The 68,320-nt window shown below is 62.2% G+C and overlaps 1 protein-coding gene across 1 annotated transcript; it reads left to right on the top strand.

Annotated features, from left to right (window-relative positions):
- Positions 1 to 9,911: 9,911 nt before the first annotated feature.
- Positions 9,912 to 57,856, top strand: PMEPA1 (prostate transmembrane protein, androgen induced 1). Its single transcript, XM_045833708.1, has 4 exons — positions 9,912 to 10,498; positions 49,982 to 50,136; positions 54,605 to 54,658; positions 55,080 to 57,856. The coding sequence occupies exons 1-4, from the start codon at positions 10,390 to 10,392 to the stop codon at positions 55,626 to 55,628; spliced, it is 867 nt and encodes a 288-aa protein (XP_045689664.1). The 5' UTR covers positions 9,912 to 10,389; the 3' UTR covers positions 55,629 to 57,856.
- The last annotated feature ends 10,464 nt before the right edge of the window (positions 57,857 to 68,320 follow it).

Here is a 68,320-nt window from a genome sequence, read left to right on the forward strand (position 1 = left end):
ACTCCGCGGCTGGACCTCGTGGAAGAGATGCTGAGCTGAGGGCTGAGCCAACCCTTGCCTTCTGCTGGAGAGGCCCAGGGGACGCCCTGGGAGCAGCACAACCAGGCCAGCGTGGGAAGGGCGGGGGCCACGTCCTAAATTCCTGTCTCATCCCCCGGACTTTCCGCACCGAGTCACCGTCCTGCCATCGAAGCGCCCTGCATCTGAGCCCGAACACACCCGGGCACTCCTCCAGGGCTCCCAGCACCCACCGTGCGGGGCCGGAGCCCTCCGCCCTCCGCCCCCCGCCCCCCACCCCCAGCACTCTCCCGTGTAGTGGAAATAAGGCTGCCCGTCCACTCGTCCACTCGTCCACTCGGCTCGGCGGCAGCCCTGTGGCGGCCGTGCTGGTGGCACCCAGCTACAAAAAGGTGAGTAAGAGCCAGCCTTATTCCTCAGGGGGACTAGGGCCCGGCAGGAGACAGGAGGCAGACAGGGAGAGAAGCAGCAGAAGGAGGAGGAGGTGGAGAAGGCGGAGGAGGAGGGAGGAAAGGAATGCATTTGTGCAAAAACGTCCGAAGCAGCATTTTCCATAACGGCCACACACCGGAGAGAGCCCGAACGCCCCTCTCCCGGGGCCCGGGTAAACAAGCGGAGGGCCGGCCGCACCGCGGAACACCGCCGGGCCGCACACAGGCGGGGAAGGCTGCCCACACGCACAAGCGCAGGGGGAATGTGGAGCCGGAAGCCAGCTGCGCACAAAGAACGCATTGTGTCACCCACGCAAAGTTCCAGAGCCAGCGGCTTCCTCTGCGTCTTAGAAAACGGGGCGGGGGCCGCCCTGGGAGGGGCGGCGGTGACCAGAAAGGGCACAGCGGCTTCTGCTGGTCATGCCCCGTTTCTCGATCCGGGCACTAGTGACACGGGCGTGCGTGTTCACTTTGTGGAAATTCACTCGTCCGGTCACGTGTGATGGGTGTGCTTCTCCGTGTGTGTCGTGTTTCAATAAATCATCGCACTGTGAACAGGAGGTGGGTTTAGCAACAGGTGAACGGGGCGTAGCCACACCAAGTGACACCGCCCAGAAACACAAACTACACACACAGCAGGCACAAATCTCAAAATAATTGTATTGAGTGAAAAAAGCCAGGCCAAAAAAAGCACATACTGGATGATTCCAGTTATATAAAACTTGAGAAAATGTAAAGTCATCTATGGTGATGGCACAGATCAGCGGTTGCTGTGAGGGAGAGGCGAGAGAGGGCGGTTACCGGGGGACACAGGGGACCTCGGGGTGATGGACAAGTTCAGTGTCTTGACCGTGGAGATGGTTTCAAAGGTGCATACGCAGGTCAAAACCGACCAGACTGTCCACTTCAAATATGCACAGTGCATTGCCAGTGACACCCCGATAAAGGCGCTGAGTGTGGTGCTAAAACCACACCCATTCTACAGGTGAGAAAACCGAGGCGCGGTGGGCAATGGTTAAGAACACGGGCCTGAGAGCAGGGGTTCCCACCCTGGAGTGGTTTTCCCTCCAACTGCAGGTTGGCGGGGTTAGACGATATCAATACAATACTCACGGCTAGGTTTGAATTTCAATAAACAGTGAATCCTTTTTTACTATAAGGATGTCTCAAATATTGCATGACACATACTTCTGCGTCTACTGGGGACATGGTTCTACTTAAAATGACTCATTGTTAATCGGATGCACAAATGTAACCGGTATCCTATGTTCTATCAGGCAATCCTGCTCCAAGCAGGTAAGGTCTGAGGACAGTGTGGGTTGTCACAGCTGGGGGACACTGCTACCAGCATCTAGAAGGGACAAGAGATGCTGCTAAACATGAGGACAGCCCCCAGGACAGAGAGCTATCTGGCCTCAAACGTAAATAGTTGAGAAATCCTGACCTAGAGCTAGACCAGGGATTGAAATTCTGCACGTGCCCCCAGGGGGTGAGAGGGAAGACCTGGGCTGTCATGCGTCCCCTGACGCGCACAAAGAGGGACAGAGGGAGGGCACCCGCGGCCCCAAAAGGACAGGCCCGTCATCACACACCCTGAGAGCATCTGTCTGACGCTGGCATGTGTCAGGAATGTGTAACGTGATACAGAGGGGCTAAAAGTAAATAAATAACTAGAGAGACCCAAATTAGCCATCTGATGGTTTCAGCATGGAGATTTGGTACAGCTTGCTCCAAGCATTCTGGTTTCCTTGGATACGCTGGCCACGCATTAGCTCTCTCAGGCCAAAAATAAAAGATTTGCGAGAAAGAAGCCACAGGACGTTGCTGCTGCTTTTAAAAAATCAGACACCCCTGGCTCTAGGACAGACGAGGGCTTAGCTCTCGCTTCCTCCTGTCACGGGAGGGTGCAGGGGCTGAGGGAATAGACTCCGGGGCCAGACGGGACTGAGTTCGAATCCAGACCCCGTAGTAACCAGAGAGCTTTAATAAGCATGTTATCTGTTCTCCCCAAGCCTTCTCCGCTCAGCAAGAGGGAAGGTGCTCCCCCCTTCACAGAGCCGTGGGCACAGAGCGGGGCCCGGCTGCCAGCTCCGCCAGCATAGGTGGGCAGGAGAAATGAGCGCACAGGTGTGCGGGGAGCACGTGAGCCCTCCTGGCAGCCGTCTCCGAGCGAGTCACCAACAGGAAACAACCCAAAGCAACCAGATAATCGACAGGAGAATGATCCATCGAGGCAGCCACCTATGCTGCCGAGCAACGGGAACAAACCGGTGTGACAGTGATGAGGACGGATCTCCCAGGCGTAGGGGTGGGACAGCAAGTCGAGGGGGGGAGAGCCAGCAGCTGGGCAGCAGGTGGCTGGGTAAATAACTGGAGGGGCCCTCCCCCTGCAGGGTGGCAGAGGTCAGAGAGGGTCCGCAGGGTGCATCTGTGAACCAGCACTCCCACGGCCAGCTGCAGGCACAGACCACGCCCCAGGTGCCTTTCCCCAGGCCCAGAGGGAAACTCCCCTCTCTCCATGGTCTCCGGGCAGACCCCAAGCAGCCACAGGCGTCCTGGAGGACATCACAGGACCAGGGGCCACCGATGGGGAGCAGGGCCCGCTTCACGGCCTGGGACGTGGGCAGCCACATGGGACCCTGCCCTCAGAAGGGCCCCTGAGCTCCGCTGTCATCACTGTGACATTCTTAAGACATTCGAACAGGGAGCCCTACATTTTCAGTTGGCACTGGGCTCCCCAAATGATGTAGCAAGTCTCGAAAGGGAAGCCATGCTGTCTCGCTGGGCCCTCCATGTCTGAAGGGCTTGTCTAGGAAAAGAAAAGCACATTTAGCTGCCGGGAGCATGAGGTTGTGGACGTTATGAAGCAGGTGGACCTCAGCGTGATGGAGAAAAGAACTTCCTGCCAGTGGCTGTGGGAACACCTCTGCAGGTACCCGAAGGTCACCAGTGAGGGGTTGCTGGTTTTGACAGCAGGAACACGCCTAGCATGCCCCCAGTGCACAGGGCCTGGAGCGCCCCAGTGGCAGTCAGTGTATTGGCCTCTCTCTCGCCTCTGCCACCCAGGAGGGCTGGGCAATGAGGTGGGTGGGAGGACCCCAGCTCCCTTGGCTGTGCCTCACCCCTCTGCTTCCTACTCCCTCCCTTCCCTCTTGCTTCTCAGTGGCACAGGCCTGATTGATGAGAGTTTTCTTAGAAAAGAAAGGCTGGGAGCTGCGTGAATAAATGGAAAAGTACATTAGTGGTTAAGACCAAGGGTTCTGGAAACAGACAGACCTGGTTTGAATCTAGCCCCACCCCCTCCTAGCCGCAGAACCTTAGAAAAGTTCCCTGGCCTCCCTCTGCCTCGGTTTCCACATCTATAAAATGGAAGTGGTAGTACCTAACTTGTTTGGTATGTATGTGTGTGTGAATGTTGAATTAGAGAAGAGAGACCTGTCCTTTTTTTTGAATATTAAGTTACATAAGGCATGTCGGTTTGTGAATAGTACCATGCTGAGATTTGGTCTCGGAGATAATCAGTTAACAACTATATACATACACAGAGCGTGAAGAAGGCGGAGCGGACCTCCACCATCATCTCCCTTGCGGATCTCCTGTAGCGGAGACCGGAAGAATCATGATGGAGCAGAGCTGTGGGGGAGGTCAAGTCAGGCCACTGGCCCGCAATTACACGGATAGAAGCGTGGGATTCACAGCGTGTCTTTCAGGGGTCCCGCCCTATCCCACCAGATCCTGCCTGGCACAAAGTAGATGCTCAGTAAATGGCGAATGGATGAATGCTCACGAGCTTCTCTAAGGTATCTGTCCATAAAAACAGGCCTGGGACGGCAGGAGGCGGGGAGCACAGCACCCACGCACGCCTTTCCCGGGAGCAGACTCCAGCCCCAGAGGCGCGGCCACCGCAGCCCCGCCTTCCCGCCACCACGTGGATTTAAAACCCACGCTGCCGCCGGGCTCCTGCCCCTCTTCCGCCATTGGGCGAGGCAGCCCGCAATTGTATCCAATAGAATGGCTGCTCCCGGAATCCGAACTTGGGATTGGTCCGACCGCGGTGTCATTTCGGGCTGCTCGTGACGTCAGAAGTGTCTGGCACCCCCGCCTCTTCTGTGTCTTGACTGGAGTTAAAGGAACCACAGGGAAGACGCGGGCGGTTGTCGCTTCAGAAACGCTTTTAAGTAACCTTTAAAAAATGTTTAAATTAACGTTCATTGCAGAGAATACAGCAAAAAGTATCAGAGGAATGTACACTCTGTTTAATCTGTAACACAAAACCAACTCCTATCAACGTTTGACACAGATGATTGTTTTTAATGTAATTTTATTTGTACATAATTGGGATCAGTTCTGCAGCCTATTCTAAACTTCATAAAGAACTTTTCTCTCTGCCATCAAATAATCTTTAAAAACATCGTTTTGAACAGTTGAATTATCTCTGATCCTCTTTGTTTAACCTACCCCCTCTTCCCCTAATTTTGTTGCCTTTCTGCTTTCAAACATGAAGGCAAGATCAATATTTTTGCCCTGAATGCTCCGTTCTCTGATGATTTCCTGACACTATGTCCTAGGAAAAAAACCAGAGGGTGAGGACGCTCATACTTTTAGGGCCTAATACACATTGCAAAATGGCCTTGCGTTCACCCCGTGGGTATGCCCTGAGCCCGCTGATGCTGGTGGCTGTGGGCGCAGCGAGGAACAAGACAAGGCAGCCCACGGCCCTTTCAAAACAGCAGGGACATTTCAACACCTGCAAAGCTGGCTCGGGACATGTGGTTCCAGCCCCAGATGAGCACGGACCAGCAGCCTGACCTTGGCCAAGTCACGTCCCTGAGTGGGGCTCAGTCTACCCCTCTGTCAGAAGTGTTTCCTTCTGTCCTTTCCTGCTCTCCGCCCCTCATCTCTCTGCCTGGGTCCCAAAGCCCTGTCTTCTCTGTGGAGACCAGTCTCCTGCTGGAAATGAGAAGCTGGAGCGGAGAGGAGACGGGTCCCGGGTGGGAGGGTGGGGGGAGGGGAATCTGGGACCCGTGCAGGTGCAGCAGAGTTCTCTGGCTTGCTGCTGGGGAGCTCAACCATGTGACCTTTGACCACGAGCTAAGTTCCTGTATCGACACCCAAACGTACAGGACACAACCAACAAAACACACAATGCACCATACCCGCCCCCACAGCTCGAGTACGGGCACACCCCACACATACATACCACCCCTGTGTGCACACCCAGGCACCCACAACACACAGACTACACACCCCCAGCCCCCCTCCCCCATCAACTTCATGGTGAAGAGCGCACTTCCCGGCTGTGCTCTGGGACCAGGCAAATACTTGTCCTTGGTAGGTGCTGGCCCAGGTGCCTGGCTTTCCAGACTTGGTTAGAAGCGTGTCACTAGGTGGGTATCCAAGGGACAGGACAAAAGGAGATGTTTGGGGGTGGAGGGAGTGAGCGAGCAAGGAAGACAGAATGGTGAGCAGGAGCCGAGGGGAGCTCCACGTGACACTTGCGTGTTTATGTGAGTGGGTGCCGCTCGTTTGCTCCCCAGAGGTCTGCCGAGCACCCGCTGTACCACAGACCCAGATCCCGGCACCCCCTGGGGCGCGCTAGGACAAGTCGGGCCGTCCTGCCCCCCTGGGGGTGCCAGTCTCGGGCAGAGAGGCAGTGAACACCCAGACACAGGTGTTCGAGGCCGCTGGCCACTGCGCTGAGGCCTGGGCACACGCGTACACACCCCCCTCTGAAACTCTGTTTCCACACCCATTTGGGGGGAGGACACTCAGGATCTTCGAGGCCAAGTGACCCGCTAAGGTCACTCACATGGGGTATGGGGTGCTGGTAGCGGGTGCCCAGAGGATCCTGTCTGGGTTTAGTCTCCGCCTTACCCTCCCCAGCCAGCGGGAAGCCGCCGGGGCACCCAGGGGCTGCTGCTGCCCGCCCCAGCCCACCCCAGCGGGAAGGCCAGGGTGGATAGACCCTAGCAGAGGTGACGGGGGTATAAATGCCGTTTGCTGAGGCCGGGCTCTGGGGCCCAACCACCAGTGGTCCCGTCCCACTCCACCTCACCCCGGGGTCCCTGAGCCTCAGTATCCGCCTCTGTCGAGTGCCAATCATAGTACCTGGGGCCTCACAGGGCTGCTTGGGGACCCACCAAGCTACCGTGGCTGGCTGTAGGACCCAGCGCATACGTGCTGAATGACGCCGCGGACGAATACGCAGGCGCTGGGGCAGGGACCAGCTCCCACGCAGCATCCAGTGAACATTATTAGCTCTCGTTCCTGTTTAAAAGCCAAACAAGAACCAAAAAAAAAAAAAAAAATGAACTCTAAAGATCTAAACTGGGGCATGTTGACGGGCCAACTAACCCGAGGCCAGGGCGCGGGAAAAGAATGACTCGGCAGGCGGGGGCTCCCAAAGGTGCTCAGTCAGTAGGGAGGGCGTGAACCCTCTGGGGCTGCCTGAGATGCTTCTGGAAGGGCAGTTCTGGCCCCAGGCCTGGGGGCGGCAGGAGGTGAGGGGAACCTAACCTGGCCCGGCTGGATGGGAGGAGGCCGCCGGCTGCTGCCCGCTGCCCGCCGCCCGCTGTCAAAGCGGGCCCTTTGTTGACTAGCCGGTGCTCTGCACGGTGCCCACAGGCGCCGCCAGGGCCCGGCTGGCCGCCCCCGGCCGCAGCCAGACCCCGCGCTGGCTGGCTGGCTTCCCCAGGTTCCCCACTGGCTGCCAGCGAGAGTCCCGGCACCCACGGAGATCAGACTACAGGACCTGCGAGTCCCCTCGTTCAAACTTATCAGTGAAGAGTTTCAAGCTGGTGATAGTAGAGCAGGAAAGCGAGCGTGGGTTGCGGGGCCCACGCCAGTCACACCGCTGTGGAGGGGCCTGGCCCCTGAGCCCGGCCCCGCCAGGCCTCCTGACCGGCTCAGACCAGACTTGTCTGTCTAAAGGTCCCCCTGGGGCCGATCCACCCCGCACTCGGGGCAGACAGCACACGTGCCATCTGGAGGCCCAGGAAGGCGTGTCTCCGGCAGCCGCCTGGGGACACACACGCTCTTCACAGTCCCATGACCTGTAACCGACTGGGTTGGGCAGTGTGTCCCAAATCCCAGACTTCCTGGGACCTTGAGGGTCCCTTGGTCCCTCCTCCGCCAAGGCCTTTGGCCTGGGCACCCACGGCCCTGGTGTGAGACTCCCTCCCAGCTCTGGGGCCTCCCCTGAGAGGCCCCGTGGACCCCTTGGGAGCCAGCGGAGCCCAGCCCAGGTCTCTCCGTCATCGTCCCAGCCCTCGTCCCTCTCTGACGCCACCACCTGGACTTGCAGGTCAACAGACCTGCAGGAACACGAGCCCCGGGAGGGCAGGGAATGGTGCCTGGCCCTAGGTAGCTGCTCAGTAAATTATGGGCGGGGGGGTGGGGGGGTGGGGGGTGGGGGGGGGAAGGCTACCTCCTCGGGTGGCTTTCCCCACCCACCAGGCCTCCGGCTCATCATTGCCCTATCTGAAGGGACCTCGTGTAGCTACGGGCAGCTGTGGGGGACAGTCTCACCTGTCCCCCACCATGTCACAGGATGACAGGGTGCCCAGTGCCCCGCACAGAGTCTGGCCCTGAATAGGGGGCGTAATGTTTGCTGACCGAATGAAGGAAACTTCCTTCCCTCCCTCCCGTGGGCTCGGGTGGTCTCGCCCCCCCCCCCCATCAGGGCGGCGCCTGGCGCACAGCTTTGGAGAGACAGTTGTGACCACCATGCCTGGCACCCTGCGTCAGGCCTTCCAGCAGAGCCAAGTCGGGAAGCAGGGCAGAGACCACTAACCAGTCCCAGGTGCCACCCCCAGAACAGTGGTGTCGCATGGCAGGCACTCAGTAAACACGGCCAGTGCTCTTGTCCCAGACAGGCCGTCCAGGGCTCAGCGTGGGTATTTTTTTTTCCTCCCCCACTGAATTAACTGGTTATTTTCGCCTGCCGGCTGTGTAACCTGGATTGTACAATTGCTGCCTCATTTCCAAGACAATCAACGTGTGTTTCTTCGCTGCCAGGCAGGCCGGACGTCTGCGAGAGGCTTAGAGGAGGGCAGGGGTGTTGCCTGGCATGGCTGAGTTCCCGCCCCAAGGCTGGAGCTCGGGGAGAGTTTGTTGATTGAATGAATGAAGGAGCGGCTATGGGGGTGGGGATGGGGGTGGGGGTGGTCTCCTTTGGCCAAGGAAATGAGTGGGACCCACAGTCACCCCCAGACCCATCCAACATTGTCAGGGTTCCCCCAAAGAGCCTTTGGGACCTCCCCCCTTCAGCTTTTTCTCCAAGCTGCAGAGGCCACATTGCAGCAAGACCTGTCCCCTCCCCCTTCTGTGGACCTGCCAGTGAAATTGACCCCTTCACAAGGTGGGGGCTGAGACTGCCCAGCTCACAGTAGGGGTGCCCTTCGAAGTAGGCGGGGAGGCCTCTCCCCACCTGGGGCCCTGGGGCTGAGGCCTAGCTCTAAGGTGGAGCTTCTCATCCCACACAAAGAGGGTCAGGGCCCTTGAACTTCCCTGTGTACTGGACGCCGGTGGGCTCCCCCATGAATCTTCAACCCGCCTATCACCCCTCCAGAAAATCAGTTTCCTGCCTGCCTGCGGACAGAGCCAGGGGCATTGTTGTGCCCCTTGCAGGGAGAGAACTCACCCACTTCCTGGGCTGGCTGTTTCCAAATTCAGCAAGACTCTGGCTGGTCCCAGTGTAGGAAAAGGAAATAGTAACTTTTGGACCCCCTTTGCCCCTGAACACGGAAATAGTCTCTGCTCATTACTAAACCTCGAGGCACTACGGGGACAGGTGAATATTCAAAGAACTAGATATGGGGGCGGCGGGGGGAGGGGAGACCTGCAGGTGACCTGGGTTGATCTTGGAATCTGCCACTGCGTGGAGGCTCCGGGACTGTTTACGTGATGGGCCCCCAGGCATTTATCGGAGCTGTCGGGGGCGTGTCCACGTGACCTCAAGTATCCCCACTCGCGCCCACTGGGGTAGGGTTGAAGTGCGCCTGGGCGAAGTGGGCTAGGGGCCTCGCGGGGCAGCGCACCTGGAGGCGGCGAGTTTGCTGCGCAGTCGGGTGATGGGTGATGTGGGGGACAGCCCCTCCCTTCTCTAACTTCCCCTGCCGCGAGCCGCAGGGACCTCAAGCTCCTTGGAGGGGACAATCTTCCCCCAAAGTCTAGGTCAAGGACCCGGCCGCGGGAGGGGGATGCATGGGGGTGGGGAGCGCACTCCCGCGAGTGCGGCTGGAACCCGGTTCTGCTTCCCCGGGACTGGGGTGTGGAGGGCAGGGGTCCCAAACTGACTCCTTTAGGAAGGGGACCCAAAGCCCCTCCGCTGCGCGGGTCCCTGGTCTATGGGGCCGCCACCTCCTGGCCCTTTAAGAGCCCGCCCCCTTCCCCGTCACCCCGCCCCGCGGCCCGGGGAGGGGGTACGGGGGAACCTCGCCGGGGATTGGCGCAGCGCGCGCCCTCTCCCCGGCCCCCGCGCGGTGGGAACCGGCAGCCCCGTCTAGCGCTGACGTCAGACCGTCTGCCTGCCTCCGACCGCGGTCTCGGAGCGAAACCCGATCTCCTTGGACTTGAATGAGGAGGAGGCGGCGGCGGCGAAGGAGGAGGCGCTCGGCTGGGGGAAGCCAGCAGCAGAGGCTCAGCCCCGGCGGCACCGCGCGCCCCGGCTGCCAGCCCATTTCGCGGACGCCACCCGCGGGCACTGCCGACGCCCCCGGGGCTGCGGAGGGGCGGCCGGGGGGCGCCGGGGAGCGCGGCCCCGCTCACTGAGTCCCGCGGCGCCCCGGAAACTTGGCGGCGTCCCGAGCCCGGCGAGCCGGGGCGCGCCTTCCCCGCCGCGCGCCTTCTGCATGCGGGGCCCGAGCACCGGGCGCCGGCCGGAGCCCCCCCCGGCCGCCCCCGTGCCCCCTGCGCCCCGCGCTGCGCCGCCACGCCGTCCATGCACCGCTTGATGGGGGTCAACAGCACCGCCACCGCCGCCGCCGGGCAGCCCAATGTCTCCTGCACGTGCAACTGCAAACGCTCTTTGTTCCAGAGCATGGAGATCAGTGAGTGACCCCGCGCCCCCCTCCCCGGAGGCCCCATCGGGCTCAGACGTTGAGGCGAGGCGCAGCTGCGGGCGGGGGACCGGGCTGTGCGCGCCCCCACGGGCCGTGAGCCCTGCGCCCCGGCTGCGCCCGCCGCGCCCCGGACGCGCCCTCCCGGCTCGCGGCAGCTGGCGGCCGGCCCGGCTTTGTCCCGCGGCGCTGCGAGCCTGGAACGGCCCCCGCTGCCCGCGCCCCGCCCTCAGGGTCTCGGACCCCGGACCCAGTAGTGGAGGGCCGCGGAGCGCCGGGCGAGAGAGGGCTGGGGCGGGCGGCTGCGTGAAGTTTCCATTTTATTTCCCGAAGGGGCAGTCGCGATGGACCAATTAGGCCGGCTCTAGATCAACTTTGGCTGGGAGGGGGGTGGCGGGCGTGTGAGACACTGTCTGGCCCGCGAGGTGTCTGGTCTCCGGCTGTGTGTCTGGAGTGTGCGTGGCGCTGTGTGCCTTGGTCTATGTGAGTGGGTTTCCGTGCGTTTGTGGAGCGTGCGTGTCTGTGTCTCTGGGTCTCAGCGCGGCTGTGTGTGTGTGTGTGTGTGTGTGTGTCTGGGTCTGGGTGGCCGTCTGTCCCAGAAGGTCGTGCTGGCGAGTCTCCTTGCGTCTGCTGCTCCTCTCTGGTGGGTCTGGGGACCGTTTGTGTCCAGGTGTCTGAACCCAGGGCTCAGCCCCAGTGGGTCTGGCCCAACGTGGATCTCCAGTATGCGTGTCATTGTGTGAGTGTCTGTGTCCCCGACGCACCTATAAATATCCTCTGTCTGGACAGCTTGGCTCAGTCTCACTGGGACAGTGGTTACAAATGAGTCAAAGTTTGGGGCTGTCTGTGTTCCGGTCGGCCCGGCCCTGACCCTGACCGGGGAGGTGGGCCGCGGGTAGGGAGGGGACTGCGTGAAGCTCAGTCTGACTCCCCCTGTCCTCCCCCCCTACACAGCCCACCTAGGTGGAGGTGTGGTGGGATGGGGGAATTGGCTGCCACCCCCCGGGGTCTGCCTTCTGGCGGACACTGCTCCCCCAGCCGGCCCTTCTGAGGACCCCTTGCCTCTCTGAACTTCGGTTTCCCCATCCTGGCCCCCCCCCACCGAGGACCTCGGGCCAGGGCCACACGGCCCTGTCCTGCGAGGCCCGGCCTTCCAGCTGGAACGAGGAGCCAAGAGGCAGCTGCCACCCAGCCAGGGCAGTCACTAGGTGACTCATAAGCCAGTTTCCGCAGGCGGCTGCCACGGTTCTCGGCCCCTGAGCCTGTACAGTGAGGCGCGAGGGGTAAAAATAACCCGTGACCGGCCCGGCTGGGGCAGGCTGGCGGACTCGGGTACTGGTGGGTCCTACCATTCACCTCGCCCCACTCCCTCCAGTCCAGGAATTAAGAGCGTCGCTCCCCCCGCCCCCCTGCACCCAGTTGCCCTGCGCCAGGGCAGCGAGGTGCCAGGAGAACCTGCCCAGAGAGCCAGCGTTTGCGGAATTGAGTTGCATTTAAACCAGATTGCCTCCCAAAGGCCCTTTGTGAACTCGGGAGGCTAATGAAATGCACGAGAGGATGTTATTAAAATATGTTTGCACATGTTTGGACAGAGCCTCGCCGCTGCTAAATGGATTGCTGCTTCGGGCCCCTCCGTGCCTTGCTCTTAGCCCCCCCACCCCCTTCTGCAAAGCTGCACAGGAGACCTCCCGCCCAGGGGGTCCACGTTGTGTCAAACTTGTCACCTTGAGGGCTGGGCACTGTCAGACTTTCTGCTCTTGTCCTTTCTTTGGGCCCAGGACTTTTTAAAAACATTCATTCTCACTTCTGTCTCTTCTTTGGCTAATATTTCAGCTGACACTGAGGTGCGGACAAACCCATTGCCTGCAGGGACCCTTGAGGGTAGCCCTGGAACCCTGGCCTGCCCCGCTGGCCCCCCGGGGGGCGGCCCATTAGTCACCGTGTCTTTTTTACGCAGGGCCCCCTACTTACTGGAAGAAAGCCCAGGGCAGGAGGAAGCAGCTTTAAAACCCAGGTATAATGTAACAGTTTGTTGCCAGTGCTAATCAGATTTCACTGAAGGGTCTGCTGGAGGAAGCCTCCAGGCCTGGGTTTTACACAAAAAGATAGGGAGGGGAGAGAGGGGAAGGAAGAAGGGAGAAAGGAGAGGAACTGAAGGGTGGGTCCTGGGTGTTCACAGGGTAGACAGCACAGCTGCGGATGGATTTGGACTTGGGCTGCCGGGTGGGGTGGGGGGGCTGTGCTCCTGGGAGGGGTCGCTGCCCTTGTTAGGGCCTCCCTCGGAGCTGCTGCCTGGGCCTCCGTTTCCTCACCTGAAACATGAGACCACGAGGCAGAAATTGTACCGCCCTTCCTTTCGGGATGGGGCCTCTGCGCTCCCAACTCCGGCTGGAGGCCTCTGGGCCGGAGGGGTCCTCGTTCCCACAGTGCTGCTGTGGTCTTCGGTTGCCCCCGTGTCGGACCTGGAAGGGGCCCACGCAGGGCTCACGCCATCATTCTGTAGAGGCGGCAGGGTGGCGATGGAAAGCTTTGCCCCAGGTCCCGAACCCACGCTCGACCTGGACCCAAGGCTCTTCTTCCTCATGGAGCTCATGCACACACTGTCCCTTGAACCTGAACTTGGGCACCAGAGTAGGTCCACCTGGAACTCGGGGGACTTGAGGAAATGAGCAGCATCCTGTTTGCACCCTGGAGGTGGCAGCGGGTGGAGTGGGGGGCGGGGGGCGGTGAGTAGGAGGGCTCTGGGGAAGCCAGACACCTAGAAAGGCTTGACTTGACTTTACCAAGGGGCTCCGGGGGCCCCCATCTTTTCTGAGAGCCAAGGGGTGGTGTCTGAGGGCAGTACACTGTCCCCAGAACACACCCCGCGGAAAAAATGCGTCATTCCTTAAAAAGCAGGGGTCTTGGGATTGAAAGCAGGGCCCCCCAGTGACAGCCCACCCGAGGCCGCAGCCAGCAGGGAGGGGAGTTAGCTCCGGCTTCCTTTTGAGGAAAAGAGTTCCCTTGGCACGCATTTTTTTTTTTCTTGGCATTCTCGTTGACCTGCTTTTAGTTCAGCCGTGTCTCTTAAAAATGACCCCGTCTTTCTCCATCAGCTTCTGCTCCTGGGGGGCAGGTAGCAGCCAGTTGCTCCCTGGACAGACTGACTTGTCTGCCACGCAGCTGCCGGCTCTCGTGACAACACTTCTCGAGGGCCCGGGGAGGCGCCCCCGGCCCCACACCCACGCTGCTGCCCTGCGGGGAGTGTGGGCGGCGGCGGCAGCTCGGTTTTCCGACACCGCTGGGGTCGCTCGTCGATCCTCGGGTTCGGCCTCGCCCGCTGGCCCCAGACACACAGCCCCGCACGGCTTTCAGAGACTCTCGGGACGCTCGGCCTTCTGGTGGTTGGCCGGACACGGGCTACTCAGGGTTCGCGCTCGACTGCAGGGTGTCTCAGCCTCCGGGCCAGGTGATTCCTCCGCATCCCCGACCCCTCCCCCTGCCCCTCCCCGCCAGACGCCGGCAGGAGCAGTATCTACTCCCCCGCCAAGTTGCGACAACCCAAACTGTCTGCAGACTTTGCCCAATGTCCCCTGCAGGGCATCCCCCCCCACCCCCCGCCGCCCGCCCCCCGCCCCCAGGCTGAGAACCACTGCTTTAATCAGTTCCTGGTTTCTGCAGGGCCGGTGGGGGCGGGCAGGGTGCTGGGGGCAGGACGGCAGGCAGGTCCCAATCGCCGGCAGAGCCTCAGTTCCCTTCAGAAACCGGCCCCCAGAAAGACCAAGGTCGCTGTCCGGTTTGCACCAGCCGCTCCTCGCCGAGCCCCCAGGGAGGAGGGCCTGCTGTGTGCAGGAGGGGAGGGGGCTCCCTCTTGCTGGAGTTTTTGGTTTTCCTTGTGGATTCGCATTTATTTGGAGGAGAGACTCTGGCACCCGCAAGAAGTCGGTATTGCAGGATTCAGTTTGAACTATGGGCGTCCAGGGCCCGTCGTGTCCCCCTGGGGACCCCCCTCAGCTGGGATCTTCAACCCCCAACATTTTAGGACTGGGTCTGCGGTTGGGGTGCAGTTAGGGCTCGAGTGTTGGCTGGACCTCAGGTCGGGCGGAGGGTCAGGGTGGGGCCAGCCACAGCGCCCGGCATGGCCCAGCGTCGGGGCGCGCTTGGTGTTTATCAGGACAGAATGTGTCATTGCTCCTGCGTGCACATGCTGCGCACACGCACACCCACGCACGCCTGCTCCCGCCTGCACACCCACACATGTGCACGCACACCCACACTCAGCCGCTACCCCTCTGCCTTCCCCACCAGCTTCTCCTTGGGTGGGGAACGGTTAGCACATCTCCTGGGCACGTTAAAAGAAGACAAAACAAGAAACGGGAAGAAAGTGCACACATGTTGCGCCACTGTATGCACCGTCCCTTGGAGAGGAGGCGGGGAGTGGAGTGACGTGGGAAGCGGCTGTGGGGAGGGTCCCGGGGTGGCTGCGGGGCTCCCGCACAGCGAGGCGTGTGTACCCCTGAGCGCCTCAGAGCCGCGGCTCAGGCGCACCCGGGAGCCTGTCTCCCCGGGGCTGTGAGACGTTACACAGCGTGGTAGTAACGGGGCCCCAGTTTGCCCTGCGGTGGGCTGCAGAGAACGGGGTACACCCTGAGGGGCCACTGCCCCCTGGCTCACCATGGCCACGTGGGCCCTGTGGGGCCAGATCTTTCGTTCCAGGGACCTGGACTGCTGTGAAACCAGGGATTTTTCAGTGCCAGCAATTCCCTTTTCTTCTCTCTCCGGGGCCCCGAGAAACCTGCCCACAGACCCCCCCCCCCCCCCCCCGTCACCTGTGCGCCGCAGTCGGTTAAGAGTGTGGCCGAGGGCTGGAGGGGTGGAGACCCAGCTCAGTTCCAGAACGCACTGGCTGCGTCGCCCCTTTCGTCCCTTGGCCTGTCGGTGAGGTGGGGCAGCAGCAGCCCCCTGTGCCGGGACGTCAGGAGTGTCCGGTGCTCAGGGCACCCCGCACCCCTCTGTGAAGTCACAGCAACGCAGAGCAAGCCCTGACACCTCGGGGTCTCACCAGGGCCTTGTCAGGCTGGCAGGAAGTGTCTGTCACCAAGCTGGAGACAGTCCCCAAATGGCCTGCCAACAGGAGCGGGGGCGGGGGGGTGCAGCTTCAGCGCCCCTAGGTGGGCCTGGAACAGTTTGGGGCACCCCGGGCTTTCCGAGAGCCCCGGTTGGCCCCTCTCTTCCGTTTCCAGGGTGACTGATAGGTTTTCGCTTCCCCTCCCTTTCCTAGTTGGATACAGAGAGCTTATTACATGCCAGGTACTAGTGACACATTTTTCTCAATCTTCAAAACAACTCCGTGGGAGAGGCATGGCTAGCGCCAGTTTGCCGATGCAAAAGGTAGGATCAGAGAGGGCGAGGCAGGTGCCCGGGTCACACAGCCGGAAGCTGATGCTCTGCCTCCTTCCCCGGGTGCCGCACTGACTCCCTGAGCCCCGGCGTCCTCTCTGCCGGACTTGACCATTGCCGTTGCGTTTCAGAATTTGCCCTTAGACCGTCACAGGCCTTAAGGGAGGATCACGCGCGGGCCCCCGCTCGGGCCCCGCACTGGCTGTTCCAGGTGCTGGTCCAGGTGCACCGCAACACCAGGGGTCCCCCAGGCAAAGCCCGGCCCTCCGACAGCAGCCACGCTGGGGAGGACACTCAGAAACCGTGACGTCACGAGAGGCCGCCCAGGGCCCCAGACTGGTCGCCCTGTGTGGGCTCCCAGGGTGCCCCGTGAGTCTCTTCTGTCAGAGCTGCCGCCGCAGGGCATTGACAACTGTGTGATTAGCGAGCCGTACCTGTCCCCTCTGGTCCCCCAGCCCTGGGAGACTCACGTAAGACCTCCGCAGCCCGGTAGGCCCCTCCTGTGTGTATGAGCAGAGAAAGGGGGTGGGCCGGCCAGGCAGACGGGCTCGTAGAACATTCCAGACCAGAGAGGAGGCAGTCAAGACTCTGAAAACCCTCCTTTCCCGGGCGCGAGGATCCCTCCGGAGCTCTCCCGCCGCACAGGACGGCTGCGGAGCGAGCGAGTGGTGAAGGCACCTCCTGCGCAGTGTTACTCAAGGGCTCCAGGGAGGGGCCCCCCCTCGGGGCGGGAGGCTCTGCCTCCTTAGCCTCTGGACACAGTGCAGCTGCACCGAGGGGCTGGAGCAGAAATCCAGCGCGGAGGGGACCCCTCCGCTGTCCCGGGAGACACCCAGGTTTCTCAGGGTTGCTGCAGTGCCAGTGAGAGTGGCGGAGTGACTGAAAGGCATCGCTTGGTGCCTGTCCGCGCCCCAGAGGGCGAATTTCTAGGGTGATTCTTTTCTGCACGCACAGTCAGTCGCCCCAGGCTTGGGGCATTTTTCAGTCACTCTCCTACCTACCCACCGGCACCCACGGGTGGAGCTGGCTTTTGCTGTGCTGCAACAGTGAGGTGCCACACATTGAAAGGAGTGAGGCGGCCACGGTGACTCACCTTCAGAGGCGGCAGGTGGGGGTGGCGTCTCCGTGGTGGTGCTCCGCGAATCCTGCTGTGTGTGTGTGTTTCCCTCTGGGGCAGGGGGTGGGGGTGGGAGGGAGGGAGGGAGAAGGGCCGGGTTGCTCCGCCCAGCATCCGAGCCCACCACCGGCTCGCCGGCGAGTCCGGACCCGGGGAGGGGAGGCTCTGATGTCCTTCCCCTGCCCATGTGTTTCCCTCCACCAGCCCTCACCTGAGGATGTGTCCGTTGGTTTTAGAGAGAGAGGAGGAGAGAGAGAGAAACATCGATCGGTTGCCTCCCTATGTGCGCCCCGACCGGGAATTGAGTGTGTCCCTGGTCCATGATGATGCTCCAACACACTGAGCCACCCGGCCGGGGCTCCCTTTACCTGTGTTGTAACCACAGTCATTTGTTATCATCTCAGCGGATTTGGGAAACGGCTGTACTGGCAGGAAAGAGTTTTCAGTGTTCGGTGACAAGTATAAAACCCCCAGTGGCTCTGGGACCTGACTGCTGGGTAGGGTTTTCTTCTGCTCTCTTCGAGCCAATCTTAGAAACCACCCCCTGCCCTCCGGGGCTCCGGGGCTCCACGCTGGGCTCCCCCGGGCCGGACAGGTACAGCCTTGGTCTCTGAACAGTCAACGCAGGTGTGCAACACCGCCTTGCCTCTTAAACTTGGAGGAATTGCCCCACGTCCGCTGTCCCTCGTGTGGACGTTGGTGGGGGTAGGGGAGGGGCAGCTTTGGGACCCTGGTTAGGACGGGTCGAACCTTTAGGAGAGAGCGGGTGTTCAGTAAACAGCGGCACAGCTGGTGACGGGGAGGAGCGACGGTGTTCCTCGGTCCCCCCGCCTCCCCCCGCCCCGTGGCTGCAGGGAGCTGGCCGTGGAGTTCTGCAGACGCCAGCACGAGATGGGTCTGTCCGGGGCAGCTGTCACCCCTGGACAGGGAGTCACCGGTTCCTGGTGTGGGGCTCACGCAGGCTTTCTCCCTCTGTTGGTCCTTAAGGTGTCCGGGAGCTCGTGTTTCCATCCCTGGCTTGGGAGGTGGGGGGTCGAAAGTGGCAAATCCCATCATGGATGAGTTGGGGTGTCAGTGATTAAGAATACGGAAATACGTGCTTTTGCATATGAAACCACACGTCTGCATGTATGTAAGATATAAACGCATATCTTATCCAGTGTGTAGAATACGTATAAGGGTGTGCGTTCCACTCCCCGAGGCTGGAGGCCTCTCTGAGGTCCCTTGACTGGAGTCCCGGCTGATACGACTGGGGCTGAGCCTGAAGCTTTCCGCCCGGGGCTCTCCGAGGCCGCTGAAACCAGGGTCCCCGGGCTCTGCCCTCAGAAGCAAGATAAGTAAGGAGCTGAGTCAGTTTCCTGCCGAGTTGAGGCCAAGCCAGCTGCCCTTTCCCAAAAGAGGTTTCTCAGCCCTGGTGGTCTTAGCTGCCTGCTGACCGCTGCCCCCCTCCAGTGGACTCCCTGAGGCGGTGTGCACCCCGCCCCCCCTGCCTGGCCGTGCCCATGACTGTCCAGGTAGTTGGTGGTACGTGGGGCCGCCGCCTCTGAGTGTACGCCAGGTGTAAGCTCAGTTTTATTTTCTTGTAACCGGCGTGCCCGCCAGGGTTGGCCATCCTGATGGGGACACTTTCAGACTTGGCTAACACTGTCCAGTGTGGCCCAGGTGCCTGGCCAATAGGTTCGGCCCCAGCCCTGGCGGGGGCCGTGGGGGCTCATCTCAGCACTGCACTTCCACGAGGGAGGCTGGTGGTTTGCCCGCAGCCACCGCAAATGCTCCCTGTTCGCCAGCAGACATGAAAGCAGGTAGACTAGCTTGCATCTGATGCTGGAGCTCCAGGCCCCGTCTGTTGAGAGGTGGCGGCAGAGTTTGGGTCCTTAGATGATGTGTTCCAACAGCCTCATCAGAGGGAGGAGACTCTCCATGTTCTGCTGCGGCCCTTGCGTCGGAGGAATAAACAAACAAAAGTTAACGTTAAGACTGGGGATGAGTACGACTATGTGTGCTGGCTCCCTGTCCAGGGCTTAGCTCTCCAGACGGAAGGAACAAGTGACGAGCGGGGGACAGAGGGTCCATTCAGGCCCCGGGAGCCCTGCGGGAACTCGGCGGCTGTCCCCCACTCCCGCTGGCACGTCCCCAAGTCATCTGGCTGAGGCGCGGGAGCTGGTCGCAGCCCTCACTGCCTTCCTAAAAACAATGTAGCCGGCCATAATTCTGTAAACCGATGAATCAACTTTGCGCAAGCACCCTGAGTAATTTCTTTGTTCTTCCCTTTCTGCGTTGTAATGGGTGTCTGTAGAAGCCAAAGGTTCGGGCTTGCAGGAGGCGTGATTCATTTATTGGCGTCTGGGCCGCTCCGCTACCTCTCGGGGGTTTCAGGGTGCCGTCGCGGTGAGCCCGGCGTGATTCACCCCGGGCCGAGCTTCGCAGCCCGTGGGGTCGTGACCATCCGAGGGAACTCTGTGCGTGTGTGTGTGTGTGTGTGTGTGTGTGTGTGTGTTCTGAGCTCCTTAATGGGAGAAGGAGGAGGGTGCGCCGAGATGATGGAGAGGGTGTCAATTACATTAGTGAACATAACTGATTAAATAACCGCCGCCGCCGGCCCTTTAAACACCACTCCATCGGCCGCTGTCGATCGTGCCGATAGACCGAGCTGCACACTCGCTTATCTCGGCGGTATCGCGCCCGTGTTTATGGATCCCGATCTCTGAGCCGGCTGACGGGGAGGGGCGGGGGGGCGGGGGGGACGCCCCGTCCAACCCGGGGCAGGGTTCCCAGCCGGAAGCCGCCGAGGCAGGAAATGCCGCCTGTTAAAAAGTCTGCCAGCCGGGTCCACCCGGCAACAGTTGCCGTGTCTCCGCTTCGGGGTCAGGGGCCACTCCCCCACGCCCCTGCCGTCTTCCGAGCAGTGACAGTTGTCAGAGGTTTGCGGTCGATGAGTCTGTGCCTTGGCTGTGAAGGGTGTGAGCTCGCACAGGGAGCTTCTGGGTTTGCCTCATTTTACTCGTTACTCTGGGCCCTACGTAAAGTCGTCACCGTCCTCCCGTCGAGAGGGTCATTAGTGTCGCTCGCTGCATGGCCCGGAGGTGTCGTTAGGAGGCCAGCTCCCAATGCCCTGTGCACCTGGGCCCCGCCCGCGGCTGCGCGGTCCGTCCGAAAGCTGCCTGTGTCGGAGACTCTTCCTCCCCCCGGCCACGTCTCCCTGCAGCCCCCTCTGGTGCGTTCTCCACCCGCAGTTTCCCGCCACGGCGCCCCCCTCCCCCCCGAACCAGGGTCCTCAGCCGCTGTGGCCCTTCCGTTGGGGGAGCACCCAGCCGGCATTTATCAAGCTGCTGTGTGACGCTGCGGGTGTGGACCCGGAATGACGGCCTGGCCCTCAGCCCGGCCCGAGACGTGGCCCCCTCCTCCCTGCACGCAGTCTGCTGGGCTGCAGTCCCTCGGGGTGGAGCTCTGTGTCCGCGCCCCTCCCGGGCCCCGGGTGGGCCTGAGCCGTGCAGTCCCCCACGCCCGCCGGTGAGCCTCAGGAGGTGAACTGGGCGCTCTCTGTGCGGGGCACTGGCCGGCCGGTGTGGCGGGCGGTGGGGGCCCCAGACTCCTGGAGAGAGAGAAATTCCTCCTGTTTGCAGCCACCAGGGCGCCCTGTCTGCCGCTCCTCGAGTCACCTGGGGGCTGCCGAACAAACAAGTCAGGGACAGTTCCTCGTGTGCGTTCGAAGGATGTGCCGGCCCCTTGGAGTGGCCCAGCCCCCGCCTTCTGCTGTCAGGCCTGGGTCCCCCTCGGAACCTGGGCTTGTTTGTGGCCAGATCTGGAGTAAGACCCCCCCGCCCACGGCACTCAGCCTCCCGAGGGTACTTCACTTGCCTTTGTGTCTCAGTCAGGGCCACACACTCAGCTGCCACAGGAGCCTCCATTTTGCCTCGCATCTTCTTTCCCCGGACGTCTTGGGCCCCACCTACGCATGCTGTGGCATTCCTTTACATTGTAGTGAGAACAAGCTCCGGACCCTTTCCCCAGGATAGACTGGCGCGAGGGAGAGTGGGGTGTGGGAGGAAGGAGAAAGGGAGAGGCTGGGAGGCGTGAGCACCCAGCACCCAGCAACTCTGTCTTCTGATCGTCTTCTTGATGTTTGCTGCTGACGGCGGGCCTCTCGAATCCCAGCTGTGACTCCCTGAGCACCACCCGCCCCGCCGCCGCCGTGTTCGTCCTCTTGGCAACCCCACGTGCACGGGAGGCCACAGAGCTCAGGCACGTGCGTGCGGCTGCGGCGATCACCCAGCCGGGGGCAGAGCCAGGTTTCAGCGTGCGGGCCGCAGGGCTCCGGAGCCTGGGCGTTTGCCCACCAGCCCCTGAGCTTCAGGACCACCTGTCACCCGCGGGAGGGTGTGGCCGACACCAGGCCTCACTGCTCCTTTGCCCTCTGGCTTCTCCCGCTGGGCCTGTGTCCCCTTTAGTCCCCTCCTCCACACGCTCCGTGTCTTGGAAGGGTCCCCTGGCCGTGGTCCTGGGGCTTAAGGCTGCAGAGGGCAAGAATTTGTCTGGCGTCGGGTTGCAGCTGAGGGGAGAGAGGGGTCACCGTGACCTGTGGGGGGCTGGGCAGGGGCTGGGCTCCCCTGAGGTGCCTTGTTGCAGGGGAGGGGAGAGCCCAGAGGTCACGTGGGCTGTAGGGTCCCCCCAGCCCTGGCTGACGGTGAACCCCGACACTCAGGCCCCCCCTGGGCCGGTCCCTGGGGGTGGGGCAGTGGGCTTCTTACAGAATCCCCGAGTGATTCCAGGGTTTGGTGGTGTGGAGCGCCCCCCAGGCTGGCCCCAGCCCCCTGCTTGCACCCGGACAAACCGAGGTCTGGAGGGGGTAAGGGGGAAGCCAGGCCGGTTTATCGCTGAGTGCCTCCCGTGACATTCATGGGGCACTGCCCGCAGCGTCGACCCCGCAGAGCCGCCCGCACTGGTGGGGACTCTGCTCACAGGCGTGTGCCTCTCTCCGTGAGCCGGGCCCTGAGCGCCGCCCTTGTCCCCGTCTTCCCGCGCAGGGCCGGCCCGTCCTGCCGTCCTCCGGGCCAGGTGCTGCAACAGCGGAGCGACCCCGCCAGCAGCGCCGGGTCCGGGGGTAACCGGGGCTGTGACGGGCGGAGTGGGGGGCTGTAGCGTTCTGTCTTTAGTTCAGTGGACGGCAGGGGCAAACCGGCTGGGCACATGCTTCCACCAGGACCAGGACTGGCCTTGGCGTCCCGGCGTCCCGTGGCTGGCAGGACATGGCCCCGAACCTGGCCTTTAGCTGCCGCTGCCCTCGACCTCAGACTTTGGGGTTCTTGGCAACCTTGAGAGGCCCTTTGTCTCCCTGGGGAAGGCTCGTCACATCTTCGCAGGGGTGTCTTGGCGCAGGGGGTGGAGGGGACAATCTCAGAGGTGGGACCGGGCCTGGTGGGCCCACGGTCAAAGGTGGCGTGTCCCGGACTCGAGGTTTGCTGGTCCCTGACAAGTCCACACTCCTCTCTCTGCCTTGCCGTCTCCTCTCTTCTCTGTTTTCCTCTCTGGAAAATGGGCACAATTGAACCCAGGGCTCTTGGGAGAAGATAGAAGATGTGGCAGAGACCCCGTCAGCTGTCCCTTTACGCTGTTACACGTCCTCTCGGGCCCCCGCGTGCCCTCCGCGTGGGTGGCTTATTGAGGCAGAATGACAGACAGAAGTGCGGCCTAGGACGGGTTGTGGCATGTGTGGGGGACAACTGTCCAGATCTGGGGGGCCGCCCCTCCCCAGTCTGCCCCTGCGCCCTGAGCCCGGCACACTCGCTCACCAGCTCACGGTTTCCCGGGGCAGAGCCCGCGTACGTGGAATCCCACCTCCTGTTCCCTCCCGTCGCCTGGCTCTTGCCGGCAGCCCCCCGGCTCGGGGGCCCGCCCACGCCGCGTGGGTCAGCGGTGATTCCCTTCTGACTGAGTTTGCCCAAGGGCCCAGGGCGTGCGAAAGAGACGGGCTGGGCCCAGAGCGGTGACTGTCCAGTGGGGCGATCCCAGCCGCCTCCGTGGGGAAGGGCTTGCAGCCTGAACCTGGGCCTTGTCCCGGGTCCTGGGGACCAGACGTCTGTCCAGCCCCAGCGCAGGGCGGGGGGGGGGGGGTGGTCTCAGGGCGGTGGCGGAGCCCTCGGAGACTCAGCAGGCTACACCTCCACCACCACCCGGCCCGGCCCAGCCCCGCCCGCCAGCCATCAGCCATGCACGCCGGCCCGCCGGGTCGCCTCACCTGCCCCGCATTCCTCTTCAGGGAAGGAGGATGTGGGCGACTCCAGACAGGTGTGAGTCACGTCTGGGGGAGGCGGTTACTCACCGGCGGCGAGCTCGAGGCCCGGTTCCCGTGGGGCTGCCCGGCCGCGGCCCCGTCCTGGCGTTCCCTGGAGAGCGAGACAGTGACCGCAGAACAGCCTCGGGGCCAGGCCGGCAGTCCGGCCGGCGTCGTGGCTCCCTCACTGACCCGCTCCCGGGCCCCAGTCCGCCCTTTTCAGCCCGTCAGACGGGGTGTCGGTGAGTGTCCTGACGTCTTTGCGCCGTTAGGGGACAACACGTCGCCGCTCTCCGTTACTGAGCGCTTGCCGAGCGCGTTCCCACGGCCGCGGCAGGAGCTTCTCTGCCAGACCCGTTTCTCAGATGGGCAAGCCGAGGCTCCAGGGACGGGCGTCGCTTGCCCACGTGCGCAAGAGCAGTGATTGGCCGAGCTGGGTCTGGAACCCCTCGAAGCCACCGCCTGCGTCGTGATCGCCTGACCTGGTCGGTTCGGGGACGTCGACAGACCCACAGCAGACCGGCCGCCCATGAGAAAATTCTGGGTGGCGTGCGGACAGGCATTTCACACTGAACAGCCGTGTGCTGAGGTGGGTGCGTGAGCAGAAGTGTGCGTTAGGGGAAAGAAGGAACAAGCACCTCGCTGGTGCCTGAACGTTACCGTGTAAGACATAGTTCGGTCGTAAAAGTGGGTCCGTTGAATGGTTGTCGAAAATGTAAAATGAACAGATTGAGGAATCGTCGTTCGTTCCATGGGTGTTTGGAAATGGGGAAGAAGTCGGGGCGGCTGGTCCAGAGCGACAGTGACCGTGTCCTCGGGGGCTTCACTGGGCGGTTACAGACCCCCAGCGCCTCCCGCAGAGTGGAAGCACTTCGCCCTTTGGCCTCCTGAGGTCGAACGGCCGTTTGAAGGTCGGGGTCAACTGGATTCTAATGAGGTCAAGGTCATGGGGTCATGTCAGCCCCTGGAACCCAGTGGCATAGTCCGTAGGCGGGGAGTTACGGGTGGACAGGAATCTCCCGTGCTCCCCCCAGTCCCTCAGCTCAGAGGGGGGGTCCAGCTCTGAGGACGGCTGGGGCCGAGGGTGGAGGGCAGCCCTCTGCCCCACAGGACTCTCACGGCCCACCCTCCGCAAGGGGTGCCGGGGAGCTTCCGTGCTGTGCCCGGTCCCAGCCGGGTGTCGCCTGCACTCTGGGTTTGAGCCAAGGTCTCTGCACTCTTTATGTGTAACGGGGACAGTATTTCTCCTCCCTTTCGTTGCCCTGGAGTCTGGCGCTGGTGGGTGTTTCGCAGGACGGATCTGTGGTTTATTAGCCAGCCTCCTAACGTAGCGTTTGGCTCTGGGGAGAGGAGCCGTGGTGGGAAACCGACGTGTGTCCGGGCCCAGGGCCTCGCCAGGCTGCATGGGTCCCCAGGGTCACCCCCAGGGTCACTGGTCACTGCTGGGGAGTACCCCGGTGGCAGAGGGGCTCGGGGGAGAGCGGCCATGTGTCCGGATCGGGCTTTGGCAGAGCTGCGCTGATTTCTACAATGCTGTTTTCAAGACGGTTTGCCTGTGACAGGGGCTGGGGGGGGTTGTTTGAGGACCCCACAGTGAGACTGGAGGTGAACCCCCGGAGAGGGGGCCGAGCTCCCTCGAGGGACCCAGCCTGTGAGTCCGAGAGGAAAGGGCAGGGCAAGCGGGAGCACGGGGCCCTCCCTCCTCTGCCCTCTGCCCTCTGCCCTCCGCCCTCGGGGCCTCCGGGGCCTCCGACCTGACTACCCGTCTAGGAATGTGGATTGCAGCTCGACTGGAATGGGACGGATCCTGGCTGAGCGGGTAGGGCTGTGGTTCCGCTGCTTTGGGGACTGTCTGGGCGTCCTGTGGTCTCTCTGTGCCCAGACTCTGCCTGCTCGGTTCTGGTTAGATCTGGTTTGACCACCTCCCTGAGACCTCAGGCCACGCGAGGACCGAATCAACGGCGGGTCGTGATGAGGCGGGGAAGTCGGGAGATCGGTCCCGGGGGGTTTGTCTCGCAGCCCTTGTGGCGGGGCCAGGACTTGCACCCCAGCAGGCGGCCGCCACACTCTCACTGGTTTATTGGCCAGGGGACAGTTAGGGCCCGTTATGCGTCTGAGCAACCTTGCAGCCAACTGTCCGTCACTGGGAAGGGCAGTGTTCCCCTGAGAGTGTCCGGGTGAGGGCGGGTGGACGGAGGGACCCCACCCCCGTCTGACTCCGGCTTCTGCAGGCCACCCTGCCAGGGGCTGCCGGGCCGGTGGGCCGGGGGTGGGGGGCTGCCCCCCCTTCTCCATCTGGCAACCTCGGCTCCCAAGGAGTTCCTCCCGGGGCCAAGAGCGGCCGTGCCGTCCCCTGCCGGCTGTGGGCCCGGCGGAGGTCCAGCCGGGCTCCCCTCTGGGGCCTGAGCAGAGGACGGGGTTTGGGGAGGAGGACCGGGCCCAGGGACGCCAGGCACCTGGGGCGGCGAGGTGGCGGACTCCGTGCCCCTCTCCGGGCTGTCCTGGGCTTCCTGCCTCTGGCCCTGGCAGCCCCTCGTCTGCCCCTGCCCCCCACCCCGTGACTGCATGGGCCCACCTAATCTGAAGTCCAGCCCAGCCTGTTGAACCCCCAGTCAGGCCAGCCCCGGGGTGCAGGGGAGCAAGTGGGTGCCGGGGGCCGGGACCCTGGAAGAGGACGGCCGTGGGTCCTGGGTCAGCCCCCACCACTCAGGAGAGTGTCCTTGGGGCTGCTCCCCGCCCTGAGCCCCTGCCCTCGGCCGCAGAACGGGGGTCGTCAGCTGCTTCGTAGGCTCGTGGTGAGGACCGAACGAGCGTAGGAGCCCAGCCCAGTGCCAGGCGCCCTGTCACTGCTCGGAAATGCGGCCTGTTCTGCTCTAAACACGCAGCCCGCGGTCAGCACTGAGGGAGACCCGGCAAGGAGGACCCCGAGACCTCCCTGGGAGACAGGGGTGTGGGCGTGGCTGGGGGCCTGGCTTCTAGGGAGAGGCTCCCGCCCTTCCGTGGGGGGTCACAGGCACCCGGTGCTCCCAGTGCCCAGAGGGGGTGGGGGTGGGGTGGAACGGAGGCTGTGGCCCCTGAGGGGCATCTGTGCCCCTGGGTGCTCGCGTGTGGACAGACTCCACCTGGAGACCTTGGCCGTGGCTCCGCCCCCGGGGGCAGCCCCGGGCCGTTTCTTCCCTGTTCTGGGGGTGCTGTGAGTGACGTCTCCGCCAGACCTGCCTAGTTTCCCACGGCAGAATAACGATTCCTTTTGGGAACAAGTGAGTCCCCCACCACCACACCGTGGAGGGACCAGGAACAGGAGGCTCTGGTCCCCTTGCGCCTCAGCCTGCTGTCCGCCCCGGACAGCCTCCTGGCCCCCCACGGCCCTCCCAGAGCCCCCAGCTCCGCCCCCCATCCCTTATCCCGTGGATGCACTGAGGAGGAAGAAGAGCTGGGGAGTGGGTCCCCTCATCCCATACCGATGGGGGGCTGGAGGGTGGAGAGGGGACCTCATCAAAGGGCCGTTCCCTCCGTATCCCACTCCTCATTCGTGGTTCACTCCACGCATTTATGAAGCGCCCGCTGTGCGCTGGGCCTCACGTTCTGGAAACACGCAGTATGACCAAGTCAGACGCAGACGGGGGGAGGTGGGCAGGACCCCCTTCTCTCTTGACCCCTGCGCCGTCCACCCACAAACTGGAGCCTGAGTCCCACGCAGTGGCCGCATTCGAATTCGTCAGGCGACGGGGTTCTGGGCGCCGGTGTGGAGCCTCAGGGAGAGAGACACGTCTCGCTCTCCCTCCAGGGTGCCGATCCGGGACCTGGGCTGGGCCAGGGACCTGCAGTTTTACAGCTTGTGGGAGGAGGAACCGAGTCGAGAGCCCCAGGCCCCAGGGTCCAGGCCCCAGGGTCCAGGCCCCTAGGTGCCCGCCGACGGCCCTGGGGCTGTGCCCTGGCAGCGTTGGCCCTCGGCCCCCGAGGACGGAGTGCAGGCCGAGGGGCTGGCAGGACTAGCGGGTGTCCCTTCCCAAGCTGCCGCCGGAGGGCCCGTCCCTGAAGAGGTAATTAGCATTTTTGTCTCCTGTGTCACGGGGAAACGGTGTGCCTCTTCTGATTGTGAAGAGTGATACATGCTCCTTATTTAACCAAAGTTCAAAGGACGTGATAAATGGCAAAGACAGAAGTCAGAAATGCCTGTAGTCCCTTCAGAAGATCGGTCATGACATAATTCAGCCGATCGGCTCCCCGCGGGCCTGTCTGCAGGCGTCGGCATCGAAGGCTGACAAAGGGCCGGGACCACCAGCGGTCAGGGAGACGGGCGCGGGCCCCCACCCCGGTCCCAGCCCACAGGACGTGCTCCGGGGCCCGGATCAGCCCTCACGGCGGGGGGGGGGCGGGGGGCTGCCTCTTTCCACCTGAGGGGCCGAGCTCCCGGGTCAGACTTCCGTTCAGCTTCGAAGGCGCCCGCTGGGGAGGCAAGTCCGAACAACCACAGGTCTGACGCTAGCCTCTCTGCACAGACCGGCCCCTGAGACCCAGAGAGGGCGCGTAGGGGCCTGGGGCCACACAGCCAGCAGCCACAGTCAGGAGTCCGGGAATGGGTCCCCCGGTTACGGCAAGGACTTCCAGACACGGGAAGACCAAGGGGTCCCTGTTGGGGACCCTCCACCCTCGTCCACCCAGAATATACCCGAGGCTTCCAAACCGGTCACCGTCATGAAACAGCTGACAGTCACAGCTGCCGCCCGGGTTCAGGAACTTTCCGAGGGCTTCCCGGGAATCCGCTCCTGTAGTGACAGCTCAGGGCTCAGGATTCCCCGCGTCTCCTTGGGGACAGCGTGCCCAGCCTGGCGGTGGCCCAGGCTGGGTTCCAGGTGCTGGGCTCTGGCCATGTCCCTGTCCCAGGAGGGCCAGACCGGGCAGGGCCCGGGCGGTGGGCTCAGCGAGCACCTCCCCGCCGCCGCCGCCCCTGCCCCTGCGCCCCGACCTTTCCGCCCGGGAGGCCAGGCGCCCCTCTCGGGGCACACAAAGCCCCTTCTCACATTCAGACGGGCGGTCTAGTCGCTCACACTCCCCTTTGTTCTGGAGGGTCAGGGGTTGGGGAGCGGCCCCGGCCAGTGGGACTTGGGCCCTGGCAGGAAAAAACCTTCCCCCAGCTGAGAGAGAAGAAAGGGGTGGGGGTGGATGGAGAGACACCCGTTTCCAAGGAGGCAGCAGCCTCTGTCTCCGCCTGCCCGGCCAGCGACCAGCCCTACCAGCCAGGCACGCCCTGGTGTGTAACGACGGGGGCGCTCCCGGCAGAAATGCGCCGTGAAACCCAATCGGGCTGACGCCCACTCGGGCCTGTGTGCCCGGAGCTGCTCCGAGGACGGCGTCTAAATAAAGCCCGTGCCCGTGGGTCCGGGCCAGCGTAGCGGCCGGCCAGGCGGAGCCCAGGGAACCCTGGGCAAGGAGGCGCGGGCTGCCACGGCCCCCCTGCCCGCCCGCTCGGGGGTGCGCGCCGAGTCCGGGTGCTGCCGAAAGGCCGGGGCCGGCGGGAGCCACCTTGTCCCTCTGGCCCTCGGTGTCACTGCCTGGGAGCCGACACCGGCCAAGGAGAGACGCAGGCTGTGCACCGTGATGCTCCGCTCTGGCTCCAAGTCCCGTGCTTGGCCTGCAGGGTCTGCGGCCTCCCAGGGCCTCAGGCTCCTCACCTGTGCAACGGGGGCAGGAGTGGCCACAGGGAGTCCCCGCGGGGAGATCCAGGGTGGGGAAGTCCTGAGAGAGCCCACCAGCCAGCCTCGCCTGGGGGTGAATGCTGCCACGCTTTCCACGCGGATAACCGTGACGCGTTTGCTTGGGGGGCAGGCAAGAAGCACTTTGCTCATGCCCCGCCCCCTCTCCGGTGAGTCCGGTGGAGAACACGGGCGGAAGCCGGAGCAGGTGGCCCGGCTGCCTGTCACGAGGAGGTTGCAGGGGGCAGTCTGGACCGGGCTCGCCTCCGTCCGGGGCTTGTTGCTGTGCGATGTGGCCAGCTGCCCGCCCTCGCCGAACGGCCTGTTTGCACCGCAAGGCCCCTCCCAGCTCTGCTGTGCAGGGGGGGAGTCCCCAGAATCGGGGTGGTTCACGGCACCGTCGCCCACTCAGGCCTCTGCGCCGGTTGGCCGGGCCTCGGGGAAGGAGAAACAGCGTCCCCGTCACTCACCGCCTTTGGGGCCGTCACAGCTTCTGGCGGCGGCCGCCGCTGGCGGGTGAGCAGGAGCCATCAGAGGCAGAGCTGCCGGGCTTACGGGCACCTGGAGTTGGTGCTGGGGAGCCGGGGGGCCCCCTGAGGGTGCAGAGCAGGGCAGGGGTCCCAAGGCCCAGGTGGGCTGCGTGGAGAGGGGGCCGGAGGCAGGGAGAGCAGTGAGGGGCGGCCCACCGACACCCAGGGCCCCGGCGATGGTGGCCGGACCGAGCAGAAGGGAAGGTGGGTTCAAGGTTATGAAGGCGGAGGTTGCCGTGGGGCCTGGACCAGCCAGCCTGACCTCACAGCCGATGGAGGGGGACAGACAGACACAGGGCTCAGGGACAGAGGCCCCCGGGAGCCTGAGGAGAGGGAGTGGACGCGGAGAGAGCTGCTCACGTCCGCCCCCTCCCCCCCGGAGCTTCCCGGGAGGCCCTGGGGCCTGGGGTGAGTCTGGGGGGTCGGACAGGACGGAGCCGGGCGGAGGCACGGGGGTGCTGTGTGCTCCGGTCAGAGGCTCCATCCAGGTCGCTGCCGTTCAGGCCACAGGCCCCACGACTTTGTTCGGGGAAGAGGTGGCAAAAAAAGTTTCACTTGTTTGACGGGCCGAGCCGCCCCTGGGGACTGGGCCGAGGAGGAGGCCGGAGCCCGGCGCCGCCGAGGAAGAGCTCGGTGGCCGATGAGTAACTAACGTTGCCGCGGCCTCCAGAGGAGGGTGGGACCGGTGTGTGCGGGGTGTGGGGGCAGCGGTCGCAGGTGGGTTCTTTCCACGCCTGGCTGGGCCCCCGGGGCAAGTCGCATCCTGTCTGGCCTGGGGGTCAGCCGTCCACCCCGGCACTGACCCTGCCGGCCCCTGTCGTTCCAGGGCCTCGGCCCTGCCCCGGCGCAGGGGACCCCGCCCCCCATCACTCCGCTGAACCCCTCGACCCGAGAAGATCCGAGACCTCCGCGTGCCCGGGTGAAGCCGGAGGCTGTGCCCACAGGCGGCGGAGCTGTGGCCGTGGGAGGGGCGAGGAGCAGCAGCCTCCCACCGGCGGTCAGGAGACACCTGGGCAGGGGAGCCGGGGAGTGAAGGGCGGCTCTCGGGGCCCCAGTCCCCCGACGCGGGGTCCTCGGCCTCCCCTTTACCTGAGCGGTTCGGGTTCCCTGTGACCCAGGCCCTGACAGTTCGCATCCGCAGGGCGACCTCCCGGGGACCGGTGTGGGCGGGAATCCCGCCACGTCTGTTCCCCGACGTTTGCGCCCGTCCGGCCCCCAGCCCAGCTCGGCACCGGGAAGCCGTCACTGCCACCTGCTTCACAGGTGACGGCGGCCCGGCTCGGGGGGAGGGGTGGGCCTGCAGGGTGCGGTGCCCGCAGCAGACTGACCCGGGAAGCGCATCCTCATGACAGCTCTTTAGGGTGAGTGGCCGGGCCCGGCGCCCCCCATCACAGTTGGGGAAACTGAGGCTCGGAGCGGTGACGTGGCTTGGGCCGCCAGGGAAGGGCGGAGCTGGGGTTGGATCCACACCTGTGTGGCTCCAGTGTCCGCACTGACAGCAAAGGGGAGAGGGACGGAGGGTGGGTGCGTCGCAGGACCTGAAGCTGCGTCCTGTGGGCCGGCCTGGGGGGGAAGAGGCGGCGCGGCTAGCACGAGACAGAGAAGGTCGTGAAGGTCAGTGGAAAGAAAGACCCCTTGTGGGGCTCCCGGTGGGCTCCAGGCCTTGCTCTAGAAGGCGGCAGCTCCGAAATGAAGAGACCAGAGACCCCCTGTCGAGGGGACCCGCTGCCCCTGTCTCTGGCTCCAAGTTGTGACCTGGCTGAGTAGGGGTGCACCCCCGGGCTCAGGGCTCCGGTGGGCTCACAGCAAGCATGTCCCAGGGACGCACCCCTGAAGCCAGCCCACCCACCACCCTGCCCCCCTTCCCTGGGAAGGGAGAGCAGCCCATTTTGCAGGGTCCCTTGGTAAAAGCCGGGGCAAGCCCCTCCCGCCAAATGCACAGCTGGCAGTGGCACCAAATTCCTCCTCCCCCATTTATCCCCCCTCTCCCCTGGCCAGGCAGGTGGAGACAGGTCCTTATCCCCCTCCATTTTCCTTTAACCCTTTTTGCACCTCTTAAAATCGAACCGTGCCCCACAGAAGCCGTCCCCACTAGGTGTTAGAAACGTTTTAACAGCCGACCTCTCAGAACGAGAGGAGCGAGAATTATCTGCCTGTCAGCCGCGCACAGCCCTATTTTAAGAGCAACTTGGAGTGCAGCCCCATCAGAGGTGATCTGTTTTCTATTTCTCCAGAGCAGCCAGCCCCCCGACAAGGCGCCCCCACCCCCCCACCAGCCCCATCCACCGGCAGACCCCAAACCAGACCGATAACTTAGCATTTTCATTTAAGTCCGTCTGACAAATCGTTTTGGACGCAGAGAGCAACACTGCATCTTTAAATGGCTACTTTGTCAGCATGTCTCTGGGCGCTGTAAAAAGTCCTTTGTTATCTCTGTCTAGACAGCACGCCAGCGGGATATTTGGTCGGCGCGAGGGAGAGAGATCTGACAAGGTTGAATTCATTTACCGGCGTATTTAAAGTAGAATTTCAAAACAGTCGCTCATAAACTGCGTTCGGCCCAGACCGCCCCGGCCGCCCCCGGCCCACAGGGCCTTCCTTCCTCGTTTCATCATCGGTGCGGGTGGCAGCCGGGTGCCCCGCGAGGAGGAGGCGGCAGCGGCGGCAGTGGCGAGGGCGACTGCGGCGTGCGGCTTTTTTTTTCTTGCTCTGATTGTCCTCTTTATGACTGTCTAGACGCCCCGCAGATGTGGGTTCTCAGGGGCCGGCGTCTCCCTCCGGGGACGGGCCTGGAAGTGGGGAGGCGGCCGGTGCCGCCGCCCCTCCCAACACTTGACCACCCACCCCCTTCCCAAAACTGCACCTCCCTCCGATGCCTCCCTGCCTTAAATTAAGTCGCTTCACCTCCTGGCGGCCGCCTTTGTGTTTATCACACGTCGACTTGACTGTGCTAATTTTATACCACCCCCAAAGAGAGTGGGGGGGGGAGAGGGAGAGAGAGACAGAGAGGGAGAGACATCCCAGGTTTTCCCCTCCCTGAAGGGCAAGCAGAGGCCCTCTCCCCCCGCCCCCCGACTTCCCCCACTTTCTGTCACTCCTTCGCAGTTTCCCTTCTGTTGACACACAGACCAGTAAAACGCCGGAGGTTGGCTTTTTAAAGATGGAAATATCGGGGCCACCTGAATGGGTCCGAGGTTTGACTGATTCCAGACAGCGGCATCAATTAACCTTGTTGCCATAGCGATGAGGCGGTGTGTTGCCAGCGTGGAAATGGGCAAGCAGTGGGGGCCAAGGGGCGCCGCCACCGCCCCCCCATCCGCCCAGTGCTGTCCCTCGGGAACCGAGTCTGCACGTGGGCATTGTCCTCTTGGCGACCGAGAAAGGGACCACCTGGGGCTTCTCTGGACCCCGCAATGGGTGGGGGAGGGTCCCCCCAACACGCCCCCCACCCTTGTGAGGCAGCCCCGAGGCCCGTGGAGTCAGGAAACTGGGCCGCGACAGCCCAGCTCGGCGGTCGGAGCTCCCTTCTGCCGCCAGAGCTGCACGATGGAGGGAGGCGCTGGTGCCCTGCCCGTCCCCACAGCCAGACCTTCCCTCCGCCCCCCACCCCCAAAACTGCCGTGGTAGGGGCACAGAAGGGGGAGCGGGGGCTGGGGGCGGGCGGCCCACCAGATGTCTCCCGGGAGCCCCACGCTGCCTCTCCTTTCTGCCAGACCCAGCAAATCCGGCGCGGTCGGTCTGCGCTCCCGGGGGGCGGGGGCGGGCCAGGCCTGGCATCTGCACAGGATGGAGGTGGAGGAAACACGTCTCAGAGCACTCCGGGTTTCTTGGCACGATCCTTTGATTTCTCCCCCCAGAAGCGGTTCAACCCCACCGGCAGAGCCGTCTGTCCCACCGCCGCACCACCCACGGGGCGGGGCGCGGGCTGAGACCGGCGCTGTGCGGGTGTCTCGCCACGGAGCTGCAGCCGCGAGCCGGAGACGGTGGGGCTCTGGCCTCTGGCCTCCCCGTGGTTGCAGCCTGCAAACCTGTAATTCCCTCGCCCTCGAAGGGCGAAGTCGGGTGACCGAGTCCGCAGTGCTTCGAGCTACACGGTCGTTGAGGTTTCTCCCCGCTCCCCCATTCCTGTAATGCCCATCTTTAAGGAGAAAAGTCCTAAGTGTATTATTTTGAGGTTTGGGGTCATATTTTAAAAAAAAAAAAGAAAAGAAAGAAAAAAGAAAGGCCAAAACAGCAGCGCCAAGTTTGAGTTGGGCGCGCACACTGGCCTAGCCCCGTCCCCCGGATTCCCCCGGCGAGAACGGTCCTTCTGAGGGACGGGCTGTCCGCGAGTGGCACCTCGGGCCGGCGGGCGTGTCCGCGCTGTCCTTGGGTCGGCCTCGGAGTAATTATAGGGAAACGGTGGCGTGCACCCCGGCACCCAGCGCGTGGGGCGTGGGGCACGGCGTGGCACGGGACCCATCGTCCCTCCGAAAAGTGGCCTTTCTCAGCACCCGACAAAATGCAATCTTGGCATGAGTTTTGGGAGGACTTTAAAAAAAAAAACCGATTGCCTATCTCCTGGTCGTATTCTTTTCCGAGAGCCGTTGGGCTGCTCCGTTCCCTCTCGTCCGGCAGCGTTGGTTTGCCCAGGGAGGGGTGAGCATGGAGACATGGACCACCGTCTCCTCTTCCAGCCCCCGCTGGGGAGGCCAGGGCTTCCTTCTTTTCTTTTTCTGCAAAGTTGGAGGAGCCAGAGTTCCAAGGCGGCCGGGGTGTGCTGCCTTATTTAGGAGGCAAATTGCTGCTCGTTTGTCAGACAAAACAGATGTGGCCAGGAGACGATGTCTATTTTCATAATTCGAAACAAATCGGGTGAGCCGCCCTGCTTTTCGGGGCGGAGGGGGGGGGGCTGCCAAGGCGGAGAGCCCAGCTCCCCCGCAGCAGGGAGCAGACATATTTATAGCTCACCCTCTGACTTCCGTTTCGGCCAGGAGGAGATACTTTCTGCTGGTGGCTGCAGCGGGAGCCGGTCTGGGCAGTGGGTGCTGCTGCAGTGAGTTCGGACATTGCGTTAGTGGAGGAGTTGGGGGCCTGGCTGGAGCCTCTTAGCGGGTCTTATCTTCTGAACGGGTGGGGTGCTGGCTAACGACCCCTGTTTCCCCGTCATGGTAACCCCTCTCCAGTCAGGAGGGGCCGTTGGAGGATGAACTCAGGGAGACCCCTCTGGGCAGGCAGCTGGCACCCTTGACACTCCAAGAAGACCCACAACGTGGGCCCCTTGTCAGTGGGGAGTTGGTGCTTTGGTTTGCGAGCGAACTTGGGAGCCATCGCCCCATTTCGTGGGTGAGAAGGCCGAGGCTCAGAGAGAAACAGCTTTCCCAAGGTCACGTGATGATCCAATGGCGGAGGCCGTCTTCTGCCTTAAAGGGGGGGCCCAGCCTCGAACTCACCGTCCAGGAGCCACCAGCCCAGGCAGCCGTGTGCATACACAGATGCAGATTACGCAGGGCCGGGGGTGGGCCCCGGCGTCTGCAGAACTGGCCGTCGCCTCTTTGCCCGACAGGTAGTGAGGCTCCCGCCCCGTGCCCCTGGAGGAGCGGGGGACGGAAGGCGGTGAATGCAAGGGGCTGGGCTGGGCTCCAGTGGGGGAGCAGACACCGGACCTTGTGCCCCGCCCCCGCGGGGACAACCACGAACGTCTCAGTCGTCCCCTGGTGGGTAGAATCGCCCTGGCTGAGAACCACCGCTTGACGCCCCCGGGCCTGCACTGACAGGGCAGAGTGTGTGTGTGTGTGTGTGTGTGTGTGTGCGCAGCTGGCAGCCTCGTCATCTGTCACGGGGGCTGCTGGGGAGCCTGGCCTGGGAGAAAACACTTCGGGCCCTCGCACAGCCCCAGTGTCTGAAACTCTCCCTGCGGGGAGGCTGGTGGGCGGCAGTCACTCTGCCGCTCCCCCATCCAGCCAGGGCGCCTGGGGCTGTGGGGCTGGTGCCACAGGCCAGACCCACCTCGCAGAGACCTCAAGGCCGAGGCCCTCACCCTCCAGGGGGCCCTGACCAGGTACACCAGTGCGAGTGGCCATTCTCCCAGGGGGGCTGGAGGTCGGCACCGGCTGTCCAGCTTCGCCCAGGTGGCTCTGTGACTCTGAGCCATCACCTTCTCCTCTCTGGTCCCACCTTTTTTTGCATCTGACCCACGTCAGGGGGCCTCCCAGCTGCTGCCTTCCCCCGGAGACCCAGCACACAACAGGCTTGCTGTTTTCCCAGCCTCGCTCAGGAGTTGCTCCAGGGATCTCTGGGGTGCCCGGCGTGCACCCCCGCCTCTCCCTTCCACTGTGCGAGTGTGAACATTAGGCTCCAGCCTGTGCTTCTGCACCAGGAACCGCGGCGTAGGAATCTCCCTGAACCGGAGGCTCCTCTGGGAGCAAAAGCCTGGCATACAGATCGTTCCGTCTGCGGCGGGTCCCTTGCAGAGCATACCAAATCCTGCAGGTCCCGGACCCAGCCTGGGACGGTGTGCAGGAACCCTGGTGGACTGGTGGGGGGGTGCGTGGGGCTGCGTGTGTGGCGTCTGAGGAGCTTGCACAGCAGTTCTGACACGTGGCCTTGTTTGGACACCACGCCGGACGGTGACCCTGGATCATGGTCCAGCTCACCTTCTCCGCGCAGCCTCTGTTGGCTTACCCGCCGGCAGGTGCCCCAGGGGCCCCACGCCCACTTGCCCGGCTGGAAGCAGCTAACTCCCCATCACACCCTCATGCCTGCCTCAGGGCCTTTGCACTGGCCGTTCATTCATTCATTCATTCGGCCGGGGGTGTCCCTCCCCATCTTCCCCCATCTTCCCCCATCCTTCAGGTCTCGGCTTCGAGGTCTCCCAGACACGCCGTCCCCGACAACCCACCTAAGGGGCCCACCCACCCTGCACTGCCCTCAGCACCCTCTTGCGTCACCTTTCTAGCACCCAGAACTCCTGGTGCTGGGTGCTTACATATTCTCTAGCTCAGTGTCTTCCTACCCCACCCCACCCCCCCGGCAGACCTGAGCCCCGTGGGGGCCATCGCTGGCTTCTCCCGCACCAGCACAGGGCTGGGCGCGGACCCCAGAGGCAGAGGGACTGGTACTCAGGCCAGGTGTCCGGAGAAGCCGGGCGAGCGGTGTGTGAGGGAAAGACACTCAGGGGTCTCCAGACGTCCGTGCAGCTCCTGACTCTGCTGTGTGGGAGGCGGCCCGTGACAGCAGAATGCAGGGTCCCTTTATCGTTGGCAATGCATTGATACTTTACAATGAGGCGGGGGGGCGGGCATTGATACATTGTATTGGGGACATGCCATCGTGCTGGGGATACAAGGACACTCGGATACATTGTGTGGGGACAGTTGATTGTATGGAGACATAATGATACTTTCTATCAGGGGAATCAAACCGCTCCCCCTCCCCTTGGGGAAGAAGTTGGAGGTTCTCTTTTTGCTGGGGGGCAGCCAGCAGGAGCCAGTGCTTCGAGGTCACTCAACATCTCTCTTCGGTTCTCAGTTTTACGTGGCGTGGTTAGAACTGAATCCTCAAACCTGGGAGCCAGACCGGCACGTTGGAAGATGACAGGGAGAGATGGTTTCATTTGGCTGGCTGCGGGGGCCAGATGGCGGCTGCGGTGAGCGGGAGACGGGCGGGGGCTGGTGGGGGGTGGGGGAGGCGGCTTCTGTCTGGGCTCTGACCCTCCCCCTGCAGCCAGCCAGCCACCCTCCCGGTGCCAGCCCTCACGGGTCACTGGAGGCTGCCCGCGGTGCCCTCTGCCCGAGTGACTCGGGGGGCCCCAGGGACGGGGCCCTCCAGGTGGTGACGGGGCCCGCCAACGCTCTTCACTTTAAAAACAAAAACCGAAAACTTTATTTTGGGATCCCTGTGGAACCGCCTGCCATTCTAAGAAACAAGACAGAGCGAGCCTTTGTGCACGTGACCCAGCCTGCCCCGGGGGTAGCATCTAGGAACAGACCGGAAAGGACGCTCGCTGCAAACCATCGACCTCCTTCCGGTTTCCCCTGTGCACGCGAGCACCGTCCTGTGCCGAGCACTCGCCGCCGAGGTCCGTGTACCCGCTCACCTGTTCGAAGAGCACCACCAGGCCACTTCGAGGGGGGCCGCCCCAAGCAGAGCAGCCGTGAGGGTCCTGCGCACAGGGTCGCGTGTGGACGGGCGCCCCCCTCCCCCGGGGTCAAGCCCAGGGGTGCAGCTGCTGGGCCGTAGGGGTGTGCGGTTGCCGCCTGTTTGGTTTTATGAGAGACCCCTCACTTTCCCTCGACACCTGTTCGTCCCCGGTCCTCTGGGCGGAGAGGCGAGTCCCGGCGGGTGGACCTGGGACTTGGCTCCCTTCCTCCTTCAAATATTAACCGGAGGCGGCACCTTGCGCCAGGTGTGGTGCTAACCGCCCGGGCGACAGTGAGACCAAGATAAACAAGGGCCCTTGTGCGGAGCCTTCTTGCTGGAGAGGCGGAATCAATAATAAACAGGCAAGCAAATTCGTAAGAGGATAGTTTCTTTATTTTTTAAGATTTTATTTATTTTTAGACAGAGGGGAAGGTGGGGAGAAAGAGGGGGTGAGAAACATCCATGTGTGGCTGCCTCTCGCATACCCCATACTGGGGACCTGGTCTGCCACCCAGGCATGTGCCCCAACCGGGAATCGAACCAGCGACCCGTTGGTTATACAGACTGGCGCTCAGTCCACTGAGCCACGCCAGACAGGGCGAGAAGATAGTGTCTCCTAGTAGCGCACACATACGCTATGCTTTGCTACGTGCCAGGTGCTTTCTAGGTAGTTTAAAACCTTCCATCGGGCCACGGAGGTGGGGCCGACATTTCCTCCGCGGTGCAGACAAAGAAAGCAGGCGTGGAAAGCCAGAACGGGGCAGAGCTGGGCGGTCCAGACTCCTTCCCTGAACACCGCGCCGCCCGTGTGGCCAGGACAGGCCATCAGGAGATGCAGAGTGAGGGGAGCGGTGAGCGCACTGGGGATGGGGTGACTAGGGGCCCCCCGAGGTGGGCCATGCAGAGATCCCAGGACAGATCTGCACATGCAAAGGCCCTGGGGCAGGAGCAGGAAAAGGGCCAGCGTGGCTGGAGAGGGGTGAGCAAGGGAGGGCAGCGGTGGGTCCGGGTTGAGTGGGCCTTGGAGAGTTTTCATGGGAGCGGGAGTCAGTCATTTGATTGATGTTTTTTTAAAAAAAAAATGCGATAGAGGCTACGTGCAGAACGGATGGGGGGAGGGAGGACCTGTGGGTGCAGCTTCTGCTAGTGAGGGCTGACTCCTGAGTCTCCGCCAGCCTCCGCCTGGGGACACCCGTGGGCCCCTGTGTGGGTGGTCAGCACCCTTGGGAGTCCCGTCGGGGGCCAGGTCTCTCCTCGGCTGGAGCCCCTGAGCCGCTGTCCCGTGGCTCTGCCCGCCCCGTTGGGAGAAAGCCCCCCCAGCCCCCCTTGCATCTAGACCTGGTTTTCCCGTGTCTGTCTGTCTCCAGATGGGTTTTTCTGGCTTCTCGATTTTTCTTGCTGTTTCTGTCTTCCCCCTCTGCCCACACCAGCTGTGATCGTGTAGATTGGCTTTACCTGCTCGGGACCGGCCGCCCCAGACCGTTAATAAAACTGTGCTGTTGTAACTGTGGCCCCCGTGCCCGGCCCGGTCGGGTGGAGCTGTTGCCTTGGACCCGAGGGTGGCCACCGCTCACGATGCCCCTGCTGGGTGCCAGCCCGTTTGGGGAGAGTGCGGTGTGTGTGCAGGTGCCCCACAGGCCTGGGAGGTTCCCCTGTGAGCGACCCCAGCTGTACGGTGGAGAAACCGAGGCAGGGGGCCAGAGTCACACTTGCGGGATTCGAATTCAGAGCCAGGGCCACACTCAGCTCCTGCAGCTTCGCCACGTCCCCTCCTGGGAACTCGGGAAAGGCACCTCCGGGAGCTTCAGCTCCTCTTGGAGAAGCCCTGGGCCTCTCCAGCCTCTGGCGTTTTCCGTTTCTGGAAAACGCTGCGTCAGAAGGAAGTGATGAGGGGCTGGGGGAGCCTCGCCGTGGGCTGGGGCCCCCCCCTGGGGTGCAGACCTGCAGAGGTGCCGGCGCGTCCGGCGTCTGGAGGCCCCTGGGATTCGGTTTGTGCCTGGCACCCAAAAAAAGAAAGAGGAAGAAACCCGAACAGGGCGTCAGGAAAAGGCTCCAGACAGTGGAGACTCCTGGCAGTCACACCCACGCAGGCAGAGACACCAGAAGGACAAACAGCCCAGGACAGAAGGAGACACATCCGCAGACGGACCAGAGACAGACAGACACGCAGAGGCCGTGGGGCGGACTCGGGCTCTCGGGGCCCGGAGAGGGAGGCGGAGACGCATTCGCTGTCCCACCTGCTCAGGGCCCTGCCTGGCCGGGCGGTCCGTGCGGGGGCCCGGCGTCCGTGTGTCCAGTGTTGCTCCCCGGAACCTTCCCCACAAAAGTGTTAACAAACCAGCAGCAAGGAATGCCCCATCCTGGGCCGGGGCTGTTTCCGGGGACCCCGGGGTCTGTGTCACTGTTGGGTGACCTTCTGGCCCAGTCAGGCATCTGGGGGACTCAGGCCTCTGCCATCTGCTGCTCCTTCTAAGAGGTGACAAGGTCTGGAGCAGGGGAAGGGACCGTCCCTGCTTTCGCCGCCGGGGGCTGCCGGGAGGGGTGGGCTGTGGCCGTGGCCCTGTATGGGGGGGTCTTGTCCTCTCTGTCACAGGGGACTACGGAGGTCGGGGGTCCCAGGCCCAGCCACGTGACCTGTGTGAGCTCGGGCGTGTGTGTCCCAGCCCCAGACTCCACGGCCCTCAAGTGGGGGGACAGTTGGACCAGCACCCTCTGGAGGGCTGCGGGGAGGGGTCGGTGAGAGGACCCAGACCTCTGGCCCGGGAGGGGAGGCGGCAGGTGCACACGGCTGGTCGGGAGGGCGCTGGCAGAGTCCAGGTCGCTGACCGTCTGCCCAGAAACGGGCCCAGCCAGGGGCACAGAGGCAAATCCTGTCACCTCACAGAGGAGGACAAGTCCCCGGAGGACTGGAAGTGCCCCGGCGCCTGGCACACAGTAGGTGCACAGCCACGGTGTGCTGCGTGGACACTGGTGGGGCTGACGAGTCCCCAGGATAGGTGCCCACAACCGACTGCCTGTCCCCCCCCATCCCCAGCAGGTGCCTTTGTGTTTCGCTGGGTCCTCCCCACACCGGGGCGAGGGTCCCGCCTCCAGGACTTGAGGCTTCCGCACACGGCCCCCTGGTCTCCCTGAGGCACGTCCTGCTGCTTGGGCTGCCCCGCCAGAGCACCATGGGCTCGGGGCTTCCACCGTAGAGAGTCACGTGCTTACTGTTCTGGAGGCTGGAAGTTCAAGTTCGAGGTCCTGGCACATGGAGTTTCTGGCGAGACCTCTCCTGCTGGCTGGTCGACAGTCCCATGGCTTTCCCTCGATGTGTGTGCGCTGCGGTCTCCGCTGAGGACAGCGACCCCGTGGGATCAGGGCCTCCCCTCCAGGCCGCATTTAACATAATAATCACTCCCTCAGAACCGCCCCCCCCCCTTCAAATACAGCCACACTGGGGGCTAAGGCTTCATTCAACCAGTGACCTTGGGGGCAGGACACAGCATTTGGTCCACAACACCAGTCCCCTTTCCTGACGAGGGAGGGCGAGGGAGGGCGGGGGAGCACGGCCCGCTCCGTGGGGTTTCTGGTGAGCTCCGCACCCAGGCCCGGTTGTCCTCGGATGCTCACGTGGGATCCGCGAGTTTGGCCGTGGGGTCCGAACAAAGGTGGGAGAGGAGCTAGAGAGGTAGGCCCGCACCCCTGCTTCTCCAGATGAGGAAACTGAGGCGCAGAGCATGAAAAACCTTCCTTGGGTCCCAGGTCGGGCCACTGGCAGAGCTGGGGTTGGGGCCCGCCAGGCCAGCTCCAGGGCGCTGGACGATGGGCGACCCCATCACAGAATTCGGGTCTGTTCCTGGGGCCGGGGGAGCCTGTCCGGCCCTCCCCACCTCCTCCCACCTCTCCGGACAGCTGACCTTGGCCGTCAGTCCACCTCCCCCAGCTTCTGCCCTGGCTCAGACCCAAAGAGCTGGGTCCCTCGCGGTCCTGAAAGGGAAGGGCACCCTGGGTCAGCGGGGTGCCCCCTCCAGACAGCGGCCGCCCGCCCGGCCTCAGGGCCACTCCAGCACGCGGCCGGTCGATTGAGGAGCCATTGAGAAGCGGCTAAGTAGCGGCCGCATTGTGCCGCCCGATTCAGAGCACGCTTTGTGTCCGAGAGGCTTGGAGAGGGAGCCGGCTCACCTCCCATCCCCTGGCGCTGCGTCCGCGCTCGTGTTGGGAAACACCAGGCTCTTGAAAACCGGCAACGGAGAGAAAGAAACATCTGCTGGTTTGCAGAGAGCACACGGGGGGCCTCCCAAGTGGCGGGGGCAAGCGTGCCTCGCAGTGTCAGCCACACACAGGACCTCACACACACACACACACACACACACACACACACGCCTGAGTCTTTCGGGCATGCTAATGAAGATCGCGTCTAAATTAAAGTGACCACAGAACTCGAACAGCACAGAAGACCAGAAAGCAGGAAGTGTAGCTGCCTTCTTCCAGAAGTAGCCACCGTCAACAATCCGGTATTCATCCTCACGGTCGCTCTAAAAAGGGGCTTGCGGTACCGATATTGTCCCGGGCTCGTTATTTCGGCCCAGCAGTAACCACTGACACCAGTGCCTCTCAGCCAGGGCGACCCTGACCCCCAGGGGACGTGCGGGGGAGGGGGAGTGGAGCTCACGACCAGGGATGTTGCTGAACAGCCTACGACGCCCAGGACGGCTCCCTAGCAGGGAAGGGTCCGGCCCAGGGTGGGGAGGGCCCAGGGCGAGGAGCCCTGACTTAGGGGTCTTTCTAGCGGCCCCATTATCATGCACGATGGGGCAGACTAGAGTTTGTGGAGGGGGGTGCTGATGGTCCCTGGTTGTTCACTTTAAAAAAAAATTTTTTTAAACCCTGCTGTGGTGTCTGTATGCATCTCTGCCTTCCAGCCCTTCTGCGAAATTTTCTGTTGGATGGCAGTCATGGAAGTTAAAACCGCTGGGTTGAGAGGTAGCACGCATTTTTAATCTTGACAGGCACGGCCCAAATGTTCCCCCGAGCAGGTGGCTGTGGCCGTCATCAGCACGGCCACCGGCAGGCGACTGCCCTGCCCGAGGGTCCCCGGCTCGTCTGAGTTAGCAGGACGCAGGCGACGCATTTTAAACACCTTCCCGGGGCCCCTCCGACCGGCCGGCCGCCGCCGGATCCGGCCGTGCCCCCCCTGTGCCGCGCTCGCTCCGTCCTGCCAATAACCCCCGGACGGTGATGGACCCCGCGCTGACAGTGGGTGTTTAAAGACGGTCGGTGCCGGTGACAGCGGAATGAAAATCCCATTAGCTCTTTCCATTTGGATAATAGCGGGGAAGATAAAAGGCACCGCTTTGTCTTCCCTGACGGAGGGAGCGCTCCGTCACGAGGCGCTGAACCGGCGGCACGGGCCCTCCGCTCCCCCTCGCGGTCCCGGCCCGCCCTCCGGTCCCCGCCCGCGCTTTCGGACTCGGGGCCGGCCGCTGCGGCCCCCCCCCGCCCCGAGGCCACCTCCCTCCCAAAAGAGGACCCCGGGACGTGTCGGGGGGAAGCCCCAGAACTTGGGCCTCAGGCATCAGTGCCAGTTGGCCCTTCACCAGCCGAGGTGAGGGGTCTTCCCTCGGGGAGGGGGGGCGCCCGCCGCAGAGCGTGTGGGGTTCCTGATTTGTCTGAAGACTCCTGTGGACCCGGTCCCGTCTGTGCTGTCTGACTCGTGTGCCTTGACTGTGCACGGTCCCGTGGGCTTCTGGGTGCTGCTTCCACCTGCGCTGGGACAGCCTGGCGTGGGGCCTCCTCTGGAGGCTCTGGCTGGGGGAGTGGAGGGTGCTCCCTGGGCGCCCCTCCTCAGGCGCCCACAACAGAGGGGGGCGTGAGTCAGAATGCAGTGGGAGGAAACCGAGGCAGGGCCTGCTCGGGAGCCCGGAAGGGGTGGGCTAGGCCCAGCAGGGAAGCACATTGTGTGTGTACGCGCGCGAGTGTGTGTGTGTGTGTGTGTGTGTGTGTGCGCTTGTGTGGCCAGGGAGGAAAGCAGAGGCCGGACCCGGCCTTCAGGCGGAGGGGACGGGGTGAGCCTGGTCCATCTTCTGTTGTCCCGTGTGGCCTCCAGCAGCCAGGAGGACGCCTGCCTCCCTGGAGTGGCCGTCAGTCCCCTCCAGTGTTGGGGACACGGTGTGTCACTGTATCACAGGCCCAGCTGCGTGTCTGGCCACACGGGCCTCCCCCTCTCCAGGTGAGGGGAGGGCAGGCCCAGGGGACCGTCTGGCACCCGGAGCCAGGGACACCGCCCGGTGTGCCGGCCAGTCATCCCCCTTTCCCCACGAGGGCACGCTTCAGGGCCGGTCAGAGGCCACGTGATCTCTGGGCTCCACCACCCTCAGCCCCAGAGTGAGGGCCTTGTCCCCCCACCCTGGCCGTGCTGCCGGACACTGGTCCCAGACGCAGGGGACCTCCTGGGAAGGGCCACCGTGGGAGCCGCCGTCTGGTTTGGGTGCCGCTTCCGTCTTGCCCTCTGACTCTGAGCGTAACCCCAGGTGCGTGCAGTGCGCCTGTCCTGTGGAGGGGCCGTCCCGCTGGGGGCCCCCCGCCCCGGGTCACCACACCTGCGGGTGCTCACTCCTCCAACGTGCTTACTGTGTTCCTGCCCCGGGCCAGGCACCGTCCTCCATACGGGGGACACCGAGACGAAGCAAAGGGTCACTTCAGGTGACACTGGGTGTTCCAGGAGGGAGAGGCAGGAAATTAGTGGTTAGACGGGTCACAGGCAGCATTCCGGATGTCACGCCGCAGAGAAGAACAGAGCAGGCAGGGGACACGGGGCCTGGGTTGGGGACAGAGCGCTGTTTCTGACGGGGTGCTCAGGGGCGTGTCCTGGGGGAGAGGCCGTGGAGCAGGGCCTGGAGGGTTAAGGAGGCAGCAAGCACTCGGATATGAGGAGAGATCGCCCAGGAGGTCGGCAGGGCGCGTGCAAAGGCCCCGGGGCACGGCTGAGCTCGGTCCTTTCACAGAAGACGTGGGCGCGAAAGGGAGAGGATTCCGGGAGAACCACCTGCGGAGGTCAGCGCCCGGAGTGGGCTGCCCTGGTCCAGGGTTCACCCTTGAAAGGTTCGAGGCGTTGTTTCGCTCTGCAGAGGGACAGACTCCTGGTTTACACTGTCCACTCGCCCGGGCCTGGCAGAGGGCACCCACGCCGCTGGGCCTTCTCCAGCGACCGTGGATTCGGGCGTCCGGGGGCCCTTCCTGGAAATGCCGGCTAATTCGTTCGTGTGTGTTTCTCTCCACAAGGTGTGAAGTGGGCACGGGGTCACCCTCCGTTTCTTCCCCCCAGATGGTTGGCCCGAGGCCACTGTAAGTGACAAAGCTGGGGTTCAGCCTCGGGAGCATCGGAGGCAAACCTCACGTCCCTAACCTGCACCCTCTGAATACGCAGCAGCACGGTCTGCTTTCAAAGCCGAGGAGAGGGCCCCGGCTTGCCGCCCACCCCCACACCTCCAGGGGAAGACCCCCGTGGTTTTTAACCCGTAAACGGTCCCGTTACCCGAAGAAATGAGTGTGCCCACAGGGGGGTGTTTGAAAGGGCACCAGGAGCCATCAGAAAGTTGTCTGGGTCCATCTGGTTTGAAAATCTGGGGGTGGGGGTGGGGGAGCTGGGCTCTCATTCAAATGCAGTGGGGGGGGAGGGGAGGGGGCAGGAGGAGGGGGAGTACATGCGGTGGCTGGAACCCCAGGCAGGCGGGGGCTCCGCGGAATGACAATGAGGCCGGCCCTGGTGGGGTGCATCCACGCAGGCCTAACGAGACCAGATTTTCATAAATTTCAGACAGTGCCGATTCCTAATTCCTCGGCGTGCGGCCGGGGGGCCAGACAGGGCAGCCTGCACAGGCTGCTCGTTTACCGGGAGGCATTGCCGGCCGCCCCGCCACAGCCGGGGCAGGCCCTGGGGGGTGAGGGTGGGGGGGCCGTCTGGTCTGGAAACCTCCTGCGGGCTGGCAGGAGCCAGGTGAGCTCTGGCCCAGGTCCCCACTGCCCCCGCCCCGAATCATGCAGCAGAGAACCTGAGGCCACTGTCCCTCAGGCCTGGGCTTTGCGCATATTAGCGAATTCTCCACCAGCCACCTCCCTGCTCGCAGCTGGGACTCCTGCACCGGTTCGGGTGGCGGCTCTGTCACCAAGAAGGGGGTTGGGGGCAGCGTGAGCCTGGAGTCAAAAGGACCCCGTCTCTCCCGTCGCTGAGCTGACTCTGGGCGGCGGCAGAGGCGGCAGCACCTGCGCTGCGGTCGCCGGTGGAAACCGCAGGCCTCGCGTCCCGTGGAGACCTGCCAGGTCGCATTTAGTGCGGTCGGATCGCCGTGTCTCGGATGTAATCCTGCGTGTTCTTCCCGTATCACAGGTCTGGTGGAGCGTTCCATCGCTCTTGAAGTGCCGTAATTAGCTCCTTTTCAAGCCACAGTTGTCATTTAATTCTCAAGACTGTGTTCTGGGAGCGCATCTGGCTCCCTTGGAAACCGTGGGTTCGGGACCGCTCCCTGACTCGGCTCCTGGCCGTGTGGGGGCCCGCGCTGCACCCCAGGGCCGGCGTGGGGACCAGCGGGGAGCTCCTGTCCTGGAGGGGTGCTTGGCCACAGGTGCTGGTGGCAGAGGAGTGTCCAGCTGTTCGTGAGTGTGCACCGTGCCATGGGCAGTGCCCACAGCCCCCCTGGGGCTCTGTCTAGAGGTTCCTTCCGCTCTGTCCTGTGATTTTCCTCTGCGTCGGCCGGAGACACGGGCACCACTGGCCTCAGGGACTGGCTGCACGGGCCCCGTGGTGGACGGTGTTCCCGCCTGGCCACCAGTCCCCTGAACACGAGCCCTTGGCTGGAACCTGTGCTGTGTCCGACCTTCTGGAGCCAGGGTTCCAAGGACCATGGGGTGTGGAGCAGCACCCCTGGGCTCCATGGCCGTCAGCGAATCCCCTCACTTCTCTCAGCCTCAGTTTCCTCGTCTGTAGAGGGGCTGAGAGGTCACGTTCGTGTCTGCGTCTCGGAGTGACAGTGTGGATTCGGCGTCCTGGGCCGTACCTGGCGCGTAGGGGACCGGGGCCGTGTGCACACGTCTCAGAGTGGCCGAGGCTGTGTCGGCGAGAGTCAGGCCGCTCCGATGGGGCGGGGCCACCTGTTGGTTTGAAATTATTCGCGGGGAAAGAGGACACTGAATTATATTAGAGGGACCTTCCTTTGCCCGCGGAAGATGGGCGCCGTCCCCCCAGAGCCCGTCGCGTCTGTCGCCCACCCCGAGGGGGCGGTCACCGAGGACACTGACAGGGCTGCTCTCCAGCCCTCCCCACGGCAAGCAGACTTGACCCCAGAACAAAACGAGGGGAAAGGGGTTTTCCTTCCCAAAGGCTCCGTTCCCGTAGCTGCATCCTCAGAGAAGAGATCAGCGGTCGGAAGTCCCTGGTGGCCTCGGATCCAGCTGCCACCCCGGTGACCCTTTTGGATGGCCGTGCCCCAAGCCCCCAGCCCAGGGACAGAGCCAGCAGGGCACACACGCCCAATGTGTCCAGGGCATCGGCCGGGATGAGGGGTGCCACTCGTCCCCACTGTGACAGCAGTGATGGTGGAGCACCCGCTGCTTCCTGTCCTGTCCCGAGCTCTTTACAGGTGGTAGCGGGCGCTCCCAGAGGTGGCAGGTGCCACCTTGCTGGCAGGTGCAGGGGGCGGGACTGGGAGCCCTCAGAGGTGCTCGGGCGTGGGGAAGGGGAGCTCACCCATCCTTCGGGGGGGCCGGGAGAATTCAGCAGAACAGGCCCCGCTTTTCTGGGTGTGACCTAAGGCAGCTGCTTCCCAAGCCTCAGTTTGCTGGCCTGCAAATTGGGTGTGTGTGTGGGGGGGGGGGGTGATGGCGCCCACTTCATGGCTCTGGTGAAGAGAGTGCAAAGCTGGGCCAGCGCTGGGTCGTGAGTCCTGTGGTCACCCGTGGTCTGGGGACTAAGGCCAGGGAAGGGGCCCAGTGGCAGGATCCACCTCTGCTTGTACCATACAGGGTGCTTGGCTTCATGGCAGGGTCCGCCTCTGCCATCAGCAGCTGAGTGGCCTGGGGCTCCTCTCTTGGCCAGAAGTCCCAAAGCCTCCACCCAGTGCTTTAAAACTCTCAGACATGTTGCCGGCGTCAGAGGCCAGGCAGCTTCGCAGTGGCCAGCCTCTGGGTTCCGGGGAGGCGGGGTCCCTCGGGGTCCCACGGGGTGGCCTGCCTGTGGTGCCGCCCTGTTGGCCCGCTGGGCTTTCAACCAGCAGCGCCTGCGTGGAGCAGAGTGTGGGCCGGGGACCCTGGTGGGCACAGCGGCGCTGCCAGGAGCCCTGTGCTCATTTCTGGGGGCGATTCCTTCACTCTGGACCCTGGACCCCAGAAACCAGACCCTCCTGCCCTCTGGGCCCCCCTCAGCCGGTCCGTGGAGCTGTGGGAGGTTTCTTCACAGCCACCGGGTCGGCTGGAGCTCTTCCGGGGCCCCTGGTGGCCCCCACAGCCTCTCGGGTTCGGCCGTAGCCACCATCTGGACGCAGACGGCACCAGGAAAAGAGCACAGCCTGGCGTGGGCCCTGCAGGCCACTGGGACGGGGACAAAGCGCCCCACAGCCCGCCCTCCCTCCTCCCAGGCCCAGCACCAGCAGGGCCCCAGAGACAGCGGGGGAGGGGCCTCAGGGCGCCCACCGCCAGGGTACGGCTGGGGTGAAGAGTGCGCCGGGCTGGGGGAGGGGTTGCTGTCCCCTCTGCGGCGGGAGGCCGTGGGTTTTGCACAAAGCAGGCCTGTGTGTCCCCTGAGTGGGTGGCTGTATCCCGGGTCCTCACGGGCAGGACCTGGACCCTGCAGCATCACGCCAGGCTGCCAGGCCCCGGACCCGTCTGCCTGGGGAGGCGGGAGGTGTGGTCGCCATTACTGGGGTGAGGCCGAGGCCTGGCCTTTGCCCACCCAGGCCGCCCTCCCGGCGGGAAAGTGACGCTGTCTCCCTGGCGGTGGAGGTTCGCCGAGGTCCTGCCGGGCGGGGCCCCACTTTCTCCAGGCTCAGAGTGTTACCAGCGTCCCTGGCCAGTTCCTCTTCCCTCCTGACCTCTCCAGGGCGAAACGGAGACACAGTCCCACCTGTGGGCCAGAGCCAAGGCCCAGGGTCCAGACCGAGTTCCTGGGGCCAGTGGATGGCCAGGTGGGAGAGGCCACCGGCTTCCGGCCCTTGGGCTCCATCCCCGAGTCGGTCACTTGGCCCCTGAGATGAGATGGCAGATGGGCCCCGGACGCACGCTCGGCCCCGCACAGAGGCACTCGGCTGCGCCACTGTTGACCAGACCGTTCTTTGTGCGGGGACATCCTGTGTGCACGGGAGGCCCCTGCCCATGGACACCGGGAGCGCCCCTGGTTGTGACAGCCACTCATGTCCCCAGATATTGCCACATGTCCCCTGAGGGGCAGACTTGCCTGACCTACTAATGGTGCCAAGTACACTTGGCGCAGCGGGGCAGACGGATTATGTGTCGTGAGAAGGGGGGTGTCCTGGACAGCCGGGGGGGACGGACGAAGGGGTCAGGCCCCCTGGGGCACGTGGAGCCTGTGTGGAGAAGCTTCCGTGGCTGGGCCGACGGAGCAGTGGTCACCTGGGGGGTGTTGCTTTCCCACTGGAAGCCCTGGGGAAACTGAGGCCAGAGGTGGGAGGGGCCAGCCCCGCAGGGTCTGGAGTTTGGGGGACGCAGCGCGGGAGGGCAGGGCCCTGACTCGGCCAGACCTCACCTGCAGCCGGTCCTCAACCCTCCGGCTCTGCGTTCCTCGGAGGGGGAGGACCTGAGTCCAGGGGCTGTGACCTTGGGCCTGAGCCCTGGGGGCCCTCAGCGAGTGGCTCATCGGTGCCCAGTGGCACCGGGGCGTCTCCCTGCCCCCCGCCCCATCTGGGTGGGGGCGGTGCATTCCCCTGCTTGCCGAGAAGAGAGCTCTGCCCCTTGGGCTGTTGGCCAGCTTTGGGCTGGGAGGGCCTGGCAACTGCTGCGGGGTGGGGGTGGGGTGGGGTGGGGTGGGGGGCCAAGTCAGCCGAGACGCCCCTGGCTCCAGCAGGATCAAAATCCTCTTTCTCTTGAGAGTGTTTCCACTTCCGGGGAGAGAAACCAAACCAAACCAGAAACGAGGAATTAGAATCGCAGCCCCCACAGCCCCCGGGACTGGCGCTTTTCTGAGCCTCCTCACCAGAGGGCGTGTGTGTGTGTGTGTGTGTGTGTGTGTGTGTGTGTGGCGTGGCTGTATCTGCATTACCTGCGTGTGTGTTGGGGCATGAAGAGGGGTATCGGGAGCGCAGGGGCCGGGAGACCGCCGAGCCCCGGGCTCACCAGGTCCCCGAGGTCTCACGCGTGTCCTTGGCCTTGCAGCGGAGCTGGAGTTCGTGGAGATCACCATCATCGTGGTGGTGGTGATGGTGATGGTGGTGGTGATCACCTGCCTGCTGAGCCACTACAAGCTGTCCGCGCGCTCCTTCATCGGCCGGCACAGCCAGGGCCGGAGGAGGGAAGACGCCCTGTCCTCGGTGAGTGCCCGTCCTCACCTCGGGACGCTCCCGGGGTGCTCCCAGGCCCTGGGGGGGCACGGTGCCAGGTCCAGACAGAGGCCTGACCGGACCGGGTTGTGGGAGAGGTGCCCGGTCCTGCAGAGGTGACCCAGACGCGGGGCGTGGGGGCGGGCGGCTTTCCCTGGAGCCAGTGCCCTGCATGCTCTGGGCCAGGGACTCAGGCCTTGGAGGCGGCAGGTCACGGGGGGGCGGGGGGGGCCCTTCCTGGGGCCGAGTTTGATCCCAGCTCTACTGGTCCTGGCCCTGTGCCCTCTCAGACCAGTCCCTGGCCCATGACCTGGGGCGTCAGTCCCCACTCGGTGCGTAAAAGCCTGAGACAGAAGCTAAGGCCCCACGGGTGGGCTCTGAGGAGGGAGGTGGTGGCAGGTGGGCGGCCCGGGGCCGTGGGCCGGCGCACATCTCTGAGCCTGTGGGAGGACAGTGACAGGCCCGGGAGGCAGCGCCAGGTGTGGCCTCTCTGTTCCCGGGGACACGTGGTTGTCGGCAGTGCTCGGGGCTTAGGGCTGAGCCAAGTCAGCCGGCAGGCCTGTCCCGGCAGGCTCGGGATCTCCGCTGGCGTCAGGCCGCGGCCTCGTTATGTCATCGGGTTGCCGGGGCCTGGAGTGGCTGCCCTGGTCCCTCCGGCGGGAACACTGGGCGCCCCCCCCCCGAGACCCAGCATGTGTCCTGAGGGCGCGGCTGCTCTGGAGGAATCTGTGCTTCCCCGGCCGGGGCTCCGCCGTGGGTTCGGTGGCCCCTGCTGTTACCCCACAACAGTGCGGCCGGCAGCAATGCACACACGTCTGCTGCACCCGCGCTCCCCAGCTCCCCCACCTGCAGCAGCACGGGAACCCCGTTTTACAGAGGAGAAACGGGCTCAGAGAGGTGGGAACACTTGCCTGAGGCCACCCAGCTTTTAGGTGACAGTTTGGAGAGCCCACACCCAAGGGGAAGATGGTGGCCCTGTGGCACGGGCTCCGGGGGGGTCCCCTTCCCCTCTGAGCCTCCCGTGAGCGTCGTCGGGAGAATGGGTGGAGCTGGCCTGTCTCCCGCCGCCCCCCGCAGTCCATTGCATGGGCCTGGGAGGATGAGGTCAATGGGAGTGTGGGGTCGGGGTGCAGGTGCAGCAGAGGCTCCCGTGGGCCATGCCCCTGCTTCCAGGGGGCTGGAGAGCTCGGTGCACAGCGCCTGGGGCTTTGTGCCCAGAGCGGGTTAGGGTTCAGGCCCTGGTTCCAGGGCACCTGGGGCTAAAAGAAAGCCGGGGGGGCCCCCCTTCCCCTCCCCCACCCAGCCACCTGCACAGGCCCCCGGGGATGCCTGGCTGGGTAGGCACAGAGCCTTGTAAGTATGGCAGCTCCCCTGGGGACCCCCTGCCAGACAGAGTGCATCTGCGGAGTCTCGGAGCCCGGAAACCTCCCAGACAGACCCAGACCCAGCCACTGTGGGCCGGGGGCTGGGCTCACCCCTGGCCTGGCTGTCCTGCCGTGGCCCCCGATCGGAGCGACTTCCTGGGCGTGTGTTTCCTGGCTGGCGCACAGCCAAGCCCATCCCTGCGGTCTCGTCTGTGGTGGCTGCATTTGCCATCAGCAGCAGCGTCGGTTGCGATGCAACCTACTGTCTGTCCCACAGAGACACTAATTTACTCTCTGGCCCTTTAAGGAAACGGTTTTCGGACCACTGGTCTACCTGGGGAAGCTGAGGCTGGCTGGAGGAGCTCAGTGCAAGGAAGCGCCTAGAAAGAAAGGGAGCCAGGTGGAGCCTGAAGTGTCAGGGAGGGGCAGGGGCAAGAAGGAGCTGTCGGGAACAACCGTGGGGGTCTGGCCTGTGCACTGGGAGGATGTCAGGGCCACTTGCTGAGCTGGAAACAAAGTGTCTTAAGACCTGGCTTCCGGGCAGGCGGGTTCTAACCAGGTTCTAACCGAGTGCAGTGCGGCCAGCGGGACAGGGAGCTTCGTAGAGCGGGGCCAGGCTGATGGAGGAGCCCAGATGCTGCAGGAGCCTCCGGAGGAGTGTCTGGCCCGGTGGATGGTTCCTGGTGGGTGGTTCCTGGAAGTCTCCCTGGAGGAGGTGACCTCCAGGTGCTCAGGTTGGAGGCGCTCAGGTTGTGGTCCATGGTGGGGGCCCCCCAGGCACTGACTGGTGTTTTCCTGTCCCTTTAAAATTAATTATTTATTTTCTTCCTTCTCACCTGAGGATATATCCAGAGACAGAGGAAGGGAGGGAGGGAGGGAGAGAGAAACATCAACCAGTTGCCTCCCTCATGTACCCTGACTTGGAATCGAACCCTCCACCTTTCAGTTTGCGGGGCGATGCTCCAACCCACTGAGCCACACCTGCCAGGACCTGACTGGTGTTTTCTTAACCTCCTTGGGCGGCGCTACTTTGTAACCCAGTGGAGAACCCTTGAGCTGGGGCTCGGGGGTAGGCTCCAGTGGCCACGTCTCGCAGGACCTCAGACGCAGGGTTTTAGGCCGGGGCCCATCTGGGCCCCACGACGTCCAAGCCACCTTGGCTGTTCTCCCCCCTGCCCTGGCCTCCCGGATCCACTTGGGAGCGGTGGTGTATTGGGAGAAGGGAGATGGTGCTTCGAAGAGCCTATCGCAGCCCGACACCAGGACAGCAGTCGATACATCATTATTAATATTAACGACCATATGAACAGTAACGGTGTGTGTCTGCTCTCCGCGCGCCCACACCTGGGACATACTGGACTGCAGTGCGTTGTCTTGGTTCAGCGTGTCCCTGCTGGGACCGTTTTTGAGAGGCACAGGGCTCCCCTAGTGGCCATGTAGGGAATTGCAGCCCTCTGGGCAATTTCTCTTTTAGACGGCAGGTGGGAACCCTCAACTGGGAACTCCCAAGGAAATTAATGGGATGATGGATGCGTTTGTTATTTTGATTGCGGTGAGACGGGTTCCTGGTACAAACATATGCCAAAATTTAACCACGCTATATACTTGGAGTGCATGCAGTTTGTTATCTGTCAGATAAACCTCGATAAAGCTGATTTTATTTTTTAAGAGAACACATCCCGCCCTCCAGGCCCAGTGGCCGGGTCTCCCCCTCGCATGAACCGATTCTGGCGTGGGGTCCCCCTTTCCTGACCCCCAGGGCTCCCCCTGTGACGGGGGAATCTCAGTAGACAGGGAGGGTCCGGGGTCTTTGGTTGAGAGAGGCCCTTGGAGCCTCAGGCAGTGGAGTTTCCGCCGCAGTGGGATCTGGGGCCCCCAGTGTGGGCAGAGCAGGCTGTTCCCTGGCCCCGTGGCCCCTCTGTGGGCGAGCTCACTGTCTCTAAGCTCTGTCCGGCACCCAAGGCCAAGGTCAGGGGGGCCTGAGCGGGGCAGACGATGCCGGCGGGTGGTAGTAGGGGCGGGGGAGCCAGGAGCGTGGTGAGAACTCACACTGGGCTGTGCCTCTACGTAGCTGGCTGCCCCAGCGCACTCTGCAGTCCAGAGCCAGAGCCAGCCCCCTACATTTGGGGGGGCGGAGCTGGAGCGCGGAGCTATAGGCCCCGCCCAGAATGTCAAAGCCCGGGCCCAAGCTTCAGGGGGTGGCAGCTGCAGGCCCTGCCCCGGCCCGGAGCTTGGCGCGGATCCTGGAGCCACAGCCTCCTCTGTGGACTCACTGAGTCATTTGGTGGCGGAGCGACCAGGCGGGGCCCTGGGCTTGTTACCTCTCATTTCTTCACCTATAGCCTGGGCTCCCAATAGGGAGGCCAAGGCGGGTCAGGAACTAAACACACATGCAGACAAGGTGATTCTTTTGAAGGAAATAATTAGATGGCAGGTTTTTTCAGGGGCCCTTTAGGTAATGGTGTCAAAGAAAGTCTCAGGGGACCCTGGAATGAACAAAACAAGGGGGTGGCCGTGCCCTGGGGGGGCCCTGACGGACATACTCTGCACTTCCGAGCGCTGGACGGTGGTCAGCCTGGCTGGGGGGAGGGAGGTGAGGGTCCCCGACACCTTCACAGACTCGCTGAGGGCCACACACACTCCCGAGTGGTGTGCGTGCTGCACGCCTGCCGTTCGGGGGCTCAGTAACTCGCCTGGGGGACTCAGCAAGGGGGGGGCTGGTCAAGGCCAGGGGGCTGGGTCCGGCCCAGCTTTCTCTGTGGCCGGTTCGTGGCTGACTTCGGATTTACTCTGGGGCCCACAGGGCGAGCTGGAGGGCTCTGGGAAGGGGCCCACGAATCCGCTGTGTGTTTTGCAAAGTGTGGATGGGTGTTTTGGGGGGACAGAGTGGGAGCCCAGAGATCAGTGATGAGGCCAGGTGATCACGGCTCAAGGGGTCCAGTGCCTGGGCCAGGGGAGTGCGGGGTGGGGATGGCGGGAAGGGGATGGTGCGAGAACTCATTCCAAATGGAAGATCTCAGGGTCAGAGCCGGGGGGATCCTGGACTCCCTCAACTCCGTCTGCCCCGCTGACCTGTCCCTCTTCTCCCCACACAGGAAGGATGCCTCTGGCCCTCAGAGAGCACAGTGTCAGGCGGCGGAATCCCAGAGGTGAGCCCCAGCGCTGCCCCCCAGTCCCCGCCCCCAGGCCCCCAGTCTGCTTTCGTGGATCCCAAGGCCCCCTGGCCAGCGGGTCCCTTTCCCACCTCTGGGCTCACTCCGTGGTGCTTCTCTGAAGAAATGTTTTTGGCGGCCAGGATCCCCCCTGCTGGGACAGGATGCACTCGCTGCCTCCAGGAAGCGGCCTGGAGTCTGCCTCCCGCAGGCCAAAGGCCGCCCCTTCTGCCGCTCCGCGCTGGTGTCACAGGCCCGCGCTCCCCTGGGGCCCGGGTGGAGGCTGGGCTCCGAGCACAGCTCCTTCCCACTCTCCCTGCGTCCCGGTCTCCCTTCCCACAGGGAGCGGAGTCCCAGGCAGCCATCCCTGCCCGGGGCCCTGCTTCCGGGGACCCTCACTGTGCTCTGCCCCCTCCAGCCCCAGGTCTACGCCCCGCCGAGGCCCGCCGACCGCCTGGCCGTGCCTGCCTTCACCCAGCGGGACCGCTTCCACCGCTTCCAGCCCACCTACCCCTACCTGCCGCACGAGATCGACCTCCCGCCCACCATCTCGCTGTCTGACGGCGAGGAGCCGCCCCCCTACCAGGGCCCCTGCACGCTCCAGCTGCGGGACCCGGAGCAGCAGCTGGAGCTGAACCGCGAGTCGGTGCGCGCGCCCCCGAACAGAACCATCTTCGACAGCGACCTGCTCGGCAGCGCCATGCTGGGAGGGCCCTGTCCCCCCAGCAGTAACTCGGGCATCAGCGCCACGTGCTACGGCGGCGGCGGGCGCATGGAGGGGCCGCCGCCCACCTACAGCGAGGTCATCGGGCACTACCCCGGGTCTGCCACCTTCCAGCACCAGCAGAGTAGCGCGCCACCCGCCTTGCTGGAGGGGACCCGGCTCCACCACGCGCACATTGCGCCCCCAGAGAGCACGGCCGCCTGGGGCCACGAGAAGGATAAACAGAAAGGACACCCCCTCTAGGGGTTCCCGGGAGGGGCCGGGGCGGCGGTGGGGAAAGAGGCGAAAACACTCCGCACTTCTAAAAAGAGAGAGGAAGGGGGGGAGGACACACACCGAAACCGCGGGCATCACCATCCCCTTCCCCACCTCTCTGTGTATAAATATTTACATGTTCTGTCTGGTCTGAATGCACAAGCTAAGAAAGCTTGCAAAAAAAAAAAAAACCTCACACAAAAAAAAAACATGTTTCTTTGTTGAGCTGTGTCTTGAAGGCAAAAGAGAAAAAAGATTCTACCCTAGTCTTTTCTGTTCCTAACTGACCTGCGTGAACGCTTCCCTTCTGTTTGTTGATGATGACTTAACTTTAAAGACATTTGCACAAAACCTTTGTTTAAAGATCTGCAATATTATATATATAAATATATATAAAGTAAGAGAAACTGTATGTGCGAGGGCAGGAGTATTTTTGTATTAGAAGAGTCCTATTAAAAAAAAAAAGAAGTTGTTTTCTGAACTAGAAGAGAAAATGGCCATTTTTGCGTGCCAACTCAGAACAGTGTGCATTACCTTGTAAAGAAAACAATGACAAAGCAGGGGTTTAGAGTTATTTATATAAATGTTGAGCTTTTGCACTATTTTTTAATATAAATATGTCAGTGCTTGTTTGATGGAAACTTCTATCGTGTCTGTCGAGACTCGTGAGGGAGAAACGCCGACCTCCGACCTCAGGCGGCGGGTGGGCTCCCCGCGGAATTTGGACAGAGGCATCCGGACGGGCCGCCTTCCTCCGAAGCGGAAGCTTTGTCTAGCGACAGGTTATTTCACCTGATGACACATTCCTTCCCGAAGGGGGCACACTCTCTCCCCCTCTGGGTCAGAACGGCCTTCGGCTCGCACGAAATAGGAAAGTTGTTCGAGGCACCAAGTTCCATCCAGGTGGTGGCTTTGGCTTCTCCCCCAAATGAAAATAAACTGTTACTGAAGGAATTTAAGTTTTCCTCCTATTTTTTTTTTGTTTTAAAAAACCACGGTGCTCCCATTGCCATGTATGTTACCGACGGCTTCTTTGTGCAGAAGGCGCGGGCGGCTCCGGAGCGCGCCGGCCAAGGTCAGTGCCGTCCACTAGCACGTAGGGAGGGCCCGGAGGGCCAGGCGTGTGCCCTTGTCCCTGTCTTTCTCTCTCCGTATCGACTCTCACTTGACAGGCCGATAAGCGGAAGACCAGAGATGAAAAAGAAACACTCCCGGGACACGCGGAAGGGTTGAAGCGAGAAAGGCAGTCCAGCCTTCTCTGCGTGATGCCTGAGAAGCTGGATTCTCTCCCTCCCCCCCACCCCCATTCCCTGCTCCCAAAGCGGTCCTGTTCAGGGTGTTTCCCTGAGCATCTTTCTAAGACACAACTCTTGTTCGCCAGGATCCCCCTGAGTGGATTCGGGTGTGATGAGGCCCCTCTGACGGTGGTGCGCAGGTGAGGAAGCATGCGTGGGCACACCTGTGTGCGCATAGAGGTGAACGACAGGAAGTGGAGTGAGGGGGGTCCCTGGGCGTCTACCAGGGACAGTGGCTGGAGCAGGAGGTCCTTCGTCCCCCTGAGGACTTGCTAATATTCCGTGGGGTGGGTGACACCCCAGCCGGGAGAGCAGCCCCCCAGCCCCCACCCCACAGAGGTGTCTTCCTGTCTGGCAGAATACTAAGTAGCCCATGAACATAAGAGAAAGGTATAAGAGGCAATAACTATTGTTTTTAAGCAACTTTTGTATTATCTGAGAAGCAAAACCCCGAGAACAGTTTTGACGTTCCGACCATTTGAACTCTATTTATATGCACATCGCAGGCACCTAGAGACCAGCAAATGCAAGGCCAGCTGAGGCCCACTGGCCAGCCGGGGAGCGGGAGGTGTTTCTGCCCTCACCATAAACCCGCCTCTCTGGGGGGAGGGGGGGTCTTCAACCGGAAATCGGCTTCCCTCAAAGAGGACTCTTTTGAAAGGTCATGCAGAGAAGTCCATCTAGCTTGTCCTGAAAGGCACGGGGACACATTTATAGACAACATTTTTTAAAGACGTGTTTTTCCGCGGGGCGTCTGTCTCCCTAGTGCCTTACCGAGGAAGCACTTAACTCTCTCCTGTCACCAGGCCAGGCGGTCCTGGACAGGGCCTGGCTCGCCCAGGACTGGCCGTGCGGCTCCCGGGCCACAAAGGGCTGCTGCTGCTTTCCAAACGTCCCTGTCACCCTCTCACGTCCCGCCCCTCCAGCCCCCACTCCCATCGTCAAGTACTGTGCTCGATGCCCACCCGATGCCCCTAGGTCGAGAACCTAGGAGTGGAGCTCACTGCTGTGAACGGTGTCAGGCGAAGCCAGTCCCAAGCGTCCCCGAGGTCCTCTCGAACCAGACTCCGAACCCGGGTGCTGGGTGCTGGGTGCTGGGTGGTGGCATCCACAGCTGCTGTGTTTTAGGAGTTAGAAGGAAGCCGGGGTGGGTGGCTGCCCTCAGGGTGCCTGAGGGCAGAGTGCAGCCCTCAGACCACGCCCCGGCGTTGAGTCCGGCCACCATGCTGCGGTGTCCCCGGGCCTCGTGCCAGCAGAGGACCGTGGCAGAGGCACGTGGCGGAGTGGCTCCTTAAAGCCCCAGCGCGTCTCAAGAAAACCAGTGGTGTGTGTCTGTGGCAGTGACCCCCGGAGCTAAGCCCTTGGTTTCTCTGTGGACCCCAGAGTTGGTGGGGTGGGGAGGTACACTCTTTAGGTATTGGCTGTCCTGCCGTCCTGCCATCCTGCCATTATCTTTGAAAAGCCTGGAAACACCCTGCAGGAGGCCCCCCGTTTCCAGTCAAGAGTTGGGGAATCCTCACAAATGGCTGGTTGGAGGGGGACCAGATTAGACTCAGACAAGGTGGTAGAGCTCAGCTTTCTTAATGCTTATTGTCTTCCTGCTTGCCAATCATCACATCCCCCTGCACCCCATCCCCACCCCGCAAAGCCCGGGCCCACGCAGATGGACTTAGCGAAGTCCACTAAGAGCCGTCCATGTTCTCCGCACACCCCAGGTTTGGGCAAAGAGCAGAGCATAACGTCTCTTCCCCGTCCGGCGAGCCCCAGGGCTGGCCCGCGCCGAGTCGGTCCCTGCCCTTGTCTGTCTCCTCTGTGAATCGTACGTTTCAGATATTTCTCTTTTCTACGCGCAACAGAAAGCTTCCAGAGCCCTGAGACGTCCCGACGATAAGGAAAGAGATGTGTTTCTCCGGAATCCGCACTTCAAATGTTGCCGTATGACAAAGCAGAGAGAGGGGGGATGCCACTCTCCCATTTGCCCGCCTGGCTCCGGGGCGGCTGTGCCCACGGCGACGCTTTCGCGCGGTGCGCTGGGCGTGGCCAGTGCCGCCCTGTCTCCCGGGTTCTGCGGAACTGTGGGCGCTCTGGCGCGCGGAGGGCGGGGCCCACGTCGCTGCCGCGTGAGACTCTGTGTTTGGACTCCAGCCCACAGGCCTGCCGAAATCGCTTGTTGTGTATCAATAATCACCCGTGGCAATGACGACATTCTGAAAGCTGCAATACTTAAACAATAAATTTTGCAATTCTTTGGAAGGAGGCTATTGTGTTTCTTTGGTCCTTCTGCCCCCCACCGCCCTCAGCAACAGCCCCAGTATCGCTGGGAGCCGCAGTGCGCTCTGACCTCTTCCCCTACCCCCTCCGTTTCCGGGCGGGGACCCCAGTGCCCACACTTGCGCAGGCCGGTGGTCTCACCGAGAGAGGGAGGACTGGAGTTACAAGGATTCCCAAAACACCGCCTACTTTTCCTCCTCCTCAGAGAATCCTTAACACCATGACTGGCCGGAGCCCTGATAAGGCCTGCGAGAGGAAGCTTCCTTAGGTAAGGGTTTTCCAGAAGTCAACCCCGAGACGTGCCCCTGTCCTCAGGGGTGGGTCATGGCTGTCTCCCAGGGGACACAGTTGGGGGAGTCGGGAAGAGGACAAGCAGCAGTGGGCCACAGAACCCCCAAAAAGGGGTCCCAGGGGGTCTGAGGGAGGCACCCACAATGCGCACGACAGAAACCCCCATTGATTTCTCCTTAATGTCTTTATTGTCTGAAAATGCATTTTGTTTTTTTAAAATCAGCCTAAACGGAGTGTGTAACCTGCAGGTGTGGCCAGTTCGGCCTCAGTCCCAAAGCTGCTGGACCCCAGGGGCATACGCCCCCGCCCCATCCCCGGTGCGTGCATGGGGACAGAACTCGGCACCCGTGGGCCCCCTTTGCCCTCGCTCTGGTGCGCAGGACCCCCAGCGGTTAGAAGACTCCGGCGGGGGCCGGAAGGGCTCGTCAGCCAAGAGCAGGGCCCAGCGCTGCACCCGAGTGCCTCTTACTGGGGGTCGCTCCCCCGCTGGCCCTCAGCCGCCTCAGCTGCAGAATGGGTTGCTGGAGGTACCTGCGAGCTGGTTGCACCTGGTGTCCCATAAGGTGATGCCTGTATGTCCTCAAAAGGATGCCTGCCGTGTACAAACGTGAGCCGCTTGTCTCAGTAATGGGCTCCCAGGAAAGGTTGTCCTGTCACCTGATGTCCCTGGGGGCCTCTGGGTCCGTTTGCAGGTCCTGGGCAGAGCACACACACACACAGCCCCACCTCCCCCAGGTGGTTAGGACGGAACAGAGCCTTCCCCAAATGGAGACCGCCCCCCCCCACCGCACTTTGAGTACAGCCCAAGCAGTAGAGCTGTATCCGTCCAGAATAATGACTGAACTCACCACAGCTGGTGTGTGTCGAGCATCTGTTGGATTATACACACGATGCAAAGTGATTGACAGGAGGTGGCTGCCCGTCTGGGCGCGGAGGAGACCACTGGAGGTACCAGTGCATCAGACCAACCGCAGACCTCCCAGAGCTCACCTGGGACCACAGCACAATGTGGTGAGGGCAAGAGCAGGCTGTTAGGAGCGGGAGGGGGAGGCTGAGCCCCTCACACACTGCATGACGGCCAGGAAGGGTGGGTGGGAGGGGCGCCGAGAAGATGGTTAGGGGCATCCCATAGGTCATCAGATGTGACTGAGAAAAGAGCCGAGGTCCCATGTGGAGCCGACCCCATAAGTGGGCACCCTACCCCCACTCTTGGCCGGCACCAGGCACACGGCTCAGCTGCGACTCTCGGGGTTCAACTGTCTGCAAATTTCCCTGTTGGGGGTGGGGGTTTGTCCTGTGGCCTCAGGTGGCTGGTGGGTAGAGAAAAGTCGGTGATCTTTAGCCTGTCCACCTATTTCTTCTTGTGAAGATAAATGTGACAGCTTCCTGGCTCTTCACAAGACAGAACGGAAAACGGCAATTCCCTCTCTCTCTTTTTTAACTTTAAAAAGTTAAGATAAAATTCACATGCCATAAAATCCCCTCTTTTAAGTGCATAATTCAGCGGGGTTTAGTACAGGCACAAAGTTGGGCAACCATCCCACTGTCTCACCCCAGAGCATGCGCATCATCCTCCCCCGTGAACTTGGCCCCCCCTGCAGTCTCTGGCTTGCTGCCCCCTTGCCCCAGCCCCTGGCAACCACCCACGGACCTGCTTTCTGTCTCCGTGGATTTGCCCCTTTTAAACAGTTCGTATAAGGAGTCATACAATATGCGCTCTTTTTCTTAGAGGATGTGTCTAGTTTCTTTTGCCTAGCATGATGTTTTCCAAAGCTAGCTCACGTTGCAGCAGGCATCGATACATTCTTTCCCGCTGAGTCACATTCCATCGTTCGGATCCATTCTGGCCTTTGTTTGTTTGTCCAGTCGATGGACATTGGGGGTTTCCACGTCTGGGCTGCTGTGAGCAATGTGTCCATTTCTCCTGGGTATAGACCTCAGAGAGGAACACCCTGGCGGGGTCACGTGGTCACTCCGTGTTCCACTTCCTGAGGAACCGCCAGACTGTCTTCCTCAGCCGCAGCACCCATTTCCATCCTCCAGCACCGTGTGAGGGGCCCCCTCTCCCCTCATCCTCGCCCCCATCTGCCGTTTCCCTTGAAAAAAATGATTACTCCTGAGGCCGTGGCATGGGGGGGGGTGTCTCCTTGTGGTTTTGATTTGCATTTCCTTAATGATGCTTCTGGAACATTTGCACCTCTTCTGGGGTGGGGGGAATGTCTAGTCAAACCTTTCACCCCTGTTTTATTTGGGTGCTTTGTCTTTTTATCGTTCAGTGGCAATGTTTATGGATTCTAGACACGGGATCCCCGCTAGGGGGACAGTGTGTAGAAAACCCCTCCCACTGTGTGCGTTGTCTGTCCGCTTTCTTGACCAACAGCACTCGCGGAAGCACAAAAGTGGGATTCCAGTTTATTTATTTATCATTTACTGGTTTCTTGTTTTTTTGTGTGTGTCATATTTAAAAACTGTTGCCCAATCCAAGGTTATGCAGATTTCCACCTGCCTCCTCTAAGAGGTTTCTAGGTTTAACTCTTCTTCTCAGGTCTTCAGTCTATATTGAGTTAATGTTTGGATTCAGCAAGAGGTAGGGGTCCAGATCCTTTCTCTGGCATGTGAATGCCCAGGTTTGCTTTTTTTATTTTTTTATTTTTGCATCATTTGATGAAAGAATCTTCTTTCTGCTACGAAATTGTCTTAGCATGCTTGTCAAAGATCAATCTACCGTAACGCTGTGACGTTACTTCTGGACTCTTGATTCCATTGTACCGACCTGTGTCTCTCTGTAGGTCAGTTCTGCACAGCCCGTGTTACTGTAACTTTGTAGTAACTACCCTCCGATGCTGTATTCCAAGATCATTTTGCATGTTCTGGGACTCATATGAATTTGAGGATCAGCCTCTCCATTTCTGCGGAACAGCCAGGGGGGAAATCAGTAAGTATTACATGGGATCTGTAGATCAATTTACGGACTGTCACCATCTTAAGGACGGTAAGTCTTCCAATCCCTGAACACAGGGGGCCGTTTTATTTATGCAGAAATTACTTAACTTCCTTAAGTAAGTGCTGTTCTGTTGTTTTCAGTGCACAAGTCTCACACACTGTTTCGCTAAATTTATTTCTAAGTAATGGATTCTTTCGGATTCTTTTGCAAATGGAATTGTTTTTTATTTTTTTCCCCCCAAGTTTTACCCCTGAATTTTTCATTGCGGGTCTGTGAGAATGCAGTTGATTTGTGTATGATACCTTCTCCTACAACCCTGCTAAACTTGTTTACTAGGTTTTGTAATGGAAAAGCGACAGGCCCGAGCTGGGCTGGATCCTGGGCCACCCCATCCTCTTGTGCACTTGTGACGTTAAGAAAGTGTCTGTCCCCACCACCAAACTGCCCCTCTGTTTACTGATCACCCTCTCCTGGTCCCCGTCTTCTCCCCGGGCTCATTTCTGCCAGCTCTAAATCCAATGAGAACGAATTAGTTCCCAGTTCTTCCTCCCAAAGTCCCAGAACTAAATCCCATTGGTCGGGTTTAAGTCCTGTGCCCATCCCTGAACCAATCACTGCAGCCACAAGAAGAGAGAGCTCTGATTGGCCACATTTCGGTCACATGTCCTGCCCTGGACCCGGAGGTGGGGTCAGCTCCCTCCCATGCTAGAGGGAAAGAGGTGATTCCCCAAAGGAACGCTGGGGTGATTTTACAGAACGGGGGGCCGGGTGCTAGGCAGCTAAAAACAGCGGAGGCCAGTACACGGGGCAAGTCGGATGCATTAGCGCAGAAACAGAAAACTGCAAACACGCCGACCCTCTGGCCCTGTGCAGACCCTCCCGCCTCCCGCTGTGCACGGAGCAGGGAAGGCAGACGTGCCCCAGGCGCCGCTTCCAGCTGGTTCGGAGTTGCTGTTTGTTGAAACGGCTTCAGCGCGCGTGTCTGGCTTCCTGTCGCAGGCGTAGACGGCACGTTCCGCGGAGGGAGGACGTGCGAGCCAGCGAGGGAGCCGGGACACGCGGGCGTCTGCCAAGGCGGCGTCGCGTTTTCTCTAACACTCCGTACAGTTGTCCCGAAGAGAAAGAACTGTTTCTAAAAATAAAACAAAATATTGTAAAAGCCTCACGATCAGACGCTGTGGAACAAGTGATAGGCTTAAGTGTTCAAGTAAAATGTTCAAGTAAATACCCACGCGCGCGTGCACACGTGTGTCTGTGTGGGTGTGCGTGTCCCCCACCCCTCCCCCACACTCCCTCCCCTCTGTGCCCACTCCCGGCCCTGACTGCTAGCCCTGAGAGAGCGAGCTGAAATCATGATGTTCGGTTTATTAAAAGGCTTTCAACTGAGCTCAAAACAATTACATTTGTCTTTAAAAGCATCTAACTTGATTGAGTGAGCAACTTGAAAAACATTTTTTTTTTTTAACTCTTGGAGTTCGACTCCTCTTGCCTGCTCTTCTCCGGCCCCGGCGGCGGAGGAAGCCACCGAGCCCGGGTCTGGGGCTGGCCTGTGGTTACTTCATCCGCGTCCAAACCCTCACCCTCCACCCCCACTCGCCACAGGCCGCAACCGGAGGGACTCCGGTCTCTCAGGGTGCTGTCTCCCCCTTTGACTCCTCTTGCTTTCTGGGCCTGGCGTCGTAGCGCCTCCGTCTTCCAGATGCCTTTGAAAATGTTTGAGTTCCAAAACACAGGGAGGGAAAAAAATCGCACAATCGAAATCAATACACGTTTAATTAAAGGTCTATGAAGCCTAACATGTCAAGTTCATTAATTGTTCCATTCAGTCATCATAAAAATTGCATGGCACTTACTTACACTTGAAACAAATGTGCAGGTGAGACAGTCTCACTTTGAGACAATTCCCAAGACTCCTGGACACTCCGGTGAAGAATTTGTGGCCGGTTGTAATTGAATGACTTTCTTGTAGGCAAATAATCTTAGGAGCAAAATGATTTTTAAAAATCATTGGATTATAACAATAACAAATGAGATGCGCGTTCACTTTGATGTATCTGCTCGGAGGTGGGGGAGGGCTCTCCGCAATGAGTTGTGCGGGAGGAAGGGCCTGAGCACAGCACAGCCGGGTGCCGGCCACTTCCCCTCTCTCTCCCTTGCCCCCGCTCTCAGGCACCAGGGCCGGCTTTCCGAACCCCTGCCTCCCCTTGGGTGACACTCCCCCAGTGGCCCTTCCTTTGCCCCTGGGAATAATCCCAAGTTACTACCAGGGCCGAGTCCCTGGGCCCGCCCAGCTCCCTGACTCAGTCCCACCTGCTGCCCAGGTCCCCTTTGCTGGCCAGTGGTGCTGAGCGGTGGGCGCGGGGGGGTGGGGACCCGGGACTGGGCCTGAAGCACCCGTCGGTCCCGGACTGGGGAACAGGGCCTCCTCCGCAGTCGGAGTGGGAAGTGGATCCAGGGAGCATGATGGGGTCTTTCTCCTGCTCCCCCTCCCCCCACCACAGACCCCAGCATGTGGCCTGGGGCTAAGACGGCACAATAAATTACTGGGTGGGTGACCAGCTGAATCAGTGGGACTGCTTTGCCACCTCAGAGAGGGACAGCTGGAGATCCTGCAAGGACACTGCAACCAGCTCCTGTTTACGGGGCACAGGCCCCATGCCCCGTGCCCAGGGGGGCTCTCTGCTGGCTCCTCGGGGGCATGATCTCATTCGACCTTCGAGGCAAGCCTGCAACAGGGGCTCGGGGGACATGGGGGCTCGCTCCAGGCACACAGCTAACAGGCGCGGGCCGGGAGCAGAGCCCCAGGCCTGCGTGGCTCTCACGGGCACAGACATCTGAGCTCTGCCGGGACAGGCAGCAGCAGCAGAGTCCGGGGTGCAGCCACTCAGCTCGGTCTTTGCTCCCCGCCCCCCCTCCAGCAGCTCCTGCAACCCTGTCCAATCCCGGTCCCTCTCTGGCCACCTCCGGTTCTCTGACCTTCGTCCTCGACCAAAGACGTGCTATTCCCCACATTGGGTGCCCTCTGACCTTTCCCTTCTCACCCCCGAGAGAGGTGCACAGAGCAAATGCGACCCTGACAACCAGGCTGCCTGGGAGGAAGGAGACTGGGTTCCGCCGACACCGTGTGCAGTAAAAATATCTTGTTTTTAAAAGAGCACGAGGGAGAAATTTAAAGACTCGAGATCAGTAACATGTCATTATCATCTGGTTTGGGTGGAGAGTTCTAACAGTTTCCAGAAAAACAGGAGCCATGAAACAAAGAGTGTGCTTTTCAAAGCAAAGAGAAATTTCAGGGGGCACCGGCGTCCCTGCCTCCCTTCCTCTCCCCTTTTGCCTTCCACGCTGGGCAGCAGGCTCTGCGTGTGTGGAATCCGCCCTTGACCTCAGCCTTGGACATGAGCAATGAATGGGCCCTGTGAGTGGCCAGACCGAAGGGTGTACATAGGAAGTAGCCTCGCTCCTTCCTTGGAGGAACAGCAGACCCTCGCGATAGAAGGGACAGCTGTGTGTCCTCCAATAGCTGTTGTCCCATATTTTAAGTAGTAGAAGCCTCAGTTTTAGCTGGGTGCATTTTGGCTCAGAATAAAGACTATTTTCTCCATCCCCCTGCCCCTTTGCCCGGACATGAGGCAATTGGAAGGTCAGTGGAATGTGAACAAGTTGGTAATGTTCTGAAAAGGGAGCTACAGGCCCTTCTTCCCTTGACCTCCTTCCTGCTGGAAGGAATGCAGATGTGATGGCTGGAACTTAAGCAGCCATCCTGGAACACAGAGCCAACCTCGGAATAGAGGCCAAAAGTGGCAGAGCAGCAAGATAGAAGGGGCCCGGGTCTCAACACCAGGGTGTGGCACACAAACCCCGGACTGTCCTCTAGACTGTTAGAGGAGGAAGGAAGGGGTGCCTGGATTGGTTCAGCCACTGACGTTTGGGGGAAAGGCAATCCTTAAAGTCACAACGACCTTGAAAATCTCTCACATTGAGAAGAAAACGAAAAGACAATCCAGATCTTCAAAAGCGAGCACCCCACTTAGCGCAGTGAGATGTTCACACAGGGTCAGGGCTTCCGAGAATTCCAGGCGTGCTGGGCAAGGCTAGGGAAGGTGGGACCCTCCCAGATTGGACCATTTTCTCCCCCTTCTTTCGATTTCTCTTCCTCCGCCTAGTGCCTAAGGTTGTCTCATAGAGGTGCATCCTGGTGCGTTTTCTAACCTGTGAGCCCCTACAGAGCACACAGATACGCATTTTCTTCTTTCTTCTCTCTGTTTTGTAGTGCAAGAAGCTGAGGCTCCAAGAGGTCGTGACCCTCGGCTCGGGAAGAGCAGGACCTGCCTGGGAAAGGAAGGCCGTGCCTCCCAGGGCAGGGTGCTCCACCTTCCCAGCAGGGGTTCCTGCCACCAGTCCCTGGGAACCTCCCAGAAAGCTGGGGTTGTGGGGGGCAGGGAGCCCGCACGTAGCTTCAGGAAGGGACCCCGGGGGCAGGAAGGGGCCATCCAAACACTGCCTGGATGGCCACGAGGGTGCCAGCCTTCACCGCTGAAACACGCGTGGGCCTTCCAGAAGCCAGCCTGACCCTCAGGGTGAAGCCTGAGTCCCTCAGCCCCACCTGCCAGGGCACCAGGCCAGGCACCTGGGGCAGCAGGCGAGTGGCACTCTGGGAAGGAGCCAAGGAGCCTGAGGAGGAGAAGCCAGAGACGACACGGGAGGGCCGCGGTCAGGCCAGATGGACTCGCGTCTCCCTGGGGAGATGATGGGTGAGAGGCAGGTGCCCCCCCTCTCCATCAGGGGGGCCAGGCAGAGGTGGGCCGGTGCCCAGGTTGGTGAGCAGGCGCCACCTGGCGGCCAGTCCTGGCATGGTGCCTCCCAGGGCCCACTGGGGGCTCCTCTGGACCCCCTTCCACAATCTTAACACCGGCGACAACCCTGCGTTTAAAATCAATTCATCTGTTCAGATACAGATACACATTTCTTCGGTTTTACATAAAAAAGAGGAACACACGCGCCGCTGTGGTTTCCTTGTTTTCATGAATGGGCCAACTCCCCACCCCCGCACCCTGCGTGACAGCACTCGGGTCGCTGGGCCCCGCCCCAGAGGTTCCGGTTTCCCGGCGCGGGTGCGGACCGGGCAGCAGGGTTTTCCTGTTCGCTCTGCAAAGGCAGCGGCTCCACGGGCCTCCGGGACCTTCTTCCCTCGCCGCGATCGCTGTTCTTCGTCCCCGCCTTTGCAGAAACGCTGCCGGCCGGCCGGCGTCCTCCGAGGGAGCAGGCGCCCCCTCGAGCCGCCCAGGCCTGTGCAGCTGGGGCCTCGGGCCCAGGGGCGTCCTGGGCCGAGGTCTGGATTCTCCTCGCTGCCTTGTACACAAAACCCTTCGTCCCTGTAGGCCTCGGTTTCCCCTCTGGTGCCTGAAAGAGAGCGGTGGCCCTGAGCTGTTTGGGGGTCGGCACTTGTGAAAGTGACGGGGCTTATTTGTCCTGAAACATGGGGGTCCCCAATTGCGCTCGTGACGGTCGATGGTGCTGGGAGCTCTGAGCAGCTCAGCTGGGTCGTCTCCTTGGTCCTCACCACCACCAGCCGCTGAGGTCTCTGTTTTCATGACCAGACCAGTAAGCAGGGGGAAGCCAAATAACTTGGCCAAGGTCGCAGAGCCAGTAAATGTGTGGGGGAGGGGCCTGAGCCTCAGTTTCCCCTTTGAGAAAAGAGGCCAGGACTAGTCCCTCCCTTGTAGGTGAGTTGCGGCTGTTGGGGGGCGCAGGGGCGGTTGGCACAGGAGATCTGAGAGCACATAGTAGGCGCTCATTAAAGACAGTTTTCACTTGAGACGTACATGACTGCTGGCATCTGTCCACCCACCCAGGTGTCTTAGCCTCTGCTGTGGGGGTGT

Source organism: Phyllostomus hastatus, unplaced genomic scaffold, assembly GCF_019186645.2.
Source record: "Phyllostomus hastatus isolate PE091 unplaced genomic scaffold, TTU_PhHast_1.1 phas_contig_17, whole genome shotgun sequence".
In the NCBI taxonomy this organism is placed as follows: Eukaryota; Metazoa; Chordata; class Mammalia; order Chiroptera; family Phyllostomidae; genus Phyllostomus; species Phyllostomus hastatus.

What these genes read in the sequence shown, in the direction of transcription:
- PMEPA1 (XM_045833708.1), top strand. Translation starts at nt 10,390, where the DNA reads ATGCACCGCTTGATGGGGGTCAACAGCACCGCCACCGCCGCCGCCGGG. An exon ending in GGGAAGACGCCCTGTCCTCG is followed by an intron (nt 50,137 to 54,604) that starts GTGAGTGCCCGT and finishes CTCCCCACACAG; the next exon opens with GAAGGATGCCTCTGGCCCTC. An exon ending in CAGGCGGCGGAATCCCAGAG is followed by an intron (nt 54,659 to 55,079) that starts GTGAGCCCCAGC and finishes TGCCCCCTCCAG; the next exon opens with CCCCAGGTCTACGCCCCGCC.